The sequence below is a fragment of the Panthera uncia genome, chromosome D4 (assembly GCF_023721935.1).
Source record: "Panthera uncia isolate 11264 chromosome D4, Puncia_PCG_1.0, whole genome shotgun sequence".
NCBI classification, from domain to species: domain Eukaryota; kingdom Metazoa; phylum Chordata; class Mammalia; order Carnivora; family Felidae; genus Panthera; species Panthera uncia.
Window position 1 is genome coordinate 795,221 of NC_064807.1, and position 71,494 is coordinate 866,714.

The window sequence follows — 71,494 nt, forward strand, 5'->3', positions numbered from 1 at the left end:
TCTCTCCATATATTTGTGTCATCTTCTTTTTTTCATAAGTGTTTTATAATATTCAGAGTACAGGTCTTTCACCTCCTTGGTTAAGTTTACTCCTGGGTATTTGATTCTTTTTAGCACACCTGCAAATGAATTGTTGTCTTAATTTCTCTTTCTGCTACTGTTATTAGTGTATAAAAATACAACCAATTTCTCTATATTAATTTTGTATCTTGCAACCTTATGAATTCCTTTATTACTTTTAATAGTTTTTCAGGGATCATTCCTATAATTCATTACTTCTAATAGTTTTTTAGCGGAGTCTGTAGGGGTTTTTGTTTGATTTTCCTTTAACTAGGCTCCATGCCCAACGTTGGGCTTGAACTCATGACCCTGGGATCAAGAGTCACATGCTTTACTGACTGAGCTAGGCAGGATATATATGTGTGTGTGTGTGTGTGTGTGCGCGTGTGTGTATATATATTATATATTATATATTATATATTATATATTATATATTATATATGCTATATATAGTATATACTATATTATATATATAGTATGATATATATCATATATATACTCTATATATAGTATGATATGATACATATATACTATCACGTATATATAGTATATTGTATATAGTATATAGATCTATATATGATATGACAGTATATCTATATATACTATCATGTCATCTGCAAATAGAAACATTTTTACTTCTTTCTTACCAATTTGGATGCCTTGTATTTCTTTTTTTTTTTTTTTTTTTGTCTGATTGCTGTGGCTAGGACTTCCAATATTAGGTGAAATAAAAGTGGGGAGGGTGGACATCCTTGTCTTGTTCCTGATCTTAGAGAAGCTTTTATCTGTTCACCATGATTTTGTTGTAGGTTTCTCATATATGGCCTTTGTTATCTTGAGGTATATTCTAAACCCATTTGTTGAGATTTTTTATCATGAATGGAGGTTGGATTTTGTCGAATGCTTTTTCTGCAACGATTGAGATGATCATGATGTTTTTTATTAAGAAAATTTTTTTATGTTTATTTATTTTTGAGAGACACACAGACCATGAGCGGGGTGGGTGGATAGAGAGAGACATAAACACAGAATCTGAAGCAGGCTCCAGGCTCCGTGCTGTCAGCACAGAGACCAACACAGGGCTTGAACCCACAAACAGTGAGATCACGACCTGAGCCGAAGTCAGACTGCTTAACTTCGGACTGCTTAACCGAATGAGCCACCCAGGCACCCCGGGATGATCAGGACTTTTATTGTTTTGTTAACTTGACATATCATATTGATTTGTGAATATTGAGCCATCCTTGCATCCTCAAAATAAATCCCACTTGATCATGGTGTATGATTCTTTTAATGTAGTGCTGAATGCAATTTGTGAATATTTTGTTGGAAATTTTTGTGTCCGTGTTTATCAGGGACATTGGTCTGTAGTGTCTTTGACTGGTGTTGGTATCCGGGTAATGTTGGCCTTGTAGAATGTATTTGGAGGCATTCCTTCCTCTTGTGGTTTTTGAAATAGTTTGAGGAGAACTAACTCTTCTTTTAAATGTTTGGTAGAATTCACCTGTGAATCCAGCTGGTCTTGGACTTTCGTTCATTGGGAGTTTTTTGATTACCGATTCTACTTCATTACTAGCAACTGATCTGTTCATATTTTGTATTTCTTCCTGATTCAGCTTTTTGGAAGATTATATGCTTCTAAGAATTTATTCATTTCTTTTAGGTTTATCCAATTTGTCAGGACATAATTTTTTTTTTTTTTAATTTACTTTGAGAGAGAGAGTGTGTGAGTGGGAGAAGGGCAGGTAGAGAGGGAGAGAGAATCTCAAGCAGAGCCCCACTTGGGCTCAGTCTCACACACTTTGAGATCAGGATCTGAGCTGAAGTCAGATGCTCAACCCGGCTGAGCCACCCAGACGCCCCTCTGTTTTTATTTTTTAAAGGAACTTTCATATTGTTTTCCACAGTGGCTGCACCAGTCCACATTCCTACAAAGTGACAAAGGTTCCTTTTTCTCTACATCCTCACCAACACTTGTTATCTTTTGTCTTTTTGATAACAGCCACTTTAACACATGTGAGCTGAAATTTCATCATGGTTTTAATTTGCATTTCTCTGATGATTAGTGACGTTGAGAACCTTTTCATGTACCTATTTTAAAATATTCTTTGGAAAAAATGTTGTCAGGTTCTTTGACCATCTTCTAAATTGGATTATTTGTTTTTTCTATTGAGTTGTAGGAATTCCTTATGTATTTTGGATACTAATCTCCTATTAGATATATAGTTTGTAAATATTTTCTCCCATTTCACAGGTTACCTTTTCATTTTGTTAATTGTTTCTTATGTAGTGGAGCTTCTTAGTTTATGTAGTACTGCTTGTTTGTGTTCTTTATTGTTTGTAAAATGTCATATCAAAAAATTTGTTTCCAAGATCAATGTCAAGGAGTTTCTCCCTGTGGTTTCTCCTACAAATTTTACAACTTGAGATATTACACTTAGGTTTTAGATTATTTAGATTACTTAGATCTTTTTTCTAATCTATGCATTCAATGCTATTAATGTCCATCTAAGCACTGATTTCACTGCACCTCATAAATTTCAATGTTTTATTTTCATTTCATTCAAAATATTTTTAAAATTTGAGATTTTTCTTTGGCTTCTGTATTATCTAGAAGTTTGCTTATAAATCTTGTCTTATTCAATTTATGCTGCTATAATAAAAATATGCAAGTTTTAAGGAATGCAAGTATGCATAAATATGCAAGTATGAAGGAATTTCATTTGGTTGGTTATTTTTTTGAGAGTATAGTACTCTTGGAGAGATTTCCTTATTTAAAAAAAATGGCATAGAATTGTGTGCCTTATAACAATAGAAATTTATGGCATAAATTTATGGAGAAATTTATTTCTCATAGTTCTGGAGGCTGGGAAATTCAAGTCTGGGAAGTGCCAGGAGATCCAGTGTCTCTGGTGAGAGCCCACTTTTTGCTGTGTTGTCAGCAAAAAGGGAGCACTCTAGGCCTTCTTTTATAAAGCACTAATCCAATTCATCAGGATCCTACCCTCATGACTTCTCACTTCTCAAAGGCCCCGACTCCCAATACTGTCGTGTTCAGGATTAAGTTCCAACATATGAATTTCGGAGCACAAAAGCATTCAGTGTATTGCAAATCCCCATGTATTTGGGAATTTTCCATCTTTTATTATTGAATCTAGTTAAATTTCATTGCGTTCTGAGAGCATACATTGTATGATTTCTATTTTTTTAAATGTGTTAATGTGTTCTGGGGACCAGAATATGGTCTATCTTGGTAAATGTTCTGTGTGAGCTTCAGAGAGATGTATATTCTGATGTTGGTGGATGAAGTCGTCTACAGTTGCCAAGTATATGCAGTAGACTGAAGGTGCTGTTGAGTTCAACGATGTCCTTACTGATTTTCTGCCTGCTGTGTCTGCCCATGTCTGAGAAAGGGGTGTTCCAATCTCCAACTGTAATAGTGGATTCCTCAAGTTCTCCCTGCAGTTCTACCAGCTTCTGCCTACACAGGCGGGCCCCCTGTTGTTAGGGGACTACATGTTAAGGATTGTTATATTCTTGGTGAATTGATGCCTTTGTCATTATAAAAGACCCATCTTTACCCTGATAACTTTCCATGCTCTGAAATTTGCCATCTGAAATTAATACAGCAACACCCGCTTTCTTTGGATTAGTGTTAGGATGGTGTATCTTCCTCCATCCCTTTACTTTTAATTTATATGTGTCTTTGTATTTAAAATGGGGTTCTTGCCGACAACATAGAGTAGGGTCTTGTTTATTGACCCACTCTGACAGTCTGTCTTTTAAATGGTGTATTTAGACCACTGACTCTTAAAATGATCATTGCCCTTGTTCTTTATTCCAATTTTTGTCTTCTACCTTTCTTAGCATATCAATTATCCTTTTTTAACCTTTTTAAGTGGTTGCCCAAGAGTTTGCAAAATACACTTACAATTAATGCAAGTTCATGTTTAAATAGCACCATACCACTTCTCAGTTGGTGCAAGTACTTTATAATAACAAAATATTCCTAATTCTTACCTCCTGTTCCTGTATCATTGATGCCTTTCATCTCATTTACACATAAGCTGTAATCATCAAAAACATTGTTGCTATTATTGTTTTGAACAAACCGTTATCTATTAGATCGATTAACAATAAGAAGTCTAAGGAGGCTTTTACTTTACCTTTATTTATCCCTTTAACAATTTTCCTTTATATAGATCTGAGTTTCTGACCTACAGAATGTTCCTTCTCTCTGAAAAACTTTAACATTCATTTCTAGGAAAGTGTACGGGCAACAAAGTTCCTCAATGTTTGAGCAAGTCTTTATTTCTTCTTTACTTTTCAAAAATAATTTCACAGGATACGGCATTATAGGTTGGTCTTTTTCTTTTTTTCCCTCTCTTCACCAGTTTAAATATTTCACTCCACTCTCTTCTTGCTTGCATGGTTTCTGAGAAGCCAGATGTAATTCTTATCTTTCCCTCACTACAGATAAAACTCTCCCACGCCTCAACCTCTCTGGCTTCTTTTAAGGTTCTTTACATTTGACTTTCTGCAGTTTAAATATCATATGCCTGGGTGTAATTTTATTTTGCTATTTGTCCTCCTTAATGCTCTCTGAGCTTGGATCTGTGTTTTGGTGTTGGACAACTTGGGAGAAATTGTCAGTTCAAGCACGGCTCTCTTCCTTTCTCTCTCTCCCTGCCAGCATTCTCCTTGTGCATGTGATACAGCTTTTGTAGCTGTCCCACAGCGATATTCTTTTCCTTTTTTTTTTTTTTTCAATCTTTTTTCTCTTTGCTTTTCCGTTTTGGAAGTTTCTACTGATATAGCCTCAAGCTCAGAGGTCCCTCAGCTGTGTCCATTCTACCAATGAGTTCATCAAAGGCTTTATTACTATCACAGTGTTTTCTTACTTCCAGTGTTTTTAAAATTCTTAGATCATTCCATCTCTCTGCTTATATTACCCATCTGTTCCTACATGGTGTCCACTTCTTCCATTACTGTCCTCAATATTAGAGTTATTTTAAATTTCTGGTCTGATACTTCCAACATTTCTGCTATATCTGAGTCTGGTTCTGATACTGGCTCTGTTTGGTGTTTTGTTTTGCCTTTTTTTTTTTTTTTTTTTCTCTTTCACTTCATTATGCTTAAGTTTTTGTTGAAAGCCAGATCGTGATGTACTGGGGAAAGAGAACCATGGTAAATAGGCATTAGTAAAAGACTGGTAAGGTGCAGGGAAGAGGAAGCATTCCAGAAGCCTACGGCAAGGCCTGTGATTCCAGCACCTGTGCCGCGGGCTCTCAACTCCACAGGTGCTTCACAGATTTTTTCTTCCTTTCACACCTTCAGGTAGTAAAGTATGGCCCGAGGGGAGTGGAGTTGGGTACTTCCCTTCCCCTAGGTTGCTCAGGCTATGGTAAAATAGTTTGTCCTGAGAGGAGGCATGGTTAAGAGCAGAATGCCCTAGGATATTTCAAAATGGCTCCCTGCCTCCTTCTGCTGCTGGAGGGAAACCCAAGAGGACTTTTCTCTGATCTCAGTGAGAACACAGCAGAGCTGCTGGAGGTAAAACTCACAGAAGTGTAAGGGTCCCTTAGGACTGGGCTTCCCTCATAAGCTTCAAGCAACCTGCCAATTACAGTTTGCTTTCCTGTCCAGGTGATAACTGCTTTGGTAAGTTGTAATTCTCTGTACCTAGCTGTTTCTATAATTTGGGGGACAGGGCTGTGCCCAGTGACCTCACTTCTCTGACAGATGCACGAAGGGCTGTTGGTTTTTCAGTTTGTTCAGTTTTTCACTTGTTAGGGCAAAGTGATGACTTGGAAGATCTTTACATGTTGGACCAGAAACTGGAGGTTCTGCTGGAAGAGGTTTGAGTAGTGATTCAATTTCTCATTCGATGTCTTTAAGATTATTTCTTCTGGAGCCAGTTTTCATAGTTGGTGTGATTCTAGTGACCTGCCAATTTATCAAGGTTATCTAATTTGTTAGCATTGTTGTATCATCTTACAATCCTTTTTATTCATGTCAAGTTGCTATTAATATCCCGACTCTCATCACTGATCTAACTTGAGTCATCTCTGTTTTTCAGTCTGGCCAAAGGTTTGACAATTTGTCAACCTTTTCTAGGAAATAACTTTTGGTTTTGTTGATTTTTTTGTACTGATTCTTCTAGTTCATTCGTCCCTGCTCTATTTACTATTTCCTTTTCTCTGCTACATTTGGGGGTTTAGGTGATCTCATTCCTTGGTGCACAACTGTTCATAGTACTTTCTTGTAATCTTTTATATTTCTGTAAAATCAGAAGTAATTTCTCCATTTTCATTTCTAATTTTTAGTAGAGTCTTTATTCATGGTCTAGAGGCCTGTCATTTTGCTGATCTTTTCAAAGAAACAACTTTTGATTTTTGGTGATTTTCTCCATTTCCTCCTATTGCCTGGTTTTGTTATCTCCACTCTAGTATTTGCCATCTCCTTCCCTCTGGTTGCTTTGGGCTGTTTGTTCTTTTCTTCTGCTTTCTTAAGGTGAGAGGTTATTGACTCGAGATCTTCCTTATTTCTTGATATCCTCCTTGACACAGTGATGAAGAGTAGTTTCACTTACACATATTTGTGAATTTCCCACATTTCATTATTATTCCTAATTTTATTCTATTATCATGGGACAATATGGTTTGCACGATTTCAATCTCTAATTTATTGTTTTGTGGCTTAACAGACGGCTTATCCTGCCTGGAGAATGTTCCGTGTCATGTATGCTTCCTAAGAACGTGTATCCTGTTGCTGTTTGGCGTCTGCCTTGGATGTGTTAGGTCTAGCTGGCTTATGGACCTGGTATTATTCTACTTCCTTTTGGATACTGTCTTGTTCTACTCTTGAAAGTGAGGTGTTAAAGTCTCCAGTTCTTATTGAACTCTTTCTCCCTTCAATTCTGGCAGCTTTTACTCGGTCTATTTTGGGGCTCTTTCGTTCGGTGCACACTTAATTGTTCTATCTTCTTGGTGAATTAACTCTTTTATCATTATATGTCCTTCCTTCACTGTCCCTCATAACAATTTTTGTCTTAAAGTCTATTCTGTCTGATACTAGAACAGCCATTCCTGTTCTCTTGTGGCTGTTTTTATGGAATATTTTTTTCCATTCTTTTACATTCAACTGATATATATGCCTTTGAATCTAAAGCAAGTCACTTATGAATGCACAGCTCAATCACGGTGTGGGAAATCAACGCGGTTTGGTAAGTAAATTTATCCCAGCTCTGGCTGTCTAGTGTATGCTTCCATTTTGTAAAGTACAGAAATACAAGCAGCCTGTACAGAGTCGGGGTTACCCTGGGAGGAAGAGCGGGAGCAGAGTGCACGAACGCCCTGCAGGACTGCCCTCATCCACTTCTCGTGAGGGTGGTGGGTGTAGGCGTGCAGTGTGCAGAACTCCAGTCAGCGGACACTTGTGTGCGGTCTCCTATATGGTGTGCTATCCTTAACACTTTTGGGTAAATAAAACAAATCTTAATTCCCTACTTGAGAGGGAGATGAACAAAAGGAATGTGTGTGTGTGTGTGTGTGTGTGCGCACGCGAGACACAGAGAGAGACAGAGAGAGAGAGAGACAGAGACAGAGAGACAGAGATTCTATTATTGCTCTCTCCTCCCAGGAGGCCCAGGACAAGGTGTGGTCATGGTATCCACGCAGACCTTTTCTGTGGGTGAGGTACTGCAGCACTGCCTTGTCCTGCTTAGGAGAAGCTCCATGTGCATGGTCCCCACCTTAGGGACCTGGGTTTACAAAAGCAGGCTCAGGGATGAATGAGGTAAACTCACAAGAGCCAGCGTGCTTGGCCACAAGAAGTTTGCCAAAATGGTAACACAGAGCCCTTCCAGCTCCGCTGTTTGGACACGGCTGAAAGGTGAGCACGTTCTCAGGAAAATCTGATGGCAGCCCATCCCTGCCGAGATCCCATGCCAGGTGACATCAGAGTGCAGGTACCTCTGTTGTCCCAGCAGGCTCCCATGCTGGCAGACAGCAGTCAGTCCCCCCATTATGATCTGCTTCAAAAGGCAGCCCTGGCGGGGAGGGTAGCCAGGGAACTTTGTAGTTGCTGGTTACACATCTGTGTTCACTGTGTGCACATCCGGAGTGAAAGTTAGGATGAATACGCTTTCCTAAATGCAAATTACACTTTAGTTAAAAGCTGACTGAAACTCTCACTCCTACCGGACAAAGGACGAGCCCCACGGCCTGGCATCCCAGACCTTGGTGATAATGACAATGTCAGCAAGAACTGTTTACCACGTCATCTGCTGGGCACCTTCTGTATGCCAGTTACCTAGGGCTTGATGAAATTTCACAACAACCTCTGAGCCAAGAACTATCATCCTTATCCTACAGTGGGGAAACTGAGGCTCAGAGAGAAGTCAGTCAGGGTAAGTGAGCCACTGAGGGGGGGCAATTCAGCCAAAGGTCTGTCTTTAAGCTGGCACTGTCGTTTCCAGCTCTGGTAACCTGCCAGATGTTGGGGTAAAAACCACTGCAGGGAAACAGACAAGGTGGTGGGAATAAGGGACATTCCCCCTTGGAAGGGAAGGCTGAGCGGGAGGCCTTTCAGGGCCAACTGACCCCCCACTCGCCCTCAGGAGGCTGCCACTCCACCCCTGAAAGAATCCAGAGTACATAGGGGGAGCGGTGAGGGGTGGGGGGAGAAAGCCTCAGCATCTGTGCCTGTGAGTCAAATACCCCAGTGGACAGGACTGGGCCAGGGCCACAGCACGCCTCGCACATGGTAGCAGCCTAGGGCTGGGTGACGCCTGCCCTGCCCAGCCCACCGCCAGCACACGCCCTCCTCCAGGTCTGTCGGGGGCTGTCTTTCCCCCCTGCTCCCGGAGCCTGGTGGGGCAGCATGAGCCAGCAGGGGAGGTGGATTTCTTCTAGCTACCGACTCAGAAAAACAGGGCTCTTTTGAAAGAGGTTTCAAATTGGACACGGGTTCAGGCAGCCGCTACTCATGCCAGCCACGGATCATGAGAGGAAGCGGCCTTGCAGCAGCCACAGGGCCAGGGGAGACCCCAGGGGGAGGGAGACCCTGGCCTCAGACAGCTGCCCTGAGGTCTGGGCAGCTCCTTGGGTCCGACTGCGGCTGTCAGAAGGACAGCGCCAGAGTGTGCCCAGGGCTTCCCGCTCCCTCAGCCAGGATTTGCCCCTCTGCTCACACCAGGACGGGCCCAGCACACCTCAGACATTCCTGCAGGTGCACGTGGCTTTGCACTGACAAACAGGTCACTCTCGTTGCATCTACTCATCCCTAAGTTCACGGAGCAAGAGTCAGGGCAGAAGGACCCCACACGATCCAAACCTCTGCCTCTTGGGGAGGACGGCACGACGGCCATGTGCTCTCCCTGCCATGCCGCTGGGTACTCATGACAGTTGCTCACTGCCAGAGGCACCCCGTGCCTCCCCACCTCCCCACACCTCCTGAAACAGGTCCCAGGCTGCCTCCAGTTCCTACCGCTAGGGTTACTGACCGGCTGGTCTCATTTCAGGCCCTGGAATTACGATGCATTGCTGGACCCGCATTCATCTGAAGGAGGGGGCAGAGCAGCCACACGGAACAAGTCTTGTGCTTTTTATTATTCTTTATTTATTGGTCCTACCACGTGACCCTTACCAGGCCCATGTTCCTATGTGCACTGGCTTTGCAGACATTTGCACCAGACGCCCGTGTCCCAAGTCGAGATTGACCGTTCCTTCCTACTCCTTTTCCAGGCTCTGCCTCACTTTCTCAGAATTAGAATGCATTTTTGTTTGTTTGTTTGTTTGTTTGTTTGTTTGGGTCTGTGTAAAGGTTCCTTGGCAGGAGAACATGCATATGATCTTAAAATAAAGACAACATTCTGACACTAAGGTAATGCACAGAAAAAATACAGTACTCAGACATCATTGCAAATAAATACCCCATACAGGTGAAGTTATTGTAAATGTAACATTATTTCTTATGGACCGACACTGTAATAGAAGGTAAAAATAGGGGTCCCTACAACTAGGAAGAAGAAATGCTTATTCCAGGAAACAGAATTCTTTGACCCTTGCTACTTATATATTATTATAATTTGTCCTTTATTTTGGAGAAGAGAGGACACTTTCTCCTTCTGTGAGTACCAATTTTACCGTATGCACAGCCTCACTCAGCAAACCCGACGGGACACAGCCCTGGACTGCTGAGGGGCTTCACCGAGTTCTGTTTCCTGAAATTAACAGCGATTAGTTACACCAAGCAAGAGAATACAGAACGTCTCTTCCTCACATTTGCAAAGAATACTACGGCTAGCCCTCACCCCTGCACGAGGCCGACAGCTGGCGCCCCTGCCGCCCGCTCTTCACAAACATGGCGTGTCGTCCACACCGCTGGCTTAGCTTGTCCCTCAAGTCCATTTGGTTCCCAAAGCACACTCGAGGTGTGTGTTCACTTTCCTTTTCTCAGCCCCTGAATTTGCAAGGATCTGCACAGTAAAGAATCACTGACTAACAGAATTTTGCACAATCGCTGTTTTCTTTCCCTCGATGAAGATGCCCAGGTTCAGGTATGAAGGTGTGCACCCGTTCACACCTACTGGTCCACACTGGCCTTCAACATTCCCAACTAGCTCCTCACTGTCCATTTTAGAGCACGAACTGCGCTGGGACACCTCCCTTAACTGATGAAGGCACTACTGGCAATGATTACTAACAAAAAGGCGTTGAGACAGAACACCCTAGAAACCGACGGCTGTAGGATTTTCTAAGTGTGCCACAATCTGGCACAACAACCAGAGTAACAAAACAATTCCAATTTGGAATTTCACTGGTACAGTTGTATAAAATTCTGTTAATCAGTCATGCTTCACAATGTCCTAAAACCCAGAAGATTCTGGAATTTGTAGGTAATACTACTCATTCAATAATTTATCTTTTTGTTTTCAAGTGCCTATTACTGTTTAACCAGAGCAAAGGTCAAGTTTTCTTCTTGTTACATTGAACTATTCCTAAGAATAATAATAATACAATATGAAAAACCCCAGAATTGGAATACCCTGGATTTCTTAATGAACATGGCATTTAAAATCTGTAATTTCAAACATGAACCATAATGCCGCATAACCTAAAAGGCTGCTGAACCACAGCGTGGCTCCTTGCCGGGTCGAGGCCTTCACCTAAACAGTCTAGAGCTACACGCTGGGGAAACACGTCCGTGCCACGTGCTGACACCAGATCAACACGGCGGGAGCTAAGACGGAGCGCTACAGGACCACGAGACCACGGCATCTGAGACCGTCTCTATGGGAGGGATCAAGGAAGCAAATATAATAATATCAAAATATCAAAAGTGCACAGGTTGATGGGATATAAAAGGGCATCTGTAACAGGGAGACCCCGGTGTTGAGCGTTTCTAGCGGGTTCTAAGCGAGCCTGATGGCCGCTGTCCGAGCAGGTTCTTCAGCACCGTACAGGCAAGCAGCTGGCGGCATTCTCAACATTAAAGCTTTATGTCCTCTGCCATTAAACACTCAGGGAATGCTAACTTGGAAAGAACTGCAGTGGCATATCCAAACAGGTTTCTAAGTGGACTTTTAGGCTGCCCTTCCTTCCTCTGCGTGGGCCCGCGGGAGGGGGAGGGGCTGCAGTGTGACAGGGCCGCGGCCGAGTCCTCCCGGCAGCTACTCTACAGCTGAAAACGGGAGAAAACAAGACAGCGTTAGAACCGGCACCGGCCCGACCACCGAAGCTCTGGCCGGGCGAGGACGTGGTGCGTTAGTCGGCAGCAGACGCGGAGAAAACCTGCGTGGGTTAGGGGGGCGGTGCCTTGTATGGACAAGAAGCCGCGTGCCAGGCTCGGCGGAGGGAAGAAGCGACGTGCGGGGCCAGCGGGCAGCCAGGCCCCTGGAAGACCCCTCCTCGGGCGGGAGGGGGCCTCGAGACCCAACATCCCGTCAGCAGAGCAGCCCGACCCCTGTCTTCCTGCTCCGGCCGTTGGCCAAACCCAAGGTGGTCCACGCAGCACCTGGAGTCTGCTGGGGATGGGGGGAGGGGCGGGAGCTGTGTGAGGGCAGCGCAGATGCTCCCCGGGGCCATGGAGAGAGAGGCAAGAAGCCCTTCGGGGAGAAGACTGCTGCAGCCTCGCGTCACGCAGCCCCCACCGGGCGACAGGGGTAAATACTGAGAAGTCCTGCTCCCAAATGTGGGAACTCGCGTGGCATGATGCCAAACGCCGGGAGCAGAGAGCCCTGCAGCTGCTCACCTGTCACTACCTCCGCGGCCGCACGGCTGGGGCAGGCCACGCACCCGCTGCGGGGTCCCAAACGGGCCTGGGCCCAGGCGGGGTGCCCTTCCCACACGGGGCTGGGCTCTGGGTACAGACGTGGGAGCCCCTCATTTTAGAGCCCTGTGATGGGGATCTGATCGCGTGGATCGCAGAGAGTGGAAAACCCACCCCGGAGGCTGGGGAACCTCGAAGTATAAAAGGACGGGCTCCCTGTGAGGACAGAGTCTGGCCAGGCACTTAAGAAGTTTTTCTCTTGGAAAAAAAAGACAAACCCCAGGCCTGGGACCTGCCGATGTGTCACCTCACAGGCCACCAGATAGGCGTGCAGATCTCAGAGAGGCTGAGCCTGCTGAGCCCTGGTGTCAGGTGTGGCGGGCGTGTCTGAGCCACGTGAGCACGAGCGGGGCCCCCGCCCACAGGCGCCTGGGCTGGAGGACGAGGGGCTGCAGGACGCGGGGCTGCGGGAGGGAATTCTGTTCTCGTGACCCAAATACGACGTGCAGTGAGATGCCGCACAAACTACGAAGGAGTTGTCTCTGTAAACTGTGCCAAGCCACGCGCATCGGCTGAGGCCGTGCCTCGCACTCGGGCCGGAACCTCGCACTGCTGCCGGTCCCGGCGTCGCCGCGCATTAGACACGTGCGGGGAACATGCAAGTTTCAACTCCGGCTCTGTCCCCCTCCCCCTGCAGGAGCCGACGGCGCACAGGCCCTGGGAAGCCACGTTTTTGCAAGGACACCCCCCTCCCCCCACCGAGAGAGTAGCTGCTGTGAAGGGCGGTCCCGAGGGGCGAGAACAGACACCAAGCTCACAGGGTCCGGGTGGAAGAGCACGCCGCCTCGGCCAAATCCTTCCCTCTGCGCATTAGTCACGGTTAAGACCAGCCTAGCACCGCAGTCCCGCTGCTGCTGGGTTAGTGGAGGAGAAGCGGACGGGTGGCGTGCGGCAGGGTAGCGGCAGCTGCGGCCCCGTGGCCCTAATCGCAGTAAATGTTATACTTCTCGCCGCAGAGCACCTGAGTGGCGAGCCCGGCACCCTCGGCCCTGTCGCTGGCGCAGGCGCAGGTGTGACTTACGCTCGGGGTGCCCGGCTTGGCCTTGGAGGCGGCCTTGGCGCGGCCCCGCCGGGTCTGCTCGTGGTCCAGCTCGAGCAGCTCCAGCCGCTGGGTCAGCGCCAGCTTCTGCTGGATGGCCATGCGCAGCAGAGAGTTGAGCGTCTTCTTCTCGTCCTCGGCGGCTGCCAGCTGCCGCTGCATCTCATCCAGCTGCGTGATGTACTCGTCACACCTGTGGGGGCGCCAGAGGCAAGAGCGTGGCTGCGGACCTGCACGGAGGGCCTGGCGGGGCGGGCGGGCGGGAACAGACTGTGCCCTCAGAGATTCCGCTTTCTCTGGGAAGGGCTCCCAAGCTGGTTTTCTCTAAGGGAGGTGGCCAGGGCATCCAGCCCTCACGGGCAGGACTTGGCATGTTCCCAGATCAGGGCATGCACACAGCAGGTGCTTAGTAAATCACCTGATGGCAACCAGAGTCTGCGAGAGGCACGTATGGACGCACCCCCGCGCGTCCTCTGCTTCACTGGGACATGTGTCCCTCTCCTCATGGAGCTGGGAGAGAGAAACACCCACTCCAGGTCTGTCCCTGAGGGAGGCAGCGCTGGGCACACCTGCCCCTCGCTCCCATCCGCCATGGTCCTCCCGCTCCAGGGAGTGAGTTTGTGACCTCGGCTGCACTGGAGAATCCAGCCAAGTTCTTAAACAAAACAGGCTGCAGAAGTGGGGTTTCCAGACACCCACGTGCAGAGAAACTGGTGGTGAGGTCTTTCCCAAGCTCTACCCAGGAGGAAAGGGAGCCCCCAGCGAAGCCTAGAGTCTTCTCTCCTGGTCTTTGCCCCTCTCCTCCTACACGGAGGAGCAGGAGCCCTGATTCAGTTTCTAACCCCATCTAACCCACAGCCTCAGCCTCCCCAGCCTCAAGAAGGCCCTGCCCTGGGTGTCTGCCCAACACCAGCCAGCAGATGGCATCGTGCCCCCTGGGTGGTAGAAACCCCCAAACCCGGGCCCCCAAGAAGCCCCCAGCAACGACTTCCAGGCGGAGGCATCTGGGCACAGGCGTCCACAGCTGGCTGCCCTTCCCAGCCCAATCCCCGACCGGCAGGTCAGATGGGGCACCCCGGGACCCTGCCCCCCCGCCTTGCAGGGAGCCGTCCCTGTGAATCCACACACTTTTCAGGGAGTCGGGGGGCTAACTCCTTGTCTATGAGCCCGTGCCCCCTTCGCACCTCGCGCCTCCAGCCTGCCCACTGGGACCTGGCCTCTTGGCCTCCTCGTCTTGCATGTAAACCAAGGACAACACTGGCCCTGCAGCCACGGGAGCAGCGGGCGTTACCTGGTGGCAAACATGGCCCGCAGCGAGGAGAAGGTGGCCGCGTCCTCCTTGAGGGCCTTCAGCTCGTTACGCAGCTTCATCATGGTCTCGGTCACCATGGCCTTCTCATTCTCGTACTTGCTCTTCAGGTTGGCCAGGGCCACCTCGGCCGTCTGCGGATCACACACAAAGGGCACACAGTTGAGGAACGCGGGCAGGGGTCCGCCCGCCTCGGGGAGTCACGCGGGGGGCCCCAGGAGGGAGGAGCCCCGCCCGCCCTGCCCACTGGCCCCGCACCTGCTTGTTGGCCTTGAGGACCGTGCGCAGCGTGGTGATCTGCTCCCGCTTGGTGCTCAGCAGAGACTTCAACTTGAGGATCTCCTCCATGAGTGCCTCCCGGTCCTTATCCGAGGCAGGGCCCAGCTCCTGGGAGGCCAGGCGCTGCCGCGACAGCTCCGTGGTGCGGTCCACGGCTGCCTGCAGGTGCCTGATCTGGTCGCGGATGATGGCGATCAGGTTGTAGATGTTCATGGGCTCCCGGCGCGGGTCACTCAGAGGCGAGGGCAGGGAAGGGCTGGGCGAAGGGCTGCTGTCCCCGGCCCCAGCCTCCGCGGCCGGCGGTCCTTTGGGCAGGACGGGCGAGCGGCGCTCGCGGGCCTCAGGGCTGCCGTGGCCGGCGCCAGCCGCGCCCTCTCGGTAGTAGTCCAGCACGACGCGGGTGGGTGTCTCGTTGTTGCACATGCACACGTGGTGGTAGAGGTTGGCCAGCTCCTCGCTGAAGGTCACCAGCTCGTCCTGGGCCACGCTCAGGCTGCCCTGCGTCTCACCCGCAACGTCACTCACCTTCTTCAGCTCTGCCTGCAGCCGGGCCAGCAGCTCGCGGTCCTGGCGGCCGGCCTTCTCCAGCAGGGAGACCTTCTCGGCGAGCGCCTGGCTCTCGGCCTCATGCTGGCCCTTCTCCTCCGCGTGCCGGGCCTCGCCGGCCTCGTGCGCGCTGCGCAGGGCTTTCAGCTGCTCTCGGAGCTCACTGGCCTCTGCCAGGGCCGCGCGGTACTTGCAAGCCAGGATCTCGGGGCCGTGGATGTCCACCTCGTAGTAGTCACCATCCTCATGGCTGTCCCGCTCCTTCTCGCTGTCCAGGGCCGTCCGCCGCTCCTTGCCGGCCTGCAGGCGCCGCAGGGCACCGAGGTTCTCCGTGAGGCGGCTCACCTCCTCGTGTTGCTCCGACAGGGCGCCCCGCGCCTGCTCCAGCTGCTTCTGTGTGTCCTGCAGCGTCGTCAGCAGGCCCATCTTCTCCCGCTCCAGCTGCAAAAGCACAGGAGGCCCGTCACCAGCCCGCAGGGGCCACACGCTCGCAGGACCCCGCCCGCGCCACCGCTGTCACCCTGCAGGTCTGTTAACACGTGCATTGGGCGTGTCACGTCCACAGAGGCTGCCCAGAGGCTGGGGGGCCCCTCCATGGAGATGCGAGGACAAGGGGACAGGCGGGGTGCGGGGGCGGGGGGATTCTGTTCCGTGAAGAGCAGGAAACCCTGGCGTGACTCATCCACAGGACACGGTGCGGGAGCCCACGCGGGGCACCACGAGGGGGCGCGAGGAAAACTGGTGACCAGGGGCCTACTGCTCCAGCACCTCCCCCGCAGCACCGCGGACCCACTTGCGGCAACAACACAGACTTTACAGGAAACGCAAATGAGAGGACGGGGGCAGGACTGGAGGTGGGCAGGACTGGAGGTGGGGACGGCACGCGTGGCCCCAGGGCCCCGAGCAGTGAGACCCTGAGGGCCGCACCCGCACCTGCACCAGCTGCTGCTTCAGCTTCTGGATCTCGGAGATGTTGAGCTCGCTGAGGAGGTCGGACACCAGGCTGGGGGAGGGCGGGGCGAGACCGTCCTTGGAGGGCGTGGAGGTTCTGTTGTCGAGCGGCAGCTTGGCCAGGCTGCCGTGCTCGAAGCCGTTGGCCAGAGCCTCGGCGTCGTCGCCAAGCTTGAGGCCGTCCAGGGAGACGTGCAGGTGGCTGGTGTAGAGGGAGTCGTTGATGCTCATGTAGTGGGACAGCTCCTTGCGCAGACTGAGCTTCTGCTCGCGCTCTGTCTTCAGCGTCTCCAGCGCCTCCTCCAGCTGCCGCTCCGAGATCTCCTTGAGCCTGATGGCGTCCTCCAGCTGGCTGTTGAGGTACTCGGTCTCCTCCTCCAGACGCTTGATCTCGTGCTTGAGGCCCTCAAACTCCACCTGGAAAAGAGCAGCAGTCTCCTGTGCCTGAGCGACGGGGGCTCCGCGGCAGGGGACGGGGTGCTGGGGAGGGAGGTGGTCTGGGCACGAGGTGCACAGGAACATCAGGCCATACCCAGGACACTTGTGCACGTGTAAAGTGCGCTGCTCACTCGGCCGGAGACACTACGGAAATCAGAATACACACATCCCTGCTGCAAATGTGTCCGGTTACTTAAAATGCTACCAGGTATACACTGGCTTTAAATCTTATGAAACTGGGGGTGCCTGGGCAGCTCAGTAGGTTGGGCATCTGACTCTTGACTTCAGCTCAGGTCATGATCCCCAGGTTGTGGGGATCAAGCCCCACACTGGCTCTGTGCCAAGCCCAGAGCCTGCGTAAGGTTCTCTCTCAAAATAAAAAATCAAAGGTAAATAAATTCTACACAGCTACTTAATTAACATTAAATATTTTAAGAAATATAAAACACATACCTACATGTGTGCTATGACCATCACTCCTAATCGTATCTCAGGTCACAGGTACAGGCGCCCTGCGTCTCGGGGGCAACCAGCCCTACAGGCAGAGCTGAGTTCTCTGGTCTAGGAGAGGCCGGGCCCTGGCCGCACCTCCATCCCCGGCAGTGTGCTGTGCAGCCCTGGGCTCGGCTGTGGGGAAGGAGGCAGGGCAGCACCCTGGGAGCACGGGCACTTGCCTGGTTCTGCCTGAGCACGGACACCTGCTTCTGCAGGCTGATGTTCTCCTCCTCCAGCTCCGAGTAGTCCTGCAGCAGACGGGCCTCTCGGAACTTGTACTCCTTGATATCATCCCGCAGGCGGCCACGCTGGGTCTCCACGTTCTGGTTGATCTGCCGAGAAGAAGTGGGGTGTGGGCAGCCGACCACGGGCAGTGTGCTCTGGGGTGCACAGTAATGGGTCTCAGCCTGATCTGACCCCTGGTGTCCTCATCTGTAAAATGGCTAAAAGCAGTCCCTTCCCTCACAGGCTGCAGCTACTTAAACAGCTCAGCACACTTGGCCCAGCGATGCCTCCTCAGCACCCTGATCCCAGAGAAACAAAAACAGGTCCACACAAAAACTTGTGCCCAAGTGTTCAGGCGGCATTATTCACAGCAACCAAACATGGAAACATCCCAAAAGCTCACCAACCGATGAGCAAATAAACAATATGTGGTCCAATCACACAAGGGGATGTCATTCAGCTATAACACGGGCTGCAGTGAACCCTGAACCACCACGAGGTGGTGTTCCCACTGTGTGATCCCACACACGGGACATGGGCAGAGCAGGCTAATCCACAGAGAGAGAGAAGGCAGGAAGTGGGGTGGGAGGGGTAGGGAGTACCTGGAGGGGCTTCCCTCTGGAGTGATGGAAAATTCAGGGATGGATATGGGACGGTGCATGAATCTGTGTGCACACTGAGCGGGTGAGCCGTCAGGGATGTGGATTATGTCACACATCCTTGAGGGTGCAGGTATCGCGCGGAGAAAGTGGCCGACACAGACCTGTGCGCACTGCGCGACCGAGACTCAGGATTTCCCAACCTGCCACCACCAGGCGCTGGGCCCCTCGACCTCAGTCCTTCCGACATTCCGGCCGCCCTGGGTGTTACAGGAAGTTCAGCAGCCCCCTGCCCGCTGGAGGCAGCTCCATCCCGCCCTGAGGCAACTGAGACTGTTGCAGACACAGCCAGCACCCCCCTCGGGGTAGGGCTGACCCTACAACAAACTGTCTCCCACCCGCCCTGTTTCCACACCCCGGGTGGCATCTGGTGCCCCCAGGCCAGGCCAGCCCACCAGGGTCCTCAGGTGGAAACGCCGTCGCTTCCCAGACCCCCTTCTTCTGCCCTCTCCCCTGACACACGGCCTCTCCACTGGTGCTAGGCCTTCTCGTGATCACATCCATGCTTTGCAGACAAGATTCCAAGATTCCGTGCGGGGAAAACCAGTACAATAATGCTGCACTGGGAAAATGAAATAGGACCAGGAAGAAAAACATGAGAGCAACAGGAGGAGGGAGTTGTTCTACACAAGCACTCCTGACGATGTCACTACCAGAGTCTCCAGCAAAGTGACCCAAGAAGGTGGCCAAACGCTGACACCAGAAGAAACAGACACCGAGTTACAGACTGGAGTAAAATCAAGGCCCACCCAGAAAGCAAAACTCCTGTTAAACAGGAAAAAATAAGTAAAATAACACAGGAGGAGTGGCGACAAGACGAAACACAGTTACTCCCATTTATCCGGAGGGGCAGCTGGAAACGCCTAACGACACTGCGCTCGGTCCTCAGTGCGGGCCGCTTCCTGCCACGGTCAGTGTCAGAGCCAACGTGGTGCAGCATCGGGCCCAGTGCTAGTCTAGCTGCCACCATGCTGGCTGCACAGGTGAGACTGACATGTGACTTAGCAGAGCACCCTCCGTCATGCAGTGGGCCTCATCCAATTAGCCAGAACAGAGCATAAGAATTCTCAGGAAGGAGGAATTGTGCCTCCAGACCCCTTCAGACTCCAGCTGTTCGCCAGGTCTCCAGCCCTTGGCCCGCCCTGCAGATTCTGGGCCCACGCGCCCCACAATCACAAGAGCCGATTCCCGACACCAACTCTCTCACTCACACACAGTGTCCCTGGGTCTATTGCTCTGGACAGTCCTCACCACCAACACGATGACGGATCTGCAAGAACTGGGACTGTGTGCTCACCACTGCCGCGCGGCCACAGCAGGCTGGTGCCTCCCAACCGCGGCTCGGCCCACCCTGGCCCGATGCACCTGCAGGGAGCACCGGTCCACTCTGCACAGAGGACACAGGAGGGGAAATGGGGGCTTGGCCCCGAGAGGGACAGAAAGAGGAGGTGCTGCCTGCCAGGGCCCCCCAGGCCCTCCGCGCCCCAGAACCTGAGCACCAGGCGGCACTACCGAGGTGAAGCTGCACACGGCCTTTGTCCTTGATTGAAAGTTAACTCTCATCCTGTAAGACCACCCTTGGAAAGTGCACACCTCAGCGGCTTTAGTTTGCTCCCTGCTCACGGTTACCCAGACCCAGAGCACTTCCTCACTTTCCGTGAAGGACAAGAAGTGCTTGCTCATCCGTCCACCGGAAGCGCCTCGCTCTCTGTCCTAAGTCACTTTGTTTGGGTGCAGGGGTTGCTCTAATATGTGTGGCACGGCCTGGCACAGCCACCTGGGGTGGAAGCCCCGGCCTGAAACCGGCCAGCTACCCGCAGGTTTGTACGGCAAGACCAACAGGCTAGAAGGCCGACCAGATTGCAGAAACAGAAGCAAGGGGCATGGCCCCCCACGGCCAGGGCCAACTCGGCCTTCCCAACCCAGAGTGACGCGTCTGTGGTGCGCCCCACCTGGGTGCCCAGGAGTCACGTCCCACCCTGCTCTGTCGCCAGGAACTATGATACAGCCTCCACTCATAAGCACCGGGGCCGACGAAGAGCACACGGGCCCCGTGGGCAGCCAGGTAAGGCGCACGCAGCCCACAAGCTGGCCCAGACGCCAGGTGGCAGGTGAGGGCGCCGCGTGCTGATGCTGCAGGAACCCAACACCTCACTCTGGTTCCCACACAGACAGGGCACCTCCGCCTGGCCCACACCCGACTCCAAGGCGCAAACAAGCTCCAACTGGCCACCACACAGTGTGGTTTTCCCCAAAGTCAGCATCTTCTCCCAAGGAGCCTGTCAACAGCAGCCCTGATGACGGGCACAAGGTGCAGACACGTGGCCCCAACAGGGTGCAGCCCAAGTGGACAAGGTGGGGCACACGAGGACCCCCCCAGACCTCAGCTTCCTCGTTGGCAAAACAGGTGTGACAACGGGGCTGGCCTCCGAGCCCCCAGCCCATCTACCCAACATGCTCACACCTCAGCCCCCAGCTGCCCTGAGGAGAGTGCGGGAGCAGACACTGCCCTTCAGTGAGGAAAGTGCGCAAGGGCCCATGGAGGGCAGGCACGTGGGACTCACTCCAGCGAGATGGCAGTCCTCATGCGGACGGAGAAGCACCTTCGTCCTTCCAGCCAGGCCTCTGCCCACCCTCCCTGTCCACCCCAAGAGGGAGGGAGGCTCCCCAGGTGGATGTGTGTGGGGCGGGGTTGGGGGGACAGACGTGCCTGGAAGGTTCTAGACCAGGGGTGACACTCTAGGTCTGGGTGATGGGGGAGGAGGAGGAGCAAGGAGACAGAGACAGGAAGGAGCATCAGGAGAGGGACCCCAGGGACCAGCCTCACTTGGGTGCTTATGACAGCCAGACAGAGGGACACAAAGTAGTCCCACGGGTGGGGGCTCTCTCCTCCTGGCCCTCCACTGTACCTCCCACTGCCCTTCTCCCAGGGGTTCCGAGGGAGGTGCTGCGAGATGACCCAGCTGGACCCACTGTCTCAAGGCAGGCACTGAAGCTGGTCTGACCAGAGTCCTGGGATGGGCCAAGCAATGTGGCTTCTGCAGGGATGGGGCTGGTTCCAAAGCTCTGTTGTACACGTGGCAGTTGAGAGACCCACGGGACTAGATACCTTAGTGGAACTAACTGTATATAATACACTAGAACTGGGTTCCTAGTAAGCCGTGCCCACAGCTGCAGCCACCAGAAGAGCTGGCCCTGGGGAGGCAGGACGGGGCACGGCAGGTGCGCCTGCCTGGGCCCAGGAGGCACCTTCTCCTGGCTGTGCAGGGATCCCCAAAGTGCCTGGGCAGGTAAGGGTTTTCCTGTGAGACTGCAGAGGCCAGGGGAGGAGTGTTCACCGTGAGTGTGTGTGTGTGTGTGTGTGTGTGTGTGTGTGTGTGTGGGGGGGGGGGGGGGGGGGGGGGGGGCCCCCCCGGGGGGCGGGGGGGGGGGGGGCGTGTGGGGGGGGGGGGGGGGGGGGGGGGGGGGAAGGGCGCCACCCCAGGGGCCAGTCGGGTCCAGCCCTGCTGCCCAGGAGGAATGTGCACTTCCCCTGGAGTCCAGTCCCTCATCCCGTGTGAGGCTCCACCCCTGCTGCCTCCTCCACATGCCCACGTCCCCTCCTCCGCCTCCAGGCTGTCTTCCATCCCCTGGTTTGGACCAGGTGTCCTCCCACCCCAGCACCCCCCACCTCCACCCCATGCTGAAGAGTCCACCCGGCACCTGGTGAGGCTGCTCTTGACCCACCGCCCATCTCAGCTCATGACCAATGCCTGGCCTCCTTCCAGCAGGCTCCTGGCAGCCTGGACGCCACCACAGCAATCAAGCCCTTTTGGCTCCCACCCTGGGTGGCGGGGGGGGCGGGCACAGAATTCTGCTGGGACATCTCTGTCATTTACTCCTGGGCCCAGACACACAGGGTCCACCAAGGCAGCAAGGACAGGGCCCACCAGGACAAAAAGACCACCTGAGCAGATGATGCTGACTCCTCTCCGACCCAGTCCTGCTTCTCAAGGGCAGCCCCCACCCCCTCCCCAGGGCAAATCTCTGGAAGGCCTCAGTGGGCACACAAATGACTCTGCCTCCAGCCAACTGTGGCCACGCCCGACTCCCTGGGACTCTGCCTCTCCATCTGTAAGATGGGGCTCAAGATCATGTCCCAGGACAGAAGCCGGTTGGGCCTGTCCACACACTGTGCAGAGGTCAGAGGTCAGCACCCTAAAGCTGCCAGCCTGGTGACCCTGCTCCTTGCTTTCCCCACCTGTGAGATGAGGGAAGTATCTGGATGCCCACAGAGTCACTGAGAGAATGAGTTCTGGGGCAGCTGGAACCATCCCATGTGCAGAGTATGTCTGTTATACAGGTCACACGATAGTGGCCCCTGGACCCGCCTGGGAAGCTGGCAAGCCTAGGTGGACACCTAGGCTGACTGTCACAGGGGGGGTTTGGTCAGAGGGCACCGTGCAGCTGGCGCATCACTGCACCGGGATGGCAGCAGGACTGGGCACAGGAAGGCCCAGCTATTCTCGTGGCGGGGTGTCTGCCGGGGGACCCTGCACGACCCACACAGCCACATCACACCAAGGCAGGTGCAGGGCGGCACTTATCAGGGACGCCTGGCGCCGTGTTCTCCTAGTCCAGGAAGGAGCTTGGCACAGCAGCCTGGCAAAGGCCACAAGGCCAGGACCAGCAGAAGAGTGATGGAAGCAGGGTACAGAAGGGGCTGGCGGTGGCAGGGATGCTGCCTGGGGGCAGTGGGGACCTGTGGGGCAACAGGCAGGGCCCGGAGAGAAAGAGGCAGCTGCGAGTGTGTGGGGGTGGGGAGGGGCAGGCTTCCTCCCGAGGCCCCACCAAACCTGCTCTTGTGTGGGCCTGGCTGAGCTCATTTCCTGACGCCCAAAGCCAGGAGTCAGCAGGTCACCGGGGCTCTCCTGACAGCCCACGCAGGCCCTTCTGGAAGAGGAAAAGAGCAGCACCAGGCTGGCTGGGTAAGTGCCTGCACTGGCTGTTCTGGGCCAAGGGGCCTGGCCAGCAGTGAGGCCGAGACACCTCGGAGGTCAAATCCACACCCCCAGCGGCCCCTCCTCCCATCCCAAGCAGGGTAATCCGGTGGGAGGAAATGAAATCATGCACTCTGGCTCCACACAGCCGAGGATGGCCCGCCTCCCTGATCCAAGCCAGCCCCCCCCCCCCCCCCAAGCCCACAGGCCTCTATGACCTCTGACCCCAAACCAGGGCGGGTGACTGCTCCCCACTGCTGCCAGGCCCTGAGCTCTGTCCCAAATCTCGGCAGAGTCCCCTCCAAGTCCTGTGGGATCCCGACTGCCCCGTACCCTCGACTGTGGAACTCTGCACCGGCCACCACTCAGAACCGTCTGTCCATCTAGTCACCTGTCACTGCCACCCGCCCCCCCCTCGCCCGCCGCCTCCCCGCTCCGGTAAACGGAGGGCAGAGAGTAGGTCTCCCTGTGGCCCAGAGCGAGCAAGGCCCCTTCCCCTCCCGATGAGAACCCAGAGGTCCCAGTCTGGAGGACAGCAGCACAGCCCTCTACCTCCCTGCCCTCCCGTCTCTGCCGGGCTTGCTGGTTACCTCCTTCAGCTCCTGCGCCACGGACGCCAGGCGCTCGCTCTCCGACTGAGTGTTGGTGAGCACGTTCCGCAGCTGCTTCAGCTCCGTCTGCAGCTCCAGCACCTTGCGCACATAGTACTGCTCCTTGGAGGCCGACTCCTGGATCAGACTCTCCTCCCGGCTCTCGCCGTCCGCGGCTACCTTCTTGTGGTTAGTGTGCGCCTGTCCAAACGCCTGCACAGAGACCAGGTGCTCATAAAAGGGAGGCCAATGCCAGCTAGGCCTGCAGCCAGACACGCCGGTGTGCACACGCCGGACATCGGGGAAGGACACGATCAGACACAGTGGAAGCTGGACAGCGGCTGCTGGACACCTAAGGGCTACACGGGGCTGCAGGGCTACTGGTCAGGTGGGGGCTGATGGCCAAGTGGGGCCAGACTAGGGAAGGACCCGGGCCCAGTCGGGGGACTGGCTGGGGGCTCAGTGAGACGAGGTGGGGACGGGAACCCAGCCCCACTCTGTGCAGCAGTCTCCCTCAGAAGTCAGGCTGCTGACCCAGGGGCCAAGCAGAGAGATCCTGCTCTAGGCAGGTCTGAGGTCCACGCAGCGCTGCTCTGCCCCACTCTGACCCCTCTGTTCACCCATCCTGGGAGGGTGGAGCCCAGGCCGAGTGGTGGGACAGGAGCGTGAACCAGGATATTCAGAACCGGTGGACAGACCAGTACGTGTGCCCCAGTTGGGAGACCCCACCTGCCCGCCCAGAGCCTGGGTGGAAAGCTAGCTCAAAGTACCAGAGGGGAGAGAACACTGCCATCCCGACCCCCAGACCTAGGCAAGGAGGCTCTGCGCCCAGGCTCAGGGAGGAGCCCCCATGGGTGAGCACAACCTGCCGTGGCCACAGCTGCCAGGACGCGATCCCTGCATGTCCTCTCTGGTGGCCCCTTTCCCACTGGCCACCCCATGCAGAATCTTTGCAGGGCTCCTGGCTCGAGGAAGAAAAACAAAATCCATGGAGGGCTGCTGAGGAAGAAGGAAGTTGATGTCTCTGTTTCTTGAGAGAAACGGGGGCATTTTCACTTATTTGCTATTCTATACGAGGTGTAGGAATTCTGTCCAAGAAAACAATTGGGGAAATATGTATAAGGAAAAGGGTGTTAGTGAGCAAGACCGGTTCTGATCTAAAAACTGAAAATGTAAGAGCTGGCAGGGGATGGGCTAGACGAGGTGGGGACTGGTTGGGAGAACTGCTCTCCTTCCAGAGGACGGGGTCTTGCTCATCTGTCCCCAGCCGCCAACACAGCCTGCTCTGGCAAGAGGCGTGTCTTTTCAAACCAAATCAGCTCTGCTCTGTCCTTTCTGATGCTGTCCTCCTGCAGTCCAGTCCCAGGGAAAGAGGAGACAAATCACAGATTCTTGTCCATCCCGGGTGGACAGGACATGGCCCATCCTGGGTGGCAGCCCCAACCCCCAGCCGCACAGCCGTCCTGGGTGTGCCAGAACCTGCCAGGCTTCTCACAGGGCAGGTGCCCTGGAAAGCACCTGGAAAGCCCTGGAAAGAGCTGAGGGGTCTCTCCAACTTCCAGACAAGCCTAAGGGGGTGACCTGGGCAGAACACTCGTGACCCTCAAGCTGGAGCGTGGACATCTCACCAGGCGTTGAAGCGACCTCAGAGGCCGTCCCGAGGCAAGACGGCTACATGCTATGACACACGCAGGCGTGAGCACACTCACGTCCAGGCCTGCCGGCCTTGGCCCAGATGTTCGCCTCTGTCTAGCCCTCACCCTGCCCAGGAGCACAGAGGTGGCTTTTCAGAGACAACAGGGCTGGAGGCTTACACCTCCTGCTGAGCTAGTAAGACAGTAACAGGACTGGGTCTGGCTCCCATGTGCAAAAGCTACAATAACTGAGACCTTTATGTGACTAAGCAATAATTTTCAAGTCACTGGACATCAGGCAGTGAGACACAGGTGATCTCCATGACAGCCCCCCCCCCCCCCCCCCCCAACCAGGGGAACCCTGACCATGGTGCAGAGACAGTGGCAGGTGGGCCAGACAACCTGGGGTCAGGTGGTGCTACAGGACAACGGACAAGGCAGCAAGGTGGCAGACCTGCGGACAGAGGGGACAATCAGTGCACAGCTGTGAAACAGCCACCAGGTGGGCCATGCAGAGGGACAGATGGAACAATCCCACTGCTCCCCCAGGCTGAAAGCAGCACGCTTCCAGCAACCACAGGGGAGCCCTAAGCCACCGGGGCAAGCAGGGGGAGCACCTACAGGGACCAGTGGAGCTGGGGAGTGCTTTCTGGGCCTGAACAACGAGGCAGGGGACACGCAGGAACAACAGCACCATCTCCCACCTCTGAGAAACTGGCAGCGAGAGGGAAGGGAAACTGGTCTGTGGCGATGAGAGTCAGGCTGTCGCCTGGCAGACTGATTTCTACAGGCTCAGGAAGCAGACCAAACGCTGTGGGCAGGGACTCAGAAGACGCAGAGGATGGAATTACAAAGCGTGACGTTAAGGGGGCACTGGATGGGATCACCAGCAGAAGATAAGATTAGGAAACTTGAAGAAACAGCAGTGAAACACACAGAAAAAGAAAAACTAAAAAAATAAAGAGCACATGAGTGAGCGGGGGGACAACTTCAAGGAGCTTCACACACGGGCAACTAGAGTCCCCAGGGGACCGAAAGGGGTGAGGATAAAAGTACCTGAAACAAAATAATGGCTGAAAAATTCCCAAATCTGACAGAAACTACAAATCTACAGACAGTAGCAGCCCACTGCCCCTGAGCACAAGCGAAATGAAAAAAGCTACACTGAAGCACATCACAAAACTCTTCAAAGCTAGTGGTGCAGAGAAAACACTAAAATCACCTGGAGGGAGAAGACACGCTTCAGCTCATAAAGAAGCACACAAGATGACAACAGATTTCTCTGACAAGCTGGGAGATGGAGGAACGTCTCGACACAACAAAACAAAACAAACCTATTAACAAAGAGCTACACCCGGTGGAAACTTCACAAACAGAGGTGAAATGAGGCTTCAGACAGACAAGTGCTGAATTTATCACCAGCAGACTTGCATTACAAAGATGTTAAATTAAATCCTTCAGGCAGAATAAAAACAATACCAGATGGAAATCTAGATTTAGGAGAAGGAAGTGCAAGTGCCAGAAATGATAAGTATGGAATAAATACAAAAGGTTTGTCTTATTATTTAAGTCCCTTTAAGAGACAATTAACTGGAGACTCAATGCAACCCCTATCAAGATTCCAATGGCCTTTTTTGCAGAAATGGAAATTCATATGAGATTGCAAGGGGCCCAGAATAGCTAAAACAATACTGAAAACAAAGCAGGAAGACTCAAATTCCCTATTTCAAAACTTAATATAATGCTACAGTGATCAAGAGAGCGTGGTACTGGCATAAGATAGACAACACAGACCAATGGAACAGAAGAGTCCAGAAATAAACCCTCGCATATGTGGTCAATTGATTTTTGACAAATGTACAGAGATAATTCAGTGATGAAAGAATCGTTTTCCAACAAAATGGCGCTGGGACAAATGGACATCCACATGCAAAGAATGAAGCTGAACCCCCACCTCACATCATATACACAATTAACTCAACATGGATCAGAGACCTAAATGTAAGAACTCAAACTACAACTCTCAGAAGAAAAAACAGGGATAAATCTTCATGACCTTGTTGGCAACAGGTTCTTAACCTGTGACACCATAAGCATGAGCAAAAACAACAAAAACCAGATAAATTGGACTTCGTAAAAATTAAAACATTTGTGTATCAAAGAACGCCATCAAGTGAAAAGACGACCTACATGACAGGAGAAAATACTTTCAAATCTTTTATCTGATAGGCTGTAATGTCTAGAATGTATAAAGAACTCCTGTAACTCAACAATAAGAAGACAAACAACCCAATTTAAAAATGGACAAAGGATCTGAACAGACATTTCTCCAAAGAAAATAAACAAGCAACCAGCAAGTTCACGAGAAGATGCTCCACGTCAGTAGACATGGGGGAAATGCAGTCAAAACCACAAGGAGATAGCACCTCACACCCACTAGGATAGCTGTAATAATAAAAACAAGGGGATGGGGGGAACAAGCGTTAGCAAAAATATGAAAACATCGGACCCCTCATGCATTGCTGGAGGGAATATAAAATGGTGCGGCTGTGGAAAACAGCCTGGCAGATCCTTGAAAAGTTAAACATGGAGTACCATATGGTCCTGCAATTCCACTCCTGGGTACAGACCCAAGAAAAATGAAAAATACATCCATACCACAACTTGAACACTAATTTTTGTAATAGCCAAAAAGTGGAAACAACCCAAATGTCCACCAACTGATAAATGGATAAATAAAATGTGGTCTACCTACACAATGAAGTGTTACTTGGTAATAAAAAGAAATGAATTACTGACATGTGGTATAATACACATGGACCTTGAAATATTCTGCTTCATGAAAAAGGCCAGTCACAAAGGACCACATATTGTAGGATTCCCTTTACATGAGATGTCTCAACGGGCAAATCTATAGAAGACTGCAAGCGGACGGGCGGTCACCCAGGGCTGGGGGTGGGGCTGGGAGGCCAGAGGGGTGATGGCTAAGGTTCCTGGTACCTTTTTGGGCTAGTGAAGATGTTCTAAAATTGGTTTTATGTAGATGCACAAGTCTATGAAAACACTAGAAGCCACTGAACTGTACATTTTTAAGTAATCTCTACACCCAGCATGGGGCTCAAATCCACAACCCTGAGATCAAGAGTGACAAGGTCCACTGACTGAACCAGCCCAGAGTCCCTGAACTGTACAATTTAAATGAGTTAATTTCATGGTATGTGAATTATACAAATAAATAAAGCTGTTAAAATAAACTTGTTTACAAAAGTTAGAGGCTAGAAAAAGATAAACTATGCTAATAGTCATCAAAAGAAAGCTGGAATGCTCCATTAATATTAAAGTAGATTTCACTGCAAAGAATATTACCAGGAACAGAGGGTCGTTTCACAATAATGAGGTTACTTTTCAAAGAAACCATAATTCCAAATATATACATCTAATAACAGAGCCTCAAAATATATGAAGCAAAAACTGATAGAACTACAAGAAAAAACAAATCCTAATTTGTAGCTGGAAGACTCCAAGGCTGTCTCTCAGCGATTCACACACTCAGAAGACGGAGCATGGGCATGGACACAGAAGACACAGACAACACTACGGACTAACCTGACCCAACGGACGTGTGTGGGGCCCCCCCCCAAAGCAGCAGCACACACGTTCTTTTCAGGGACACATGGAAGGGACACGTAGCCAGACAGACCATATTCTGGGCCACACAAAGAAAAGGCTCTGCCCACAGGGACTTACATGAGAAATCAGTAACAGAAAGATAGGTTTAGAAAATCTCTAAATATTTGGCAACTAAATAACACACTTCTAAATAATGCATGGGTCAAAGATGAAATCAGAAAGGAAATACTTTCTAAGTATTTTTCTAGCTGAATAAAAGTGACACCAACATGAGAATTTGTGGGATGCCACGAAAGCAAGTACTTACAAGGATATTTATAGCACTAAATGACCACTTAGAAAAAAAAGAACAATCCGATCAGCAACCTTAGCTTCCGTCTCAAAAATGAGACCAGGTGCTGCATGTGAAGCTGAAGGCATAGCTCACAGCCCTGTAGTGTTAAGCTGGTAGGAGCCCGGTGCTCAAACCAGCTTACCACGCTGGCTTCCCTCCAAGGCTTGCCCAAATGGTCCCAGGGCCTCCTCCAGGCCGAGGGATGAAGGCTTTTGAGTCCTGCCTGATGGCTGCCCTGGTCCTACCTCCATGCCCTAGTAGTTCTGGTTCCCTTGGACTGAAGACAGACCCCATAAACCCCGTGGAGCGTGGCTTTGCACCCTCCATACAGGCTGTGCACGCCTTAGGAGAGGGCTGTTCTCATTCTCGTGTATGGTGGGTGTTTGGGCCCTGTGCCTCTGATGAGAGTTCAGCCAGTCACGTGGTCTCCCTTCTCAGACAGGGCTTGTGTATTTATTCAGATCTTCAACAAACACTGGACACAGCATGGGTAGGGGACTGAGTCACACCCTGCCTAAAATCTTTGTAGGGGGTGGGTGTGATTCGAACAACCAACTACTCAGGAAAACAGTAGGTGCTAACACTAAGTACATGCCCATTCCTGGACCCTCAATTCCCACTCGTACTGGAGAGAAATACTTACTGGAGAGAAATACACGTGTGTATGAAAAGATACGTTTATAGGAGCATAATTTACAAAAGCCCCAAACCAGACAGTTCCCAGAGGTCTATCAACAGAAGGAAAAGCTGTGATCCAGTCCGGCACCTGATGGAATACCACACAGCAATGACGAGTACCCCACCGTTACACAGACCAGAGAGATGAATCTCACAGAACGCTGGAAGCAGTCAGACACGAGAGACTATATGCTGTGTGATTCCATCGACACACACAGCTCCAAGAATAAGGAACATGAACCTATGCTGGGAGCAGTCAGGGCTGAGGGGGCCTCTGGTTGGGATGGGTCCTCCAGGAAGGCCTGTGGTGCTGGCCGTGTTCCGATTCTTGATCTGGATGCTTTTTATGTGGGTGTCATTTCCCCTCAGTAGAAAAAACAAAAACTAGAATAAGAGCAAATGAAACCCAAAGAAAATAATAATGATCAGAGTAGAAATTAATGAAATAAGAAAATATAAAGAAAAATCGATTAAATCAAAAGCAAGTTCTTTGAAAAGGTCAAACTGATAAACCTCTAGCCAGACTAATGGGGGTGGGGGGGGGGGAAGGACAACAGACAAGAATTACCAGTATCACGAGTGGACAGTGACAGCACTACAAATACTAAAAATAGTAACAGGGGATATCATTAACAGCTTTACACCAATAAATCTGACAACTTAGTCGAAATTGACAAATTCCTTGAAAGACAAACCACCAAAGCCCACTCAAGAAGAAATAGATAATCTGGATAGACCTGTATCGAAGCCACTGAATGTACATTTAAAAACCCAACAGAGAATATTCACTGCCCAGATGGTTTCCCTGATAAACTCTTACTGCACATTTAAGGGAGAAATAGATCCTACTGTACACAAACTATTCCAGAAAACTGAAAAGGAGGGAATACTTTCTAACTTATTTTATGAGACCAGCATCACCCTGTAACCAAAACCAAAGACAGTACTGAAAAGATGTAGGAAAATGATGTGACAAAATTCAACATCCATCCCTGATAAAACACTTATCAAACAGAAGGGACCTTTCTCAGCCTGATAAAGGGCATCGTTCAAACACCTTACAGCTGACATTTAATGGTGAGAAATGGGTCTCCCCACTTCTGTTCAACAATGTACTGGGGTTGCCATCCTACGATGCGATAAAGCAAGAAAGATCAAAAGCACTCAGACTGGAAAGGAGGAAGTAAAACTATCTTTATTCGCATATCACATGACAGTCTACACTGAAAGTCCAAAAGAATCTACAAAGAGTTCTCTAGTGAGAGTAAGTGAGTTTAGCCAGGTTGCAAGACACAAGATCAATGTACCGAAATCAAACACTTCTACATATGAGGAATGAACAATCAGAAAGCAAACATTTTAAAAATGTTACTTACAATAGCAACAAAAATATGAAATGCTTAAGTCTGACAGAAGATGCACAAGACATACACTAACAGCCACAAGATACTGCTGAGAGAATTAAATAAACAAACATTCATCAGCCAGAAGACTCAATATTGTTAATGTTAACAACACTCTTACCATTGTTAAGATGTCATTCCTCCACAAATTCTTTCAATTCATCACAATGCCAATCTAAATCCCAACATTTCTGGTAGAAAGTGACCAGTGGATTCTAAAATTCCTATAGAAATTCAAAGGACCTAGAATAACCAGAATGACTTTGAAAAACAAAGTAGAAAGACCTGATCTCAGTACTTAGAAAGGCAACTCAGTGGCAAAGGGGCAATCTTGTAACAAACGGTGCTGGAATTAATGAATATCTATATGCCTTGCGGCATTATGAAAATTAATTTAATATGGATAATAAGCTTTGGGGTGCCTGGGTGGCTCATTCGGTTAAGCATCTGACTTCAGCTCAGGCCACAGTGAGTTTGAGCCCCACGTTGGGCTCTCTGTTGTCCAACCGGAGCCTGCTTAGGGTCCTGTCCCTCTCTCTCTGCCCCTCCCCAGCTTGTGCTCTGTCTCTCCCTCAAAAATGAATAAACATTTATTTATTTTTTTTAAATTTTTTTTTTAACGTTTATTTATTTTTTGAGACAGAGAGAGACAAAGCATGAACGGGGGAGGGTCAGAGAGAGGGAGATACAGAATCTGAAACAGGCTCCAGGCTCTGAGCTGTCAGCACAGAGCCCGACGCGGGGCTCGAACTCGCGGACCGCGAGATCATGACCTGAGCCGAAGTCGGCCGCTTAACCGACTGAGCCACCCAGGCGCCCCAGAAAAAAAAAATGAATAAACATTTAAAAAAAAAGAGATGGTCTCTCTCTGTCCCCCCCTCATGTGGCATGCTGTCTCTCAAAACTAAAAATAAGTTTTTTTTAAAGAAAGAAGGTATAAACTTTCCAGGGGAAAATAAGAGAAAGTGTTTGTGACCTTGGACATGATCTATAAAAACAAACTGGTAATTTGGACTTCAAAACTAAGAACTTCTGCTGTTTGAAAGACAAGAGCAGGGTGGACCTCGAGGGCAGCAGGCAAAGTGAGGTCAATCAGACAGAAATACTGCACGATCTCTCTTATATGTGGAATCTAAGAAAAACCAAAAGCCATGCTCACAGATATAGAGAACAGATTAGTGGTTGCCCGACGCAAAAGATTGGAAATATGTCAAAGGGGGTAAAAAAAAAAAAAGGAAATTAAAAGAAAGGTAATTCTATTGAATTTTTCTTAAGTTCTTTATTTAGAAAGTGAATAATAGCATGGCAATCTAAACTCTTTATTTTCACATACTTTGGTGAGAAACATAAAGTACACATGATTTTTGAAGACACTAGGAATCCACGTTATAGTGATCAGATTAAAAACAAAGAAAAAAACACATTCTCAAACTGGATACGAGAAACGATACCCAGACAAAATCCAGCTACGTTCTACCGATGACACATATATAAGACACACAAAAAATACTAATAAAAAAGCTGGCATACCCACATTAATGGCAGATAAAATGAGACTCCCAGACAAAAAGCAATGCCAGGAATAGAGTCAAAAAAATAATGATAAAATGAGTAATTCACCGAAAAAAGTTTTTAAACCAGGAAACTTTTTAAAATTGTAGTGAAATAAACACAACACAAAATTTACCATCTTCACTGTTTTTAAGTGTATAGTTCAGTAGTGTTAGCTACATTCACACTGTTGTGTAACAAATCTCCAGAACTCTCTTCATTAAAAAAAAAAAAAAAAAAGACAATAAAAAGACAAGGCATAGACTGAAAGAAAATCTACACAAATCACAATCTGACACACCTCACACACACACCTCTGTTACACATGCTCACACACTCACACCCTAAATTGCACACGGCAACACACACACACACACACACACACACACCTCATACACCCTTACCCTCACACCCAAATTACACAGTCACACACACACACCTCACACACACATACACACAAACCCTAAATTACACATGGCCACACACCCTCACATATACACCCTCGATCACACACACTCTCAATCACACGATCCACACACTTTTGCACGCGCGCGCGCGCACACACACACACACACACACACACACACACCCTTGGTCTCTGTCATACCCTGGGTGTGGCAGCCTTCCTACTCCAGCCCCTCCGACCTGGCCTTGGTCTCTCCCAGGAGCCTTACCCACCCCTCCCCCAAGCACTAGGGGTGACTAGTGTTTATTGGGGTGCCAGCCTATCCCTGGAGAAGGCAGTTTTGACTAGATCTGAGAATCCAGTGCCCCAGGCGGGGCTGGGGTCTGGGAGGTCTGGGCAAGAGGCCCAGGCCAAGCAAGCCCCAATCCAGGCGAGGGCACAATGAGCCACGGCAGGAGACGCTGCCCCACCATGTCAGCAGAGCAGAGACACAGTGGGGAGCAGGAGAGGGAGGCGAGCACCCCTGAGGGCCCAGGAGGGTGGCCGCAGCCTGGACAAGGTGCTAGGAGTGGCATGGCCAGGACGTGGGCGCCTGCTGAGCAGGACACAGAGAGGATGGAGTGAGGGCCGGAACCAGCGGCAGGGGTGTGCTGGGCTGGAGACGGGAGAGCCGACCACAGACCACATGCAGGGGTGGGGTCTTGGCAGGGTGTGCTTCCCCAGGGGCTGGGACCCGGCACTGGGCAGGCGGCACCCCTCCCTCCTCAACAGGAACCAACATTTCTGACCAGTGTTAACACGCTGGGACCCCCCAACAGTGCCCACTCGCACGCGCGAGGTCCCAGATACCCAGCCCCCACCGGGTCCCCACCACCCCCATGAGGCTAAGCCGGACAGAGAAGCTAAGACAATGAGGGACAAGAAGTTCTGCTGACCACCTGAGAGGTCCCTTCCCCCTCCTCCCCCCGCCCCTCCCCGGGGGTAGTGCACTGCAGCCTGGCCAGCCACACCTGCCCAAGCCTGTTGCAGGTAAAGTTGTCCTGGGACACACCCACCTCAACTGGAAAGCTGACGCAGTCCAGTAGGACGAGGCTGGGGCCACTGCCTTGAGTCCACAGGCATAGTAACTAGAGCTCAGAGAGGCTCCCTGGGTCCCAGGTCCACACACGGGTCAGCAACCCGGCAGGGACGGAGAGCCTGTTGCCCACACGGAGTGTGCCTTTCCAGGCAAAAGGCTCCATCAGCCGCTCCCTGTCAGCCTCTCCCTAACCCATCCAGCTCAGGACACAGGCCCCTAGAGGAGACCAGGGCCCTGCAGAGGCCCCGGCCCTAGACCTGGTTCCACCCCTCTGGGTAAGCCGTCCACTGCAGGGACAAAAACGGGAGGGTGGGACAGGGGGGCAAAAGGAAGAGACCCCAGGCAGCTCCACTGGTGTTCTTGGGACCAAATCGGTATCAGTCAGGGCTCCTTCCCCACAGAACGTGTAGACACATATGTAAGAGATTTATTCCAGAAGCCAAGACATCCCACGATCTGCTGTCTGTGAGCGGGAGAAGCAGGAAAGCCACTGGTGTCTGAAGGCCCGAACACCGGGGCACCCACGCACAAGGACAGAAGACAGACAAACGTCCCAGCTCGGGAAGAGGGAGAGAATTCACCCTTCCCACTTCTGTCCCAATGCACCAGAGGGACTGGCCCGCCCACACACGGAATGAGTGCTAGTCCTTCCCAGAGACACACCCGTCTGTAGTCCAGCCAAAGTGACACATGAAATGAACCATCACACAGGCGTGGGGTCTGTGCCAGTGGCTCTCAGCTCTGTCCCGTGGGGCGAAGGAGGCCATAAACAACAAAGGAGCAAAACGCTATTTACAAGACCAGACTGACTGCCCGAGGTGGCCCTTGAGCAGCAGTCTACTGACCGCTGGTCTGAGGTCAACACCTCCTCGCCATCCAGCATCCACTTTCTGTGGCTCGTTACGGAAAAACTGCAAGCGTGCGCCGGACGGGCTCGTCCTGGAGTCAAAGGACTGCATGCAGAGCAGGGACATGCATCGGGTCAGGCCTGGAAGGATGAGGGTGCTCCAGGTGGGGGAGGAGGAGCCCTGGACAAGAAGACCCCTCCTCCCTGGCCATGGCAGACCCTGGCACCCAACCAGTAGGACAGCAGGGATGAGCATGGCGGCGCCCACCGCCAAGGCCCCGTCCTGAGTCTGGGCGAGTGCCCCACCTCACTGAGCCCACCGCACACTGGGCTGTGCGTGACATGCCTCGCCTGGGGCTGGGCAGCTGGCAGGACCAGGCCCAGGAGAAACGGGGCCAGGACTAGCAGAGCAACCCTCAGGTGACTGCCCCTGCCCATGCGGTTGGCCAGTCCCTGTGGCCCCCAGAGGGCAGTACGTCTGTTCTGTGATGGCCTCCCTGTCTGCCCCAGAGATAGAAGCATCGTCAGCTGGTCGTCCGCCCTGGCTCGCAGACGCTGACCCTTAGTTCCTGACACATGTGCACGGGGCCCCGAAGCAGATCCAAGTGCGGAGACTGGCAGGGCCCGGACCCCTGGGGAAGGCCCGCAGCAGCAGGGCAGGGGCGGTAGCGGGAAGCAGGCCGCCGGGTGGGGCTGCTCTGGAGGAGCTTCCTTCCCAGACCAGTTCCGCCGTCAAGGCAGCAGGCACAACACACACCAAGCCCAAGGAAACCAGATGAGCTAAGGCCCTGGCCCAGGAAGCAGTTTCCTCAGCGAAGCTGGGATGCGGTGTTGGATTCCCGGACCGACCCAGCCTTACCCACCTTCCCCCGAAGGGCTGCCAGCGTGCACCAGGACAGGAACATCCCAGGAGTTCCCAGGTCCTGCCTGTCTCCCCCCCAAGACCCCCTTCCGGCATAGCTTTCGGGGCCCCCACAGCCAGCTGTGCCCCAGCTTGGGGACTCAGAAAGGCCAGAATCACTTCCTCGGTTCACCAATGGTCTCCAGCAGAATGGGGAGCCCCTAAGGCGTCTCTCACCTCTTTTCTGGTTCAAAATGGTGTCCTGCAGAGTGGCTTCTCAGAGCAAGTGTGCGCCACCAGCCCTCCCAGTGGCACCCTGCGTGTGGAGGGTCCGCGCCCTTGGGAGCCACACGGAAGAAACAGCACCTCAAGTGCAAGCCAGCCTGCTGCAGTATGTGCTCAACAGATGTTGATGGACCGATAGATTCCCAGTCCAAACTGGTACAGGCAGGCTCCAGCACTCGGGCAAGTCTCAGGGGGTCTGCCGACACGGGGGTGAGACTGTGACACAGCCATTCGGCGTGGCCGGCTCCCCTGCAGAAGCCCGTCAGCCCCACAAAACCCAGCTCCCATGAGAGCCTCATTAAGTTCAAGACAGGGCTCAGGCCTGGGAACTGGATACAGATTCAAGCTCAATGACTTTATCATGGGATAAAGGTTTTACAGCATTAAGGGAGGAAGGAAAGTCTCCATCTCAGACTGACCAAACCTATCAACACTGAAATCACTGCCCCAAACTGCCTGGCACTAAATACTGAACACTGCAAGAGCGTGTCAACCAGACCAACGTGTAGAGACTGGGGGCACTCAGCGGTACGCAAGGGAATCAGAATCGCGGCAACGAAGAGAAGACGCACCAGCAGGACGAAGGGCACGATGTCCTTTCCAAGCAGAGCTTTTCCCTAAGGAGATGGCGTCACGGCAGGATGGGCTGACCTCACAGTGACCTGAACAGGGAAGGAGTTCCACACACATGTTGTACACCATGGCAGAGCAAAATAAAAACACACATTTCTCAAGTTCTCTGTAAATCTAAAACTGTTCCCAAAAAATCTATTTAAAGGTATGTTAGCATACACCCAAACACATGAAAATTGATCTCCTCAATAATATCTACACCAAAGAGAGCACACAGAACAAACACCAGGAAACCAAGTCAACAATAGTCAGAAATACCTCCGATCAGGGCATGGGGATCGCTGCCAAAGCTGCACTATGCTGCGGTAGGGATGCACTAAAAATACACTTTAGTGATAAAAAGAAACTCAGAGACTCAACAAAGGAAACAGGCAAAAGTCTCAGAATGGGAAAGTGGTACAGCAAAATCCCAACAGCAAAATAAGAAAGCAAAAGCAACCAAGCTCGTGTATTTTCTCCACCTGGTGATGGTTTCATCCAGGCCAGCGGTTTGCGTGGGGCACCGGTCTCCATGCCAGGAGGGCACAGGCCGGTGCCCCTGCACACCCCGGGGACGGTATGCTCCCTGTGGGTAAGGGTCAGGGCTGGACCCCAGAGCCCCTCTGTCCCTACCAAAACTCCTTCATGGGGGCTGACATGCATGCACAAACTCAGAAGACCTTTGGAAAGAGCTGCACTTCACCATGAGGAGCATCCACTCGCCCCAGGAGCACAAAACCAGGGGCACCAACTCCATTCAGGTTTAAAACTACTGACTGGGCGTCTGCCAGGGATCAGCATAAGCAAGCACATCCAGTGAGCTGGCCAAACAGCGTGTCAAAAGGTGATCTACAGACGTTCCTGCCACAGACGACTGTGTGGGAAGGAAGGAAGCCGCCTGCACAAAGATGCTTCCACTAGGACCTGGCCTTGCCTCTCAACCAAAGCTCTACAAAAACGGACATGCTAGCTTTCCTTCTTAACGTCACCAAAAGAGCAACTGCAGCCACAGTAAACGCACCCAGACAGATCTAAAATGAGAGCTAACGTTAACCAAACGCAGAGCAAATTACTAAAAATGGACAAGCCCAGTGGTCTTGCCGCTTAAAAGGACAAAGGACGCTCTCACCACACTTCCCAGAGGCTAGAAGAAACAGGAGGAAAGGCGATGATGTCACCTATAAAATGCACTAAGTAACACCTCCATAAAGGTCACTTAGAGACCTACAATTCCCCCAAATGAAGTTGTTAAGCTTAAGAATACATAATAAAAACTATTTATAATCCCAACACCAAAAAAACATAACCCTTGAACACTATGTTAACTAGAAACACAAGACTCGGTCGAAGAAAAGAACCCGTCCCGGGCAGGAGGGTGAGCACCAGGCGTTCACGAAGAGCATGCGCGGTGCCGCAGAGGCGCCACCACCACGAGGAGCATGCGCGGTGCCGCAGAGGCGCCGCCACCATCGTGAGGAGCATGCGCAGTGCCGCACAGAGCGGGAGGGAGCGGCCGCAGATCCTCTGGGGTCACTCCAGAGGAACGGTGACATTCGTTCCGACCACCAGCAAGCAGAAAGACTGAAACCCCCAACCCCTGAAAAACGTTAAAGGTGCAATTCACGTACCATAACATTCACCCTTTTAACGTGCACAATTTGGGGGATCTTAGTGTATTCACAGGGCTGTGCGACCATCGCCACTACTTCCACATTCTCACCTGGATCCCGAAAAGAAGACCTCACCTCTTTAGTGGTCGCTCACCAGCTCCGCTCCCCCAGTCTCTGCGGATCTGTCCAACCAGGACATCTCCTATAAAGGGAACCACACACTCGGTGATCCCCGTGACTGGCTACTGTCACCGAGCGTCGCTTTCCAAGATTGTCCACGCGCAGCGAGCCTGGTGCTTCACTCCGGGGCCGCTGAGAACAATGCAGCCGCCAACACTTTACTTTCTGTATGCATGCTGTTTTCAGCGTCCTTGGGTTACACATGAGGTCACACACAGGCGCCAACCGCTAGGGCACATGGTAACATCCAAGGCCTTGGAGCCGCCACAGCAGTCCCACCACCCCACTTTCCGCAGCCAGGTGTGGGCTTGGATTTCTCCACGTCCTCATCAGCACTCGCTACCACCCGTCTCTGATGGTCCATCCCGGGGCGGGGCATGCGGTCCCCTCTGTTCAGGAACGACTAACAGTACCAGCTTCCGCTCTCGCTAGCGCCGTGTCGTACCGTTCCACTTAACACCGGTCTCTAAGTTCTCAGGATGGTTCACGTTCCTCAGCCGGCCCGGAAGATCAGGGTTCCAGGCCACCCCAACCCCTCAGCTGGTCCTCCCGCTGCCTGATGGCGGGAGGACCCGCACCCAGACTATACACACGACTCCCAACATGTCAGTGAGAAAAAGGCAGATGCCCCACAGACAATCTGGTGATGGTCCGGAACAGACTTTCACAAAGGAGTGTCTGCAAATGGCCGGTCAACACAGGACTGGGAACAGGAGGGTCCAGGAAAGGCTGGAGCCAGCAACTAAGGGAGGTGTCCGGGACAGACATCCCTGAGGAAGGCACCCGGAGCAGAGCGGCTCCAAGGGCCAGCATGCAGTCCTGCTCAGTGGGCTGGCTCTGCTCCCACACCCCCAGGGCCCCTCGCCAGGCCTCTGCCCCCCTACAGCTCTGACAGGGTCAGGGGATGTCACACATGGGAGAGGCCCCGGAGGGCAGGCAGTAACCGGGGCCCTGCACACTTCACAGCCTGTGCCAACAGGAGCCCATCAGCTTCTCTCTCAGGGGAAAGATCTCCTTGCACAGGTGAGAAACTGTACCCTGAGAGCAAGGCCTCCCTATCACTTCCCAGGAGGGACTGCCAGAGAAGGCAGAACCAATACTTGGCTCTGTTTAGCTGCCCTTGCCTCAGAATCACCTGGGGAGCCAGAAACATCTGTTCACAGGTGCGGGCACACCTGCCAGCCGGCCCTTCCCAGTCTCGGAGTCTCGGCCCTGGAATCCGGAAGGCTGCTGTTTACTGGGGCCGCGCCTGTTAATCCCCAGATCAGCCCCACTTCACACGACTTGTGGAGATTATCTCCCTCAGGGCATAAGGCCCTACACTCACAGGAGCTGGGGAACTGAAGCAGAGCCCAAGGAGGGTCTGGCCCTTCTGCCAGGGGACCAGCATGGCTGTCCTGGACAAGGGCACACGGGTGCCACCCATGGGAATCACCAGGAAAGGCGAGAGTGCAGGTGCACACAGAGCCTCGCACACTGGCGACCCCAACATTCCCAAGGGGAGGTGTTGATGACTCGGGTATAACCTGGCACACTCCTGAGAGAAAAGTCTAGAAGAGAACCTAATCACTGCAGCAGACCAGCAGGCTTCGAGGACTGGGCAGGGGGGAAGGCGCCCGCTGGGGCAGCACAGGAGACCACAACAGTTAGTTCTCGGTCTCCTTACAGGTGATTGTGCACCAATTTCAAAACTGAGGGCAGCTTACAAGACAGGATCATCTGGGCAGCAGCCAGAGTCACTCTGGAATCTTCTGTCCCTTGAGATCAGAGGCCACCCTAATTAATATAGCCCACCACCGGAAGAGGGGTTGAGCCCCACTTCACTGAATCCCAAAACAAGGGGGCAAGACCAGACAGCCAGCAGGAGCAGATTCCCAGAAGCCTCCAGGGAGAGAAGCCACAGAAGGAAGGGACAAGCTCCCACACAAGCACAGAACCTGGAGGGTTGGATGCAGCCCTGGGCCACCTCTCAGAGCCAGGGTGTCACCAGGGATCCAAATGGCCTGGCGGGGTGAGGGCAGGACCCACCCTGGACCTTCCATCTTTCTGTGAACCCCTCGGTCCCACACCACCCTAAGGCTGGTTCACAGAGGGAGTAGAGCTGGGGGAGGAAGGACCTGAACCCCCAGATACACAGTGTGGGCCAAGGCAGTGGGGGGAGCAGGCCTGGCCCATGGGCACACAAGCACCTGGGCCCAGGGCACCCCAGGTCTGGCACCAAGTGTGCACCTCCTCAGTGGGGTTGGGTGAGCCCATATCTGGCAAGTGACAGGTGGTCAGGAGGACAGGGAGGACATGGGGGACACTGTGGGGGAGGGGGCAGGGCTCCACACCAGAAGTAGGTGGGTGGGCACACGGCAGGTCCAGGGAATAGACAGGTGCTAGGTGGTCTGCAGGGAAGGCTGGGGGTACTGTGGATTCTGGGGGAGCTGGAGAGTAGGCCTTCCCCTGGGAACGGGGCAGATGGAAGCTACAGGCACACTCACACAAACTCTGCCTGGCTGACGACCCTCATCCATCAGACCAGCCCTGTGCTAGGCTCAGGAGATCCACGAGTGACATCTGTCCTCCCTCAACCCACCCTTCCCACTATGTGGCTTCTGGTCTGTTTCCCCTCGGGCACCTGCACATTGGCTGTGGGGATCAGAAGAACCAGAGCTGAGGACTGACACCTGTATGGAAACAGAATGTGGCTGCCTATGGACGGCTGTCACTCCCCTGCACCCCCCCCCCCTGCGGCCCCCCGCCCAAGTCTGTCCTGTCCGCCCACATTTGTCCCATCGCCAACCATACACCCCAGCTGCTCTGGGCAGCGTCCAAACATTAAGCTGCTTTTAGAAAACTGGGAATCCACTCTTGGACGGTAGGGATTTAGCCAGAATCGGGTGCATTTAGAGAAGATTACACCCTAATTGCCTCAGTGTCAGCAGGCAGGCTTCCGGCCAGCTGAGCCCCAATGCTGGCAGCGGTCCCCTGGGACCCTGGCTCTGCCACCCAGGGACCCAGAGGGCAGTCCCAGGGCCAGGAGACAAGGCCCCGGTGTCCCCACAGCAGCTGGCTGCCCGCACAAACCTCATTCGGCAGCAGGAGGGGCAGCTGTCCAGGATGGCCTGGGCTGGAAACACCAGGCTTGCTCCATCTCTAATCTCAGTACATTTTCTCCATTAGCAGCCTCAGGTAGGAAGGGACACCCAGCAAGCCACACAGTCAGTGAGTGGCTGGAAACTACCTCAGAACCCAGAGTTCTGCAACTTTGGGACACCATGTCTACAGCTGTGGCCAGGGCAAGAGAATGGGGTCTCAGGGGCAAGTATGCCCCACATCCGGCATTCTGTCATGGTCACCCAGGCAGGGATGGCCCCCAGTGCCCCAAGGAACTGATGCAGGATCACCTGCCATGAGGGGCTTCCAGAGCAGAGAAGACATGGCTCTGCCTGTCAAAAGAGGTGAGACCCTCCCTGTGCCACAGCCAGGTGTCTGGTCCCCCAGCCTCACCCCTCCACCACGCACACCTTGAGGTTCACCAGAGGGGTGAGGCCGGCAGGACCCTCCCATGCTGTCTGTGATGTGCGCATGGCCCACTGTCACCGCTCCAGGATGCCACCCCAGAGAGACACCCAGGGCCCACTCCCGGCCCATCACGACAGTGCCAGCCCTGCTTCATGTGCAGCAGCCACCCTGTATGCTGCAGACGCTGCCCCCGCAAGCCTCCGGCCTAGCCGCTCTCTGTCCCAAGCTTCACGGCCACATCTAGGCCCTAACAACAGGGCGGCATTCCAGATGGCAGCTGGTGCAGGCACAGGAGGGCACCCCCAGGGGAGGTGAGCACTGAGAGGCCAGAGGAAGAGGTGTGCCCGGCAGCAAGAGCGTGTGGGAGTCACACCTGGGCTGCCCCATAAATCCAGTGGGTTCTGCAGACCTGTCCCAACGCAGGCCAAGAGGAGGGACAGGAGCAGGGAGAGGCCAGGCAGGCATCTTTGGGGTGGAGCCCAGCACCAGCACCCAATGAGGGGCCAGACCTGGGGGCCCCCCGCAGGCTGGAAAGAGCTTCCCAGAAGGTGGTGGGCACCTCAAAGGACAGCGGAGGCACCAAACGGGGTGTGTCCGTCACACTTCTGGAGTGACAGAGCAGCCAGGCCCCACCCATGGGGAACACCCAAGGGGGACCGGATCCCAGGTCTGACCACTGGCTGACTCCACACCCCTTCCCTAACTGCCAGCTGGTCAAATGCAAAGGCCAGTAAGCTAAGCAGCTCACTGGGCTGGTTTATCAGGAATAAAGTCAACCCTGACTGAGCTGAGCCCAAAGGGAAGGAAACATACATGAAGGTAACCAACCACTGGTTATTTTTCTTTTTAACCATGTGCATCCCATTACTTTTTCTCAAGATAGATGACATGACATGACATGACATGACATGACATGAGATGATGAGATGAGATGAGATGAGATGAGACGAGACGAGACGAGACGAGATGAGACAAGACGAGACGAGATAAAATGACTACCGCGGATTGTCAGTGACCACGACCCACTTTGCCAGCCCGGGGGCTGAAGACCTGGAGAGACAGACCCCAGTCAGGGATGCAGAGTCACACAACAAAAACCACAGGGCTTAGGGAACACGTGAAAAGATGGAAACCTCATAAAAGCAGTACTGCACCATCAGGACAGTGGGGCATCCACGCAGACCAGTGGGACAGAACGGTGCCTGCAGAGGCCCAAGGACAACTAACGGACCGGCAGCGGAGCAGAGGTCGTCCAGTCTCTCGAACAAACAGCATGGTAATGACGGCACCCCACTGCACCCCCTCACCCCGCAAACAAGTGAGTGTGGGCATGCCTCCGTCCTTCCCAAAGTGACTCAAAACCAAGGCTGGACCCAAAATACGACACAGGCTTGCAGAACTTCCAGAAGAAAACATGGCAGAAAATCGCTGTGATCTTGGGTTTGGTGACCGAGATCTCAGCACCTAAAGCACAACCCGCACAAGTGGCCTAAAATGAAAAACGCTCTGTGAGAGACCCTGCTACGGGAGTGAGAAGAGCAGCTGCAGACTGAGAGACGTTACCTGCCAACTAGGACTTGCACCAAAACAGAGAAAGAACAGTTCTCGATGAAGAAACTCCTGAAACCCAAAAATAAGAAAGCACTCGAATTTAAAATGGGCAGAGGAGAGCAGACACTTCACCAAAGACACACAGACAGCAAACAAGCACGTGACCAGCCGCTCTGCATCCGTCATCGTCATAGGAGAAACGCAAATCAAAACAGCACCAAGACGTCACTCGAAACAGCACCAAGACGTCACTCGTCACTCGCGCTGAGCTGAGCAGAGTGGCCAAATTCCAGTGCGCAGGCAGCACAGCACGGCATGCCGCGAGGTCACACAGCAGCAGGAGGCCGGTCAAGCTGCAGGGAGCGCGGAACAGGTTAGCGGTTTCTTACGAAACTAACCGTACTCTTCCTGTTCAATCCAGCAACAGCACTCCCAGGAACTGACTGACCCAAATGAGTTGAAAACCGATGTCTACACAGACACTTGCACAGACGTTTACCGCAGCTTTATTCATAATCGTGCAAAACTGGAAGCAAGCAAGATGCCCAGCTTGAGTGGATAAACAAGCAGGAAAATGCACACAAACGTAAAATCAAGGAAGTTCGGCGAATTCTAGGAAGGAACGCATAACGTGGCAGAACAATCTGACCATATTTCAAATGGATGAAGCCACCTCACTGAAGGGATGGGGAACACAGTGCTCGCTCAATTAACTTATTTGGAAATAAGTGGAGCACAGAAGACCACTGGCATATAAGCATCAGGTTCCACTGACACAGGCACAGGCCAGCAGTTCTGACGCTCCCGTGCACACCTGTGTGGCTGATGGGGGAGCCAGATGTCCCGCTGCTGGACGGAAGTTACAGACAAGCAAGGGGAGGCAGTGGGAACGACACACGCAGCGAGGGGCCAGGGCGGAGACCTCAGCATGAGCTCACGTTCGGGCTGCTCACACACAGCTGGCGCCGGGCAGACATGTTTCTAGACGTGTGTGTGCGCGCGGGCCGGGGTGCAACACCTGTCTCCTGGCTCTGTCGGCCGGGAGCGCGGAGAAGCAGTGAGTGTCCAACAGCAGCAAACAGCCAGATCTTGGCCTCAAACACCATTCTCCGGTAAAAGAAACCAGGCTCCTTGAAGAAATGACTGATTGCAGGACTGGGACACGGAGCATTCACGATGAGCTGGGAGCACCTATAGCGGCAGGAAGGAGTTGCTAAGAAAGAAAGGAGGGAAGGAAGGAAGGAAGGAAGGAAGGAAGGAAGGAAGGCAGGCAGGCAGGCAAGCCGTCAGGAGGGAGGGAAAAAGGGAGAAGGGAAGGAGAGAGGGAAGAGGAAGGAAGGAAGAAGGGAAGGAAGGAAGGAGAGAAGGAAGGAAAGAGGGAGGGAGGGAAGAAGAAAGGAGAGAAGGAAGGAGGAAAAGAGGAAGAGGAAAGGAAGAAGGAAAGAGGAAAGAGGGAGAGGAGGAAGGAGAAAGAATGAGGAGGGAAGGGGGACGGAGGAGGAAAGGAGGAGGGAGGAAGGAGGTAGAGGGGAGGAGGGAGGGACAGAGGGGAGGAGGAAAGGAGGAAGGAGGAAGAGGGGAGGAAGGATGATGGAAGGAGGGAGGAAAGGAAGAAAGGAGGAGGAAGGGAAGGAAGAAGGAGGAGGAAGGATAGGGGAGGGGGAAGGAAGGAGGGAGGGAGGGAAGAGGAAGAAGGAGAGGAAGGAGGGAGGGGGAAGGAGGAAGAAGGGGGAGGGGGAGGAAGGGGGGAGAACACGGGAGGGAGGAGGGGTGGAATAATCAAGACAATGAGTGTTGAAGGGGCACAGGAGCCAAACGGGAGAGCCGCCAGGGCAAAGCTGGAACAGGCGGAACAACAAAATACAGCAGTGCTGGCTCACCACCCAAGCCTAAAAAGTACCTGCAAGTCAACAGCAATACAAGCCAGTGGGTGGATAATTAAATAAAGGGCACAGAGTCAGGTCTCCCAGCAGAAAAATTCCAAACCACGTACACAGACGCTCCTGTCCAGGAGAGGTTTGGAAAGGGGGAAGGGGCGCCTTGAAAGTGGAGACCCTGACAAACACCCAGACAGGGATGGAGGCCAACATCATGGGGATCAGCCACAGACTCTCCATGGGACGTGGTGAGAAGGGTGCTTCACCTCTGTGACCCTCCTCCCCGAAACATCTCACCCCACCCCATCCACGAGAAACACAGGAAACAAATCCCAGCTGAGGGACAGTCAGCAAAACACCTGCCCAGCACTCCTCAAAACTGTCAAGGTCACCACAAACAGGAAAAGCCGGAGAAACGGTCATTACCGGGAAGAGCCCAAGGTCCACAAGACACGTGAAGTCTGCCTTGTGGGGTCCCACATGGCGTCCAGGGGCAGAAAAAGGACAGCTGCTGTTTTCTAGGGGCAAGGCCACACGTGAGCAAAGGCTGAGCTCCCACCAGCTCCCACTATTCCTCAAACATCACCCATTTCTGGAACAAATTCACATTTTCGAAACAGGTGTTATAGCAGAAGGGACTGCCTCATCACACTGGCCACGCTGACAACATTGGGGGACATCAGGTGCCGGCGGTGACTGGCCCACAGGCTGCTGTGGGAGCCTGCCCTCACCGACCGGGTGTGGCATCTGTGACAGCAGGTGTAGCTGCAGGCTCACGACACCAGACACCCCGCCTGGCTCTCCCCTGCCCCCATCCCAGGGCCAACATTCCCTCTGACCACCCAGGGAATCCCTCTGGCCGAGATGGGCCACAAAGGGGAAGGAGGGAGAAGACAGCCCAGGGGGCCCCGGGCAGCAATTGACAGAGAACGGGTCCCTGGCCCACACTCACTCCATCACTGCTGGGGCTTCAGGGATGCACCGGCCTAAAACAAGGAAACCAAGGCACAGGGAGGGGACCTCTAGGGGTCACGTCAAGCCTTGCTAGCATACAGCGTGAGCCGCGAGCCCCCATGGACCCAGGTCCCCACCCGTGGAACAGGGACAAGGACGGCCCCTCCCTCCTGGGTCACGGGGAGCTGGCATCTGTCTGCATCAGTCAGGATACACCCGACAGGGGACCGTGAGCCCCGGCGGGCAGAGGAGGTACAGGAGGGCTGGTCTAACAAACGCGCTGGATGGGCGACAACCACCCAGCCATGAGGAGACAGTATACAAATCAGGTGAAGAAAGCACTCCCACCAGCTTTTTAAAAAGGGAAAACACAAACAGATCTAAGAGTGGGGTGCCGGGGGCCTGCAGGAGGCAGGAGGGAGAGCAGCTCCAGGCTCCCAGCGGGAGGCGGACGGCAGCCTCAGGGACGGGCACCCGCAGCCCTGTCTGTGCGGCCAGGCCCTCCAAGCGCCCCTTTGGCTCCTGAGCAACATCTCTGAGCCACACGGGAAACCCCAGCGCTCACCGGTTGTGACAACGTCGTGGAACCGCTGCCTCTGTCAGAGGTGACAATTCACCCCTGAGTGCAACGGAACATTCAACTTGTGTTTCCGTGCGGTTTCCCAGCACCGCACACAGCCGAGCTCACGGAGACGCGGCCGGAGCTGCAGCCACTGACGTGCCAGCCACACATTCCCCCCACTTGGGTTCTGCTCGAAACTTCCCCACACAAGGGGGAAGCCGTCCGGCAGGGACGCGATGCACGCAACTTGCCTTTGAGAAAGCAAACCCGAACAACACAAACCGCACGGTTCTCTCACGTGACATGGCAACAGACCGGAAACAACTTCGGACCCGCGGACACTGAGCCCATCCGCTTGAAGGAGACGGGCGCTCCTGCACCTCAGAGAGTAACGCTAAACCGGGGCTCTTCACAAACCACTCCGGACGTTCTCCCCCCATTCTGTGGCATCCGGCGGCACTCCCCGACACGCACGGAGGAAAAGACCCGGGAGGAGAAAAGGCCCGCCCTTGCCCATGCTCGCCATCAATGATCTCCAGAATTCCCACACAGACACTGCTCACTTCTAGTCTCTCGCGCTCCTAAAACAAAGGTACAATTTTTAAAAGATCAAGCTCTAAAAAGGAAGCCAGACCCCAGTCCTCCCAGACACCATCGCCTGCCCGGGCCCCGACGGCCTCTGCACCCTGCACACCTGCAACCCCACCTCTGGGTCCCCCTCCCCGGGCAGCGCGGGGCCCGGACGCTGCCGGGCAGCCACACTGGGCCCGCTCCTGCCCGCCACGCTGGACAATGCTGGGCCCGGGGCCGGGAGGGCGGTGCCCATCAGCGCCAGCAGGGTCCTGGCCAGCCCCTGCCTGCTGCCGACCTTCGCCTCACAGTCTTTCTTCACCCCTGGCGCACCGACACAGCGAAGCAAGTGTGACCGAGGGGCGGCTGTCCTCACTGACAGGGGAGACTCATCTCCTCCTTCCCAGCAAGGGGCCAGGCTCCCACAGCTGACGGGGGAAGCCCAGCAGGAGGCACGTCCACCTGGCCGCAGCTCTCTGGCCACCGGCTGCCCGTGCGCTGCAGGTGCTCCGGCCCTTGGTGACCTGAGCTGTCAGTCCGGGGCCACACAGCTCCTGAGGGCCAGGCAGGGTCCACTCTGTCCCCTGGAGCCAGAGTGGAGGCCATGGCCCTGCACAGCACACGCAGCACCTCCTTACCCGCCAGAGGCAGTGCAGGAGACTCTGGCACTTTACAGAGTGGGAGAGCCCTCACGTTTGCTTCACGACCCCTGCCCAACACATTCCACAGGCAGCAGAGCAGGGAGCGCCCAGGAGCGCAGCCCTGGAGGGCTGCGTGCTCCTCGTCTTTGGACGCCCACACCTACCTCTCCCCACGGCCAGACCTCGTGGGCAGGGCCACCTCAGCGCCTCCAGGACCCTCCAGACCCCACCTTCAGGCCCAAGTCTGGCCCCCGCATGCCCACGGCGGGCGGCCGCACAAACGGGTCCCCCAGAGCCCTCTAGCCCCAAGGATGCCACTCCATCCTCCAGGAGAATCCCCACAGGCCTTAGCCAAGTCAGGGCTCTTCCTGCCCCAAGCAAACACCTGAGGAGGCCTCCGATTGCCCTTCCCTCCTCCTCGAGAACCTGCCCTCTCAGGGACAGGCCACCCAGGCTCACAGCCTTGAGCAAAACTCAGCCTCCCTGTGCCTCGGTTCTCCCAGCTGTATAGTGGACACAACAAGGGGGCGACCCCAAGGCTGGTGTGGGGTCTGCAGCAGTCAGTGGGGCATAGGAGGCTCTCACAGCACCTCCTTCATGGCTAAACTGACTCACAGCTGTACCTTCTGTGCAAAGACCTTCATGGGACCTAGTGCCTGAGAACCCCATCCTGAGCATCCTCAGTTTCCCCGATCACTGGGAGGGGAGATTATGAGAGGGAAGGAGGAAGGGAAGGAGGGAGTCAGTCTAGAACACAGAGCAGATGCTGCCACTCAGCTCAGCCGCTGAGTCTGCAGGACGGGAGGGACTCAGGTGCTGGAAGCTGGTTTTGGGAGCCGGGCTGGGGCAAGTCCAGAGGTGAGGTGGAGGCGGCTCCAAGAAGCGCCCAGGCCTCGAAGGGCAGGCGGGCCGGCCTTCCAGGAGCTGGGAGAGGCAGGGGTGGTGAGAGCAGTGAAGGCAGCCAGGACAAAGGAGGGAAGCAGCATGTGCTGGGTAAGCTGGGGCCATGGCCCCAGGCAGCAGGCTCTGATGCCCAGGACCAAGGGATGGCAGGGAGGGAGCCAGGCCTGAGTGAGGCAGACGGAAGGAGCTGACAACATGAACTGGCAAACACTAAGTAAACACCTACTGTGTGCCGGGCACCGTGCCCATCCGCTGACACCCTACAACTCACCAAATTCCACCTGCTGCTTCCTGGGACCTAAGCACACTGACTGCACGTACTAGATCCTGACATGGCACACACAGCAGAGAGGGGACCCAGACCCACCTTCCTGCTACACCTTCCTTCCTGAGACTACACAGGGACCCCTGCCCCCCAGCCCTCACATCCCTGAGCCCCACAGGCAGGAGCTGCTGCCCTAGCACACCTGCTCCCCTGAAACTGCAGCAGGGGACACGAAGTGAGGTGAGGCCATGGCCATCCGAGTGTCTGCCCCACCAGAGTGGGGAGGGGATACAGTGGGTCTTGGGATGGAGTGGGACCTTGTGAAGCCAGGTTCAATGACTACCAAATGCCTAGTCAAAAAGGGCCAGCAAGTACCCCCCACACACATGCACACTCACCACGGTGAGATACACACTCACACTAACCAGTGACTGGCTTCAGGACACTCACCTGTGACCAGCCAGCCAGATTCCCTTCCTCAAAGACAGGACCACCTACAAAGGCTGGGCAGGAGTGCAAACGCCTCTGCTTGAAATAGAATCTGTCAGTAACTGAAACAACTTTAGCTCAAGAAATTTTAAATTTTTTTTTTTTTTTTAACATTTATTCACTTTTGAGAGCCTGAGCAGGGGAGGAGTAGAGAGAGAGGGAGAGACAGAATCCGAAGCAGGCTCCAGGTTCTAGCAGCACAGAGCCCGATGCGGGGCTCGAACTCACAAACCGTGAGGTTATGACCTGAGCTGAAGTCTGAGGCTCAACCGACTGAGCCACCCAGGCGCCCCTAGAAATTAAGTTTCAAAAGAACAAAAATGGGGGGCGCCTGGGTGGCTCAGTCAGTTGAGCATCAGACTTCGGCTCAGGTCATAACCTCACGATTCGTGAGTTCGAGCCCCGCATCGGGCTCTGTGCTGCCAGCTCAGGGCCTGGAGCCTGCTTCGGATTCTGTGTCTCCCTCTCTCTCTGCTCCTCCCCTGCTCATGCTCTCTCTCTCAAAAAGTGAATAAAGATTAAAAAAAAAAAAAAAAAAAGAAAGAAAATGTTCACTTCCCTACAGGACAAAAAAAAGGCCCAACAAATATTGTCTTCTCAAATCTTGATTTTTTTTTTAAATAAGAGTTAACGTATCCAAATAAGACCCTGGCTAAAATTAAGCTGATGAGAGTGTGGGCTGGCATGGGTGTGAGTGCCTGGTGCAAGCTTCCTGGCAGCACCCCTGACACTCTGACGCTCCTTTTTCTGGCCTCTGCCAGGACTTCCAGCTGAACTGTTCTTCCCTCACCTACAATGGGGGAAACTCAAGTTCAGGACAGTGAAGCCATGTGTCCAAGGCCAAGGGGCCAGTCCGTGCAGGAGCTGGGGGGTGACATCAAACTAAGCAAGCAAGCACTTGAAGAACACGTGTGGAGACGGGCACACCACCCTCCTGATTCCCCCGGGATCCACCCTCCGGACACACCCCACAAAACACAGCCAAAATTCCTGTGCTGATCAAAACATTTGTGCCTGTGACAGTAAGGAGCTGACAACTGAAAGGCCCCTAAGTGGGGACTAGTTCTTTCTGCTACAGTCTGTTCTGGTCTGTTCTTAAAGTGGGCATGACTGTGAGCTCCTGAACACAGAAAGGGACTGCACTTGCTGCGAGGGGGGGAGGTGCTCACCAAGCTGGGGGAGGGGAGGGCCCAGAGACCACAATGGGGCCAATGGTGCTCCTGCCCCATACTCTCTCAGCCCCTCCACCCGCCTCCCTCCATCAATGCAGGTGCACCCCCTCGCCCCACACACCAAGAAGGGGTCCTTGCAGCAGGGGCCAGGGGCCACCCCTCCTGCAGATGCAGTGCAGCCCAACCTGGCTGGGAGAAGGCACCAGTACCTGCTAACAGATGACAGGGCCACAGGTCCCATGTGCTGCCCCCTGCCCCCCCCCCGCCCCCCGCATCAGTCAGTTTACTAACCAAACACCTGCTCTGCCTAGCACGGATCTAAGTACATGTGTGAACTAATTCATTCCCTCCTCCTCACCATCAGAAGGGGACCCTACTGTTCTCGCCAGCCAGGCAGGGAGGCTCTGAACCATACAGGCACCCATCCACGGCCACAGGAGGCAGAGATGCCAGGAGGTGGGCAGTCAGGAAGGCAACCAGCATGGTGGATCCCAAGACCAAGGGCCAAGGGGAAGAGTCAGGTGGGGAAGGAACACGCTGTGGGAGAAACCAACAGACCACACACCTGACCATGCCTGGCCTTTGCGAACATACAATTCACAACCAGTCTTTTCTGGGTGAGCAAGGCTGCAGAAAAAGGAGCTAAGGCTCCTGCCCGCAATCACAACACCAGCAACGAGCAGGGCCTGGATCCAAACCCGGCTGTTCCACTCAGAAAGCAACTTCTCCCTGCCTCCCCCCCCCTCCTCCCCCCCCGCCCAACAGGGCTGAGAAGTCAGGGAGAAGTGGGAGAGAAGCTGGTTTAAGTCACCCAGAACTACTTCACCCAAGGCCTGCCCAACTCTCCCGTGAAGCTCGCAGGTAGCCTGGCGGGGGTGGGGGTGCGGGTCCCATCTCATCCCAGAGCGAAAATCAGAGGAGACACACGGCTCCTTCGGTGACAGACACCCATAGACCTGTCACCCGACTCTGGGACGGTAGCCAAGGCAGCCAAGACAGGAAGTAGGCGGGAAATGCACTGCATCCCAGAGAACTAATGGGGCGGGGGGACGTCACGGAGCTGAGTCTAGGAGGGACAAGGAGGACTCCAGTTATCGCAGATAACCACATTCAAGGGGAGTCCCGGTCAGGGCCCCTTCCCGGCCTCAGGGCGCTCACCCAAGACGCGGAAACACCCAGAGACCCGCGCTCTGCCTGGAGATGATGGAGGCCCAGGCCCGGCCTTTCCCAGCCGGGTTACCTGCATCCATCCCACGCCCCCATCCCCCCACCCGGAAAACCAAACAGCGCAGAGGACACCACCCCACCGTGCCCGAGGCCCGCAATCAGAAGCAAACAGGCTGGCGACACGGCCCGACCCGCAGCCCCTGCCCGCGGAGGCCAGGACCCCCGCACGCGCACGGTCCACCACTCCAGGGGTCTCCGCAGCCCCTCCTGGCGGGCCGCGCACGACGACCCTGGGCGCCCGGGTACCTGCCGGGGCCCTGCCCTTCCCGGGGTCTGGACTCTGCTGGGGGGCCGGCCCGGCGGGGGTCAGAGATCCGTTCGGAGGAAGGGGGTCCAGCCGGCCTGACTGGGGGGGGGGGGTCGGGGTGGCCGCCCTCTCTCCTCACCTCCTTGAGCTGCTCCATCTCGCCGCGGATGGCCTCGTAATCCACCTCGAGCTCCTCGAACTGCAGCTTGAGCTGGTGCTTCTCCTCCAGCACCGCCAGCCCGTACTCGGCCGCCTGGATCTTCTCGCGCGTGGTCTCGGCCAGCTCGTGCGACAGCCGCTTCACCTCAGCGCGCAGCCACTCGGGCTGCGCCTCCATCACCAGCCGCGCGTACTCCTCCTCCTCCGACGGCGCCGACATGGTGGCCCGCGGCCGGCTCACGCTGCTCCCAGCGAGGGTCAGGCCGGGCTCCTGTCCGCCGCTGCCGTCGCTGCCGCCGCCCAGCCCGACGGCGCCCGGCCCGCCGCCGCGCAGCCGCAGTGCGCCCCTCGCCGCGCGGGGCACTGTGGGGGCCGTAGTCCCGCCCGCGCCCACTACAAGGCCCCTCGTGCCCCGCGTTGACGGGCTGGAGCGTGATTGGCTTGCGGCCTGCGCTGGACCGGGCTCCTTCCAGCGCCGCTGCCTCCGTCTCCAACTCCCCGGGTATTGTTGGGGGAGGGGGCCGTCGTCTCGCCCCCGCGCCCACTACAAGACCCGTCGTGCCCCGCACCGCCACACCGCCGTGATTGGCCCTGGCCTAGCTCGTCAGGCCTCCCAGCGCCGTCACTTCCGCCGCGGCCGCCAGGGGTATTGTGGGAGTTGTAGTTCCGCCCTCGTCCGCGCCCGAGCCGGTGCACGGCGCCGCTGTCCCGCCTACTTGCCGGTGGAGATTGGCTCCCCGCCCTCGGTGGTAGGGAGATATTGAATGTCTTCCCACGTTTATGCCCTCTTTCATTTCTTTCAGCAGTGCTTCCTAATTTTCAGCCTACAAACCTTTGCCTCCTTGGTTTAGTCTCTAAGTACTATTTTCTGATGTTGTAAATGGCATCGTTTTGTTAATTTCTTTATCTGCTTGTTCATCGTTACTGTATAGAAATGCATCTGAGGGGCGCCTGGGTGGCGCAGTCGGTTAAGCGTCCGACTTCAGCCAGGTCACGATCTCGCGGTCCGTGAGTTCGAGCCCCGCGTCAGGCTCTGGGCTGATGGCTCGGAGCCTGGAGCCTGTTTCTGATTCTGTGTCTCCCTCTCTCTCTGACCCTCCCCCGTTCATGCTCTGTCTCTCTCTGTCCCAAAAATAAAATAAAAAAAAAAATAAAAAAAAAAAAAAGAAATGCATCTGAGTTTTGGTGTGTTGATTTGGTATCCTATCCTGAATTTATTAGGTCAAATAGTTTCTTTAGGTGTTGGTGTGGAACCTAGGGTTTTCTCCATAGAAGATCATGTCATCTGTGGACAAAGACAATTTTACTTTTTCCTGTCCAATTTAGATGCCTTTTATTTCTTTTTCTTGTCTAATTGTTATGGCTGGGACTCCCAGTACTGTATTGAATACAAGTGCAGACAGCAGGCATCTTTGTCTTCTTCCTGACCCTAGGAAGAAAGCTTTCAGTCTTTCACTGTTAAGTATGATGTTCATGTGGGTTTTTCATATATGGCTTTTAACATACTGAGCTAGCTCCCTTCTATTCCTTGTCTGTTGAGTGTTTTTATCATAAAAGGGTGTCAGACTTTGTCACACGGTTTTCTGCATCAATTGAGATGATCATATGGGTTTTTTTCCCTTCATTCTGTTAATGTGTTTTGCACTGGTTGATTTTCATATGTTGAACCATCCTTGCATCGTGTGAATAAATCCCTATTGGTCATGGTGTATAATCTTTTAATATGTAGGAGAATTTGGTTGACAAGTATTTTGTTAAGGATTTTTGCATTAATATTCATAAGAAACAAATGGTTGTAAGGAAGGTATTTTAAAAGGTATATGAAAATTACCCAAATTTAAAAGGTATATGAAAATTACCCAAATGGTTGTAAGGAAGGTATTTTAAAAGGTATATGAAAATTACCTAAGGAAGGTATTTTAAAAGGTATATGAAAATTACCTAACCCTGGTTAGGAAGATGGGGCTAAGTAGAACTAAACGTGATTCGGTGTAAAGTGGGGGGAAGAAACAGAAGAGAGGGTCCCTGTGCTCCCAATGCTGGAACTGGGCCTTGCACACTGCCCACAGAACTGGAAGAGAGGTGGAATCACTGTGGTTTGAATGGTGTGGGGAATTACTTTTCTTTGAACATTTTTAAAAAGGAATTATTGTTAATTTTAGGTGTGATTACTACATAGGAAGATGCCCTTTGGGCTATAAATGCATCCAAAGTATTTACAGGCAGAGCACAGGATGCTTTGAGTTTGTTTTAATCCAGAAGAAGGGACAATGGGGTTGATGAATGAAGCGGTTGTTGGTGGCAGCTGGGGTGCAGTGCGTGCACACGTTGCTCATTATGCTCTAGACTTCTGCATCTATTTTGAAATTCTTTTAATAAAAATTTTCAAATGTTTTAATGTTAAAATGACATTATCTTCATTAAAAAAGTCATTTCCCTGGTGGCTCGGTCGGTTAAGCATCCGACTTTGGCTCAGGTCATGATCTCACTGCTCGTGAGTTCAAGTCCCGCATCAGGCTCTGTGCTGACAGCCCAGAGCCTGGAGCCTGTTTCGGATTCTGTGTCTCCCCCTCTCTCTCTGCCTCTCCCCCACTCTCTCTCTGCCTCTCCCCCACTCTCTCTCTCTCTCTCTCTCTCTCAGAAATAAACATTAAAAAAATTAAAAATCATTTCCTGTCTCTGCTCCGATGTGTCAGCCTGCCATCTGTCACTTGACTTCTAGTGGCTACCGATGCTAGGGATAGATGCATGACCAGTGGATGTGAATTCTGACCTCATGCTTCAACCTACTTCTTATTTTAAATCGATCTATTGGTAACCATAATTTATCAGCTGCTTTCATGTGCCTGCCTACAAAATTTATTTTTTTAATGTTGTTATGGTTTTTAGGTAATATGCACGTGTTTAGAAGTTCAGTTTAAAAGAATATACAAATACACACCTATCAGAATGGCTAAAATAGAAAAAAAAAGTGGCAGCAACAAATGCTGGCAAAGATGTAGAGAAATAATCACTCATACATTGCTTTTGGGAAAGTGGTTTGGCCTTTTCTTATAAAACGAAATGCCTATGCTGTTGCCCTAGGATTCAATAATTGCATTCCTGGGAATTTATCTCAAAGAGATAAGAACTTGCGTTCACACAAAAATGTGTACACAAATGTTCACAGCAGCTTTCTTTGTAAAAATCCCAAACTGGAAACAACCCAAAATATCTTTCTTCGGGTTAGTGGTTAAAAAAAAAACAAAACTGTGATACATCCATACCGTGAAATACTACTCAGTAATAAAAGGAATGAGCTATGGTTATACACAACAACATGGGTGAATATCCAGAGAAATACACTGAGTGAAAAAAGCCAATCCCCAAAGGATGCACAATGTATGATTCCATTTATATGACACTCTTGAAATGACAAAATTAAGGAACACATTAGTGGTTGCCAGGGGGTGGGGTTGGGAGGGTGTGTGAGGGAATAAAAGGGCAGTTTGAGGGACCCTTGTGATCATGTAAATGTTCTGTATCTTGCCGCGATGCATAACAGAAATGTACACACGTGGTAAAATTGCACAGAACGCACAAGTCAGTACATGTAAACCTAGTGAGATCTGAATTAGATGGGTGGCTTGTACCAAGCCCAGCCTCCTGTTTGTGTTGTTGCACCTGTACTACAGTTACAAGAAACATAACTGAGAAATATAAACTGAGAAAATATGGTATGGCTTCTATTTGATGAGAAAGGTCTTAACCCAAAGTGTTCATTTCTGTCAGAGATAAAAGAAACTAATAATAAAATTATACATATTTGTATAAATGAAAAAATACACAGAGGAAAGTAAACCCCCCTCAAGGAGATACACAAGCATATATTTCTTCTCATTAAACAACAAAAAAAAATGACAGTGTGTGAAACTCACCGTTACCTATCAGCATAGACTTTTACGGCCGACTACTTACTCCGTGATACGGGTGTTCCATACTTCCACTCCACCGATGGACGCTTAGGTTGTTTCTGGTCTTTTACAAAAACACCAGTGTAGCAATAAATGTCCTCACTCATCACCTTTTGGGCCTGCACAACTCTCTCGTTCCTAGAAGGAGAGTGGTACAGCAGGTAAAAGTGGCTGAGTTGGGACTGCCACGGCTGTTCAGTGATACGGATGCTGGAATGGGGGCTGCTTTGGGAGGCTTTCCCAGTCCAGCTTCTGACTGATGAGTGGACACCTGGGCTTTCTCCCAGGACCTCACCTCTGTGCCCAAGTGCACAGTGCGGGGCATCCTCCTGCTTGAGGGGAGAGCTCTGGCGGGGCCATCCATTTGAGATTGTCATCCCCCAGTCGAGCTTGTCTGCAAGGACTTCTGCCTCTCCGCAGCCCCTTGCCCTGTGAAGTTCTGACATAGTCCCCAAGTTGATCTATAGATTTCACAAAATCCCTAGCAAACATCCAGCTGGCTTTTTTCTTTCTTTCTTTCTTTCTTTCTTTCTTTCTTTCTTTCTTCCTTTCTTTCTTTCTTTCCTTCCCCCCCCCCCCAGAAATTGATTAATGGAATAAAATTGAGAGTACATAAAATGACCCACACTTTTATGGTGCGTTGATTTTCAACAAATCCTTTTGAGTCAACAAGATAGTCCACACACGAAAGAATGAAGTTGGAACCCCGCCTCACACCAGATGTGAAATTAAATGAGGCAAATACCCAAATGGAAGATCAAAGCTACGATACTCTTAGAAGACAACGTAAGTATAAATCTTTGTGACTTTGGTTTCTTGGATGTGACACCACAAGCTCAAGCACACAGGAAAAAGAAAAGAAAAATAAAGTGGACTCCACCAAATTTGAAATCTGTGGTCCAGAAGACAATATTAAGAACGGAGGGGAGAAAGTGTTTCAAATTACAAGGTCTGACATGCAAAACTGAGGGCAGGTGGACTTGGAAATCCAGCTCTTGGATGCTGGCGGCAGGCGCCCCCTCCTGGCCGCATGCGGCTCTGGGCCTAGCGCCCTCCCTGGACAAGACTGGGGTAGGGTTTTCAGGGAGCAGGAATAGAAGGGGCAGAAGGACAGAGGAGGTGGGTTCGGGAGGGAGAGGGGCGGGGAAGGAGGAGAAATCTTCCTGCGGGAGCACTGCACTTTAATAAGCCACCAACACCACCCATGTTCAAGCCAGCTTTGGCCACCAAAATGACACGAACTGGGTGGCTTACACAACAGACTTGTATTTCCGACCATCTGAGAGGCTGTGCCAGATCAGGATGCCAGCATGCTTGGGTTCTGGTGAGGCCTCTTCCTGGCTTATAGGTGGCCAGCTTCTCCCTGTGTCCTCATGTTGCAGAGAGAGTGAGCTCGGGTGTCCCTTCTCCTTTTTATAAAGGCACTAATCCTATTGGATTAGGGCTCCACCCTAGTAAGCTGATTTAACCTTTACCACTTCTTCTAGGCCCTATCTCTACTGCCACACAGGGGACTAGGATTTCAACACGTGAGTTTTAGGGGTAAACAATAAGGTCCATGACAGCAAGAATAATAGATATCATTATGTTATCAGGTGTTATGCTGGTAGATTTTTAACAACCAGCTTTAACAACCTGTTAAAAAATAAAGCTCTGAGTTGTAGTATTTTGTTATTTCTGCACTCTAAATACTGCCCCTATGGCCAATGTCTCGCTATGATGGCAACTATAGAAGCAGCCTTGGAAAGTGATGAGTGGTGGCAACAATGTTTCCCCACACAGATACACACAAGATACACAGATACACAGTGTTTCCCCACAGATAAATACACATAAATAACCTCAAGAGCACAGTAATAGTAAAATGCAGCAAAGTAATTAGAAACTGATGAGTCTTGTGAATTTAGTGTGCTTTTACTATAACCTGTTAGGTTGTAAGTGGATATAATTGAACATTTAATGGAGGCTGATTTTAACAACAGACCCCAGACTTCCTTCACTCTGAATAGCGGCCTCCCGCAGCCAGTGTGGTCAGCGTGCAGTGACTCCATGTGCACCGACCCCTTATTACTATTACTGTTTTCGTAATAATTAGATATCATTGGTTGAGCTCCTACTTTATTCTAAGTTATCTTCAACTACTAGTATTTATTTTATTTAATCCTTACAAAAGCCCATGGAGTAGCTATTAACCCCAGTTTTCAGATGAGGAAACTGAAGGGCACAGTTAGAATGTGATGGCCATGGGCTTGGACCCCTGAATGAGAGAAGGGGGAGGGGGAGTGTGCCGTCCCACTTACCATCACCCTGCTGCCACCTAAATTGGCCTTCATGTCTTATCCCACCCCCAGGTCCTCCTGGATCCCCAGCCAACATGACGTTTCTGACTGGATTTCCAAGGCCCTGTTAAACACGGCTCACCCTGTATGGGATCCCTTTTTTTCCAGGCTCTCACCCAAACTCATGCTGTGAAGATCTGTGGTATTCCCAGGCCACCAGGATTGGAACTCTTTCCCATGTTGGAAGAATTACCAAAGTGTGAGTTGATGGAAGATAAGCTGATCTCCTAGTACCAAAGCCTAAAGATGGGTCGGGTCCTCGTCTCCAGGATCCACACAGCTGGGGTCTGAGCTTCTGAGCTGAAATGTCTGAGATTCAGTAACAAACAGCTGTTCCCACCACCGCTTCCTAATATACACACTTTTAAGTAACACCTGCACTTACACACAGTACATATCAACCCTGCCTTACACCCCGACTCTCATCCATTTGCCACATTCCAGTCCAAGAACTAGACTGGGTGGTTTGTGATCTTGACAGTAATACCTGGAGATAGCTCCTCAATGGACAGCGGCCATTGGCTTAAAAAAAAAAAAAAGAGTTTAATTACTCCAAAAATCCCCTACATATAATTGTGTAGATGTAGTTGTAGTGCAGGGAACAGAAATCACTCTAGATGTAACAAACAGAAAGGGGTTTAATGTAGAGAATTACTTGCTTGTAAAATCGTGGAAAGAACTGAAAGAACTGACTTCTGCTCAAGTCATGATCTCACAGATGGTGAGTTCAAGCCCCACGTCGGGCTCTGTGCTGACAGCTCTGAGCCTGGAGCCTGCTTCGGATTCTGGGTCTCCCTCTCTCTCTGCCCCTGCCCTGCTCATGCTCTGTCTCTCTCTCTCTCAAGCAGAAATAAACATTAAAAAGTGTGAAAGCAGAAAAAAAAAATTAAAAGATAAAAATGTCAAGGCAGCATTCTAAAAAAACTCTGCTCATTCAGAATCTCAGACAGGGATCTTTAACAATATTTGAAAGCATTTTGGGGGCATCTGGGTGGCTCAGTCGGTTAAGCGTCTGACTTCGGCTCAGGTCATGATCTCATGGTTCATGGATTCAAACCCCACATTGGGCTCTGTGCTGACAGCTCAGAGCCTGGAGCCTGCTTCGGATTCTGTGCCTCCCTCTCTCTCTCTGCCCTTCCCCTGCTCATGCTCTGTCTCTCTTTCTCTCCCAAAAATAAACATTGAAAAAAATTTTAAAAATACATAAAGTGATGAAGGAAAAGATTACCAAACAAGAATTCTATATCCAGCAAAACTATCCTTTAAAAGTGAAGATAAAGTAAAGCTTTTCCCAGAGAAATGGAGATCAAGAGATGCTATCATATTTGCCTATCAAGAAACATTAGAAGAAATCCTTCAGGCTGAAAAACAATGACACCAGATAGTAATTTGAATACACAGGAAGAAATGAAGGAATACAAAAATAAATATCAAAGACTCTATAGGTATGATTTTACTCCATTTCTTCTTTTAATTAAAATACACAACATTTATGAAGCATTAATTATAACACCGTATTATTGGATTTATGAGAGAGAGAGAAAGATGGATGTAACATATATAACAATAATAGTGTAAAGGCCAGGGAAGAAAATGATAGTAAATATGAACAAATATTCTCTATTTTGTCATACTTCAGTTAGTATTATTCTAAAGTAAGTTGTGATAAGGTAAGATACATATTGAAATCTCTAAAGCAATCGTTAATAAAATAACTTGAAAAATATAGTACAAAAATCAATAGAGGAATTAACAGTGCTCTCTAAAAATATTTAGAACAAAAGACCACAAAGAACAGAAATAGATGCAAATCCAATAGATACAATAGATGCAAATCAATGTGGATGTACTAAACAAAGGCACAGATTGTAAGACTAGATGAAAAGTCAAGACCTAATTTTGCTCTCTATAAGAGACACATCTCAGATTCAAAAAAATAGGTGCGGAAAAACATACCAGGCAAATGATAACCATCAAAAAGCTAGGAGGGCCGTATTCAACTTTGTCCTGAAATCAGACAAAATAGGCTTTAAGGAAACAAATGTTACTAAAGCTAAAGAAAGGCGTTTCATTATCATATAAGAATCAATACACAAGGAAAATATAAAAATTTAAAAATACGCACCTAAGGGGCACCGGGGTGGCTCAGTCGGTTAAGCGTCCGACTTCGGCTCAGGTCATGATCTCACAGTTCGTGGATTCGAGCCCCTCATCGGGCTCTGTGCTGACAGCTCAGAGCCTGGAGCCTGCTCCCGATTCTGTGTCTCCCTCTCTCTCTGACCCTCCCCTGCTCATGCTTTGTCTCTCTCTGTCTCAAAAACAAATAAAACATTAAATCAAATTGTTTTAAAAAAAAAATACGCACCTAGGAACAGAATCCCCAATCACACGAAGCAAAACCTGACAGAATTGAAAGGAGAAATACACCATTCAAAAATAATAGTTGGAAATATTAGTACACTACTCTCAGTAATTGAAAGAACATGCAGGCAGCAAATCAGAAAGAACAAAGAAGATTTGAACAACTTTATCAACCAATTTGACTGAAGTAACGTTCACGGAACACACACAAGTGACTGCAGACTACACATTCTTTTCAAGAACTCCTGGAACATTCTCCAGTATAGATCATATGTTAGACACAAAACAAGTCTCTCTAAGTTTAAAGAGATAGAAATTATGCAAAGTATGTTCTCTGATTACAATGGCATTAAAATAGAAACCAATAACTGAAAGAAACTGGGAAAACCTCAAGTATTGGGAAATTAAACTACAAACTTCTGAATGGACCAAACAAGATATAAAAAGATTAAAAATTTAAAGATTTAATTCAATTAAAACAAAAACACAACAAATTAAAATATAAGGGATTCATATTTTAATTTGTTGTGTTTTTGTTTTAATTGAGCATGTGGGTGGCTCAGTTGGTTGAGTGTCCGACTCCTGATTTCAGCTCAGGTCAGGGTCCCAGGGTCCTGAGATCGAGCCCTGTGCTGGGCTCCACAATGAATGGAGATTCTCCACACTGCTTGAGATTCTCTCTCTCTCTCTCTCTCTCTCTCTCTCTCTCTCTCCCTCCCTCTGCCGATCTCCCTCACTTGCACACTCTGTCTCTCTAAAAGAAAATAACAATAAACTAAACTAAACTAAACTAAAATTCAGGGAAAGCATTGTACAGAGGAGAATTTACTGTCTTAAATACCTATTTCAAAAAAGAAAAAGGGATCTGAACCCAATAACTCAAGCATTCCCCTTAAGAAGCTAGAAAAAGAGAACAAATTAATTATAAAGCAAACAGAAGGAAAGAAATAATAAAGATTACAAGCAGAAATCAACGAAAAAGCAAATCAGTATAATCAATGTAACCTCAAGTTGATTATAGGGAAAAACTAACAAAACTGACAAACCCTTAGCTATATTAACTGAGAAAATAAAAGCTAAGGCACAAATTACCAAAACCAGAAATGGAAAAGTGGATTTCAAAGCTGACCTTACAGAAATCAACACGACTATGAGTATCCTGAACTACTTATAGCAATAAATTAGACAACTTGGTTAAAGCAAATTCCTTGAAAAACAGAACTTACGAAGATTGACTCAAGAAGAAGTAGAATATCTGAATAAACTTATAATGAGAAAAGTAGTTTAATTAATTAAATTAAATTAAATTAAATTTACAAATATTCCACACACAAAAAAATCATGGCCCAGATGACATTACAAGTCAATTGTGTCAAATATTTAAAGAAGAAATATTAATGCATCAAAAATATTTTAGAAAATTGAGGAGAAGGGAGACTCCTCACTTCTTCAAAGAGGACATTATTACCCTGATACCAAAGCCAGACAAAGACATCACAAGAAAATAATTTTTTAGAATAATATCCAGTCTGATTATAGTCACAATGTTTTTTAACGTTTATTTATTTTTGAGAAAGAGAGAGGGAGAGGCAGAGAGTGAGCAGGGGATGGGCAGAGAGAGAGGGAGACACAGAATCCAAAGCAGGCTCCACGCTCCGAGTTGTCAACACAGAGCCTCACGCGGGGCTTGAACCTACAAACGGCGAGATCATGACCTGAGCCAAAGTTGAACGCTTAACGCACCCAGGTGCCCCAGTCACAAAATTTCTTAACAAAATATTCTCAGTCCAAATTCAGCAATATGGTAAAAAGATCATACACCATACCCACGTGAGGTTTATTCTAAAGTGATTTTAATATCTGAAAATCAATTAAGGTAATACAGTAAGATACGATCATATGTTCATCTCAATTCATGCAAAAAAGGAAACCTGGGAAATCCAGCACACATGCATGAGAAAAAGTGTCAGTGATGCAGGACAGGAGCAGAAGGGCCCTAAAAGACTAAATGCCCTCCTCCTGATGAGGGAACAAAGCAGGAAAGTTTATTTCACCACTGCAGGTCAACATAAGACTGGAGGTTCCGTGCAACAAAATTAGACAAGAAAGTGAAGGCATTCATATCAGAGAGAAAAAACAAAACTATCCTTATTTGCATATGACATGACGGTCGACACAGAAATCTACAAAAAAAGAAAATCTTAGAACAGATACATGAGTTCAGCAAGATTTCAGGACGAAATTGACACACGAAAATCAATTTTATATCTGTATATAATCAATTAACATATGTAAATCAAAAATTAAAAAATAATACAATAGCTCAAAATGAGATGAAATATTTACATATAAATCTAAGAAAACATACAGAGAATGTCAATGCTCAAAACTACCAATTCTGGAGAAAGAAATCAAATGATCTTGATAAACAGAAACAGGGGCACCGGGCTGGCCAACTTGGTAGGGCATGTGACTCTTGATCTCAGGATCGTGAGTTCAAGCCCCGCGTTGGGTGTGGAGCCTATTCAATATAAATGAATGAATGAATGAATGAATGGATGAAAACATACTGTGTTCATGTTTGAAAGGCTCAGTGTAATAAACATGTAAATTGTCTCGAAAGTGATATACAGATTTAGTGCAATTTCTATTAGAATCCCAGAAAGATTTTTTTTTTGTAGATATAGACAAGAGCGTTCTAAATTTATATGGAAAAGCAAACGAACTGGAATAGCTAATAAAATTTTAAAACAGAAGAATAAACCGGGAAGCAATATTAAAGCCTTTGACAAAGCTGGGGTAATGAAAAGTGGTGCAGGAATAGACACATGGATTGGTGGGACAGAGGAGATCCTCGGAATATAGCCCCCAAGGGTGGACAGCTGACTCTCGACAGAAGTGCAAAGGCGATTCAGTGAAGGAAGGTAGTCTTTCCAGCAAATGGTGCTGGAACAACCAGGCATCGTATGGGAGAGGGAACTTCAACTTGAACCGACACATTAGACAGAAACTAGCACAAAAAATCACAGATTTAAATGTAAAACTATACAAATTTTAGAGTAAAACAAAAGAGAAAGTCTTTGGGACCTAGGAATTGGTTAAGAGTTCTTAGACATGACATCACAAGCATGATCCATAAAAGAAAAAAATTGATAAACTGGTCTTCTGCAAAATTTAAAAATATGTTCTGTGAGATGCACCTGGGTGACTCAGTCAGTTAAGCGTCCGACTCCTGATTTTGGCTCAGGTCATGATCTCACAGGTCATGAGTTGGAGTCCCTCGTCGGGCTCTGCGCTTGATGGCATGGAGCCTGCTTGAAATTCTCTCCTCTCTCTTGGGGCGCCTGGGTGGCTCAGTCGGTTGAGCGTCTGACTTCAGCTCAGGTCATGATCTCGCGTCTGTGAGTTCGAGCCCCGCGTCGGGCTCTGTGCTGACAGCTCAGAGCCTGGAGCCAGTTTCAGATTCTGTGTCTCCCTCTCTTTGACCCTCCCCCGTTCATGCTCTGTTTCCCTCTGTCTCAAAAATAAATAAACATTAAAAAAATTTTTTTTTTAAAAAGAAAGAAATTCTCTCCTCTCTCTCTTTCTCTTGCTCTCTCTGCCCCTCCCCTGCTCGTGCTCTATCTCTCTATCTCAAAATAAATAAACTTTTTTAATTTTATTTTTTAAAATTTGTATCCAATAAAGAAATATTTAAAAAAATAAATAAAAGTATGTTCTGTGAGAGACTGTTAACATGAAGGAGGAAGAAAAAACAGACTAAAAACTGAAAGAAAATATTCACAGAACACATCTCTCATCAAGGACTCATACTTAGAATGTATAAAAAAAGGTCCCCAAACTCAAAAATTAAAAAAAAAAACAAAAAAAACAAAAAAACATCTAGAAGGTGGACCAAAGACCTGAGGAGACACCTCACTGGTGTGAACAGACAGGCGGCAGACAAGCACATGAAAAGATGCTCAACCTCATTCGTCATTAGGAAAACACAAACTGAGACTATGTACGGTGAGATACCAGCATGCACCAAGTGACAGCTAAGATAAAAACCAGCAAGAGTACCAAATACTGACAAGTTTCAGAGAAACTGAATCCCTCATCCATTTTTCAAAAATGTTTTATTTTTGAGAGAGCACAAGTGGGGGAGGGGCAGAGAGAGGTGGGGACAGGGGATCTGAAGCGGGCTCTGCACTGACAGCCGCGAGCCCAAAGCAGGGCTCGAACTCACAAACCGTGAGATCATGACCTGAGCCAAAGCTTCATGCTCAACTGACTGAACCACCCAGGCACACCCTCATCCATTTTTGGAACGAATTTGAAGTTATACAACCACTCTGAAAAATAGTTAAGCAGTTTGTTGTTTTTTTTAATGTTTGTTTATTTTGAGAGAGAGCACGTGTCAGGTAGGGACAGAGAGAGAGAGAGAGAGAGAGAGAGAGAGAATCCCAAGCACTCTGCTCTGCCAGCACAGAGCCCCACATGGGGCTCAAACTTATGAACTATGAAATCACGCCTTGAGCCAAAATCAAGAGTCAGACGCTGAACCAACTGAGTCACTCACGTCCCCCAGTTAAACAGTTTCTTAAAAAAACCCAAAACCCTCCAACTTTAAATATATACTTACGAGAGTACTCCGCAATCACATTTCTGGGCATTTATCTCAGAGAACCATTGGCTGAAAAGACTACCTTTCCCCTAGTAAATTGCCTTGGAATCTTTGTGGAAAACCAATTGATGATGTATGGATGGATCTATGTCTGGGTTCTTGATTCTGTCCCAAGACCCCAATACCAGAGTATCTCGATTATTTACAACTTCAAAGTAAGTCTCAGAATCAGGTGTATGTCTTCCCTGTGTGTTATTTTTCAAAGTTGTTTTGGTTATTCTAGGTCCTTTGTACTTTCTTGAGTTTTAGAATCATCTTGTGAATTTCTACAAAAACCTCTGTTGGGATTTTTATAGGATTGGGTTGAAATACACATCCGTTTGGGGAAGAATTAAGTCTTAAGACCCATGAACAGAGTGTATCTATTCATTATTTAGGTCTTTAATTTTTCTGAGCAGTGTTTTGTAGTTTTCAGTATACAAGTCATGCTCATCTTTTGTCAAATTTATCCCCACATATTTCATATTTTTATGTTATTGTAAATAGTGTTTTAAATTTTTGAATTTTCCATTCTTTGGTTGCTGTTATATAAATAAACAATTGATCTGTGTATATTGATCTTGTATCTTACTACCATGCTAAATTCACTTAGTTCCAGTATTTTTTTTTTTGTAGATTATGTAGGATTTTCTATACAGTCAATCATGTTGACTGCAAATAAAGATAGTTTCACTTCTTCCTTTCCACTATGTATGTCGTATATGGGAATACAAGTGGCAAGAGTAGACATTCTCATATTGTTTCTGATCGCGGGCAGAAAGTATTCAGTGTTTCACCATTAAATATGTTAGTTGTACTTTTTTGCCAATGTCCTTTCCAAGGTTGAGGAAGTTTCCTTTCATTCCTAGTTTGCTGAGAATTTTTAATTTTCACAGTTGGAGTTTGCCAAATGCTTTTTCTGCATCTGTTGAGATGATCACATAGTTTTTATTTCCTAGTATGTTAATGGGGTAAATTAAATTGATTTTTGAACATTTAACTAACTGTGCATTCTTGGAAGAAATCCTACTTGGTCACGAAGTATTATCTTTTTTACATATTATTTGATTCTCTAAAATTTTGTTACAAATCTTTGCACGTTGGTCTGTAGTTTTCTTCTAATGTTTTAATATGCTTTTGAGGTCAGAGTAATGCTGGCCTCGTGGAATATGTTTGTTTACATGTCTGAAAGACCTCATGCAGAATTGGTGTTGTTTCTGCCTTAAATATTTGGTTGTATTCCCCAGTGAAGCCATTCGGACTCGCAGCTCTTGTTATGAGAATGCTTTTAACTACAAATTCAATTTATTTAATACCTACTGGGTTATTCCAATTACCTCTTTCTTCCTGAGTCATCTTTGGTAGCTTTATTTCATGTGAGTTGTATGTCAGATGTGTTCATGTCAGACGTATTGACATGACTGTTTTATACCATTCTCTTGTTTTTAAATAGTTGTTGAATCTGTAAAGATATCACCTCTCTCGTTCTTGATTGATAATTTATCTTTTCCTCCTTTCCCCCGCAACCAGCGTGGCCAGAGTGTTTTCAATTTTATTCTCTGAAAACCAATTTTGGTTTCATTTATTATTTTCTATTGTTTTATGTTTTATCAATTTCTGCTTTTTATTATTCCCTCTCTTCTGCTTAATTTGCGCTGAATTTGCTCTTCCTCTATTTATATTTTTTAAGGCGAAAGCTTGAGTCCCTTCTATTTTTCTCTTACAGGAGTTTAATACTATAAATTCTTCTATGAGGATTTTTGAAAAGTGTATTCCTAACATTTGAGTATCCTGTGTTTTTCCCCACTTAGTTCAGAAAATTGTATACTTTCCTTTTTTTATTTCTTCCTTGAACCACAGATTGTTTTCAGAAACGCGTTACTTAGTTTGCAAGTCTTTTGGTGATTTTCTAGATATCTTTCTACTATTTATCTGTAGTGCAATTCTATTGTGATCAGAGAACGTACTTTGCATGATTTGGGTTATTTTGAATTCGTTGAGACTTGCTTTATAGCCCAGAATATGGTCTCTCTTGGTAACTGTTCCCTATGCACTGGAGAAGAGCACAGTTGTGCTGTTGCTGGGGGAGAAGCTCATACATGTCCACGAGGCACACTGGTAGGTAACACTGTTGAAGCCTTCTGGGCCCTTCCTGATTTTCTGTCTTCCCGTTGTCTCGGTTGTTGGGACAGGGATCCTGAAACTTCTGATTGCTAGCATGATTTCTCGATTCTTGCAGATTTCGATGTGGTCTGACTTCCTTTTACCTGACCAACGTTGAACAGTATGTCCTATGCTACAGGTCTGCTGGGGATGAATTCTTTCAGTTTCTCTGCGTCCAAAAGAGTGTTTGCTTTGACTTAGTTCTCCAAGTACTTTTGCTGGTTGTAGAAATGTGTGCTGACAGCCCCAGGCTTAGCCCGCAGTACTTGAAGGACTTGCCGCACGGCCTCTGGCTTGCGTTGTTTCTGGGAGAGGTACCCTGTCATTTTCACCAGTGTGGTTGTATACTTAACACGTTTTTCCTTCTGAATGCTTTTATGACTTCTCTTTGTCAGTAGATTTGAGCAATCTGATTACGGCCTGCCTTATGCTCTTCTCTTTCTTTTCTTACTCAGGGCTGATTGAGCTTCTCAGACCTCCTCTGGGTCTAGTGCCTTCACCGTGGGGCCTGAGGGCGTCTGCACCTTGCGGGGCTGCAGCGGTCTCTGCCCACTGGGGACTACTCTCTAGTTGTGATGACCAAAACGACTCCAGACATTGCAGGATGTCCCCAAGGGTAAAATCACCCCCTGTTGAAACCACTGGCGGAGAGTTTTTATCAGATTTGGAAAATGTGGGGCGTTATTTTTGTCATGATGCTCCCTCCTCTCCGCTCTCCTGCAGGGACTCCAACCACACGCCTTGAGTCTGACTGAGTCGGCCCCACAGCTCACTGATGCTGGGTTGATGGTTTTCAGGCTTTTTACTTCGTGTTTCATTTTGGATGGTTTCTACTTCTCTTACTTCAAGTTCACCCATTTTTTCTTCTGTATCGCCCAATCTTGCATGAATCTCACCCAGTGTATTTTTTATCCCAGGCAGGGTATTAACATCTCGAATAGCTCAGTTTGGATCTTTTTTATATTTTTCCTCTCCCTCCTAACATGTTTGCTCCTTCTTGAACATAAAGAATACAATTATGATCATTCTTTCAATGTCCTTATCTGCAAATTCTTATACCTGTGTCATTTTTATTTTTAATTTTTACATTTGTAATTAGTTGACCCTTTTCTTCTCGCAGTGGGTCGTATTTCCCTCTTTCCGTGCCAAACGCTGTAAGGCTCACCTCGTGGGGCGTGGGCTATTTTTGAACTCCTGTGAACATTAGTGAGCCTTCTTCAGGGACACAGCTAAGTCACATGCAAGCAGTCTGAACTTTCGAGGCTTGTTCTTAAGCGATGTTTTGTGGGACCAGCGCGCTTTTCTGCTAGGGCTGATTCCACCACACCGCCGAGGAACGCCCTCCCAGCACCGTGCCCCACGACCGAAAGCACGTCTTCTTCTCGTCCGGTGGGGCAGGGACTGCTCCCGGCCCCGCAGACCTCCGCAACGGTCCCCTGCTCCTGTCCGGTGACTCCTCTGCTCCCACACTGCTCAGAGCTCAGCACTCAAGGTGACCCTTCCTGCCCTCTACACTTGAACCCCAGGGCCATGGCCGCCCTTGACTCAGGAGGACCCTCTGCCTCCCTGGCAGCACCCCGAATGTCTCCCCTGTGAGCCGTGGTCACTGTCCTTCACTTGAGAGGCACAAAGCGACCATTTCATGTACTTCAGCTGTTTTCGTGCTACTCCATCTTGAAAGCAGGAATCATTCTTTAAACATTTAACTTTAATTTGTACATGACTTTTAAAAACTGTTTTCTATTTCCACTTTTAAAAGTGTTTATGTAGAGAAATCTAGCTTCTTTTTTTTTTTTTAATTTTTTAACGTTTATTTATTTTTGAGACAGAGAGAGACAGAGCATGAATGGGGGAGGGTCAGAAAGAGGGAGACACAGAATCTGAAACAGGCTCCAGGCTCTGAGCTGTCAGCACAGAGCCCGACGCGGGGCTCGAACGCACAGACCGCGAGATCACGACCTGAGCTGAAGTCGGCCGCCCAACCAACTGAGCCACCCAGGCGCCCCGAGAAATCTAGCTTCTAAGCACAATTTGAAAATTGTATATAGTTTTTAAAATCTGACAGCTTTCATATTTTGTTTAACTGCCTAAAAACAGCGAGAGTACGTCTGATGAGGTTTTGGCAGACCTTCGTATAGGGAATCAATTGTGACTATTTGCAGGTTGAACAGATGAATATATCCCATTCTCAACGTCCAATCTCCGTAAAAGAACTCTAAGTGAATTCTGCAGCAATGCACACCTTCCTGCTGAGATGCACGCGGTTAGCTGCCTTCCTTCCCCCACGAGCCCGTGACTGAACTTGTTCCACATGATGCGCTAATTGGCTGGCCTCACATAGTGCAGGCGAGTCACACACGGCTCTGAAGTGCATCTCAAAGTAAGACTGGGTTCTGTATTACTTTAAAACTCCAAGCCACACGTTTACTTTTAAGCTAAAATAAAATGTAGAGTTTTTGTGTGGGGGTTAATATGTGCAGCTGAAGTATGATTCATTTTTGAAGACCACAGACATAATAGGGAAACAAAAATAAATCAAAGGAACGGTCTTTGCCAGACCATTTTAGGGTGGCAGGTAGTATGCGAGCGAGTGAGCTCTGTGCCCCAATTACTTAGCTTCTACGTTTTCCCAGTTACCTTTTCTGTCTAGATTTTGGGAAGCAGAGAGAAGTGTGAAACTCTTCATTGGGAAGGAACTCTCCAGAATATTGATAGCAATGATAATGAACCCCATGGGCTCAAAGAAAATTAATTCAGATGCTGGTTGGATATTTTGTTCCAAAGAGCCATTGCCAGAACGGTCTAGAAAAACAGTCTCTACGGGGCGCCTGGGTGGCTCAGTCGGTTGAGCGTCCGACTTCGGCTCAGGTCATGATGTCGCGGTCTGTGAGTTTGAGCCCCACGTCGGGCTCTG

General features: G+C 50.5%; 1 protein-coding gene across 2 annotated transcripts; it reads right to left on the reverse strand.

Annotated features, from left to right (window-relative positions):
• Positions 1-5,138: 5,138 nt before the first annotated feature.
• BICD2 (BICD cargo adaptor 2) lies at positions 5,139-53,517 on the reverse strand. 2 transcript variants are annotated; one of them, XM_049635289.1, is made up of 8 exons: positions 53,100-53,515; positions 23,904-24,116; positions 17,630-17,782; positions 16,500-16,934; positions 15,000-16,007; positions 14,724-14,875; positions 13,415-13,625; positions 5,139-11,745 (listed from the first exon to the last, which is right to left on the reverse strand). In XM_049635289.1, exons 1-8 carry the CDS (start codon positions 53,337-53,339, stop codon positions 11,740-11,742), a joined length of 2,418 nt encoding a protein of 805 aa, XP_049491246.1. In that variant the 5' UTR covers positions 53,340-53,515; the 3' UTR covers positions 5,139-11,739. The 2 variants fall into 2 exon arrangements, with proteins under 2 accessions (XP_049491246.1, XP_049491178.1); XM_049635221.1 differs by having other exon boundaries at positions 5,139-13,625; positions 53,100-53,517.
• Between the last annotated feature and the right edge of the window lie 17,977 nt (positions 53,518-71,494).

Bases quoted from the DNA above. Each gene is read 5' to 3' on its own strand.
- BICD2 (XM_049635221.1), bottom strand. From the start codon at position 53,339: ATGTCGGCGCCGTCGGAGGAGGAGGAGTACGCGCGGCTGGTGATGGAG. The intron at 24,117-53,099 runs GTGAGGAGAGAG...GTCTCTGTGCAG, and splicing joins AGATGGAGCAGCTCAAGGAG to GCGTTTGGACAGGCGCACAC. The intron at 16,008-16,499 runs GTGCGGGTGCGG...GTGCTTTTGCAG, and splicing joins TGAAGCAGCAGCTGGTGCAG to CTGGAGCGGGAGAAGATGGG.